This window comes from Lagenorhynchus albirostris, chromosome X (assembly GCF_949774975.1).
Source record: "Lagenorhynchus albirostris chromosome X, mLagAlb1.1, whole genome shotgun sequence".
NCBI lineage: Eukaryota > Metazoa > Chordata > Mammalia > Artiodactyla > Delphinidae > Lagenorhynchus > Lagenorhynchus albirostris.
The window spans coordinates 92,413,998-92,486,086 of NC_083116.1; the positions used below are offsets into that span (position 1 = coordinate 92,413,998).

At 44.2% G+C, this 72,089-nt stretch overlaps 1 protein-coding gene across 2 annotated transcripts; it reads left to right on the forward strand.

The window, feature by feature from the left end:
* Window positions 1–5,798: 5,798 nt before the first annotated feature.
* DIPK2B (divergent protein kinase domain 2B) lies at window positions 5,799–56,429 on the forward strand. 2 transcript variants are annotated; one of them, XM_060136948.1, is made up of 6 exons: window positions 6,007–6,145; window positions 14,064–14,328; window positions 43,938–44,019; window positions 47,812–47,985; window positions 51,045–51,333; window positions 52,613–56,429. In XM_060136948.1, the coding sequence occupies exons 2-6, from the start codon at window positions 14,138–14,140 to the stop codon at window positions 52,951–52,953; spliced, it is 1,077 nt and encodes a 358-aa protein (XP_059992931.1). In that variant the 5' UTR covers window positions 6,007–6,145; window positions 14,064–14,137; the 3' UTR covers window positions 52,954–56,429. The 2 variants fall into 2 exon arrangements, with proteins under 2 accessions (XP_059992930.1, XP_059992931.1); XM_060136947.1 differs by lacking the exon at window positions 43,938–44,019 and having other exon boundaries at window positions 5,799–6,145.
* Window positions 56,430–72,089: the final 15,660 nt, after the last annotated feature.

The following is a 72,089-nucleotide window of genomic DNA, read 5'->3' on the forward strand; positions in this document are numbered from 1 at the left end:
TAGGTATATATACAGCTGATTCACTTTGTTATATAGCAGAAACTAACACACCATTGTAAAGCAATTATACTCCTAAAGATGTTTAAAAAAAGAAAGAAAGAAAGAAAGCAGAGAAAAATCAAACCCAGCATCACAAGGGTGATGGTGAATAGAGAAAAATAACACAGGGTTATGGAGGAAGAGAAACAGTACCAAGAAGCCCAATGGCTGGCAACCTCTCCTAGGTGAGTCCTGGACATCTGAAGTTGCTGGCACTTCATGACAACATACAGATCTTCACAGGCACCAGCAATTCATGCATTGGTCCCTGATGAGCAGAGCAAAGAGGGCACAGGTTAGTCCCATGTGACTGATTCAGAAGGATGCCATGTTCCTTGGGTATGTTCCCAAAATATGTGGAAAGCCTTCTGAGAACCCAGAGCCACTTCTGCACATCTGGGGATGCAAATTAGACTCCCTGAAACCACCAGTACAAACTCACGCCACATCTCGAGAGGCATTGTGGTAGAGTAGATGGTGCCCTGTGTTATGCTTTCAGAGGAGCTGAGTTCAAGCCTCAGGTCTGGTACGTACTAGCTGTGTGACATTTGTTGTCCATTAAACATCTCTAAACCTCAGTTTCCTCATCTATAATAATAATTATTAGCTTTGCATCCTCCTCCTTCACAAGTTTCTTATAAGAATCTAGGGGAATAATAAATATGAAAGTGCTTTATAAAACTACAGAAGTGGGCTTCCCTGGTGGTACAGTGGTTGAGAGTCCGCCTGCCGATGCAGGGGACGCGGGTTCGTGCCCCGGTCTGGGAGGATCCCGCGTGCCGCGGAGCGGCTGGGCCCGTGGGCCGTGGCCGCTGGGCCTGCGCGTCCGGAGCCTGTGCTCCAAAACGGGAGACGCCACAGCAGTGAGAGGCCCGCGTACAGCAAAAAAAAAAAAAAAAAAAAAACTACAGAAGTCTCCACATTGTAAGGTATTATTAGAGATTTTGAAGTCCTGATCAGGAAAATTGTAAAGTGAGGAACTAGGGATGGTAAACATGCTAAGGGCAAAATTTTTTAACCATGCTCATCTAAAGAAGAACCACAAAAGAATAGATCTACCCCCTTGAATAAGATGGTGCAGACAGAGAGAAAGCTGAACCCTATCAGGTTGCCACCTTTTACATCAAGGGGAACAATTTTTAAATATTAAAGAGTAGGGTTAATATTTTTTGAGAAAGAATCAAAGCCCAAGAGAGCTGAGGGAATTATGAGATCTCTTCCTTGGGACTTCATGTTAAACAAATTATTTCTCAGCCCCCCTCCAAAAATAAACTTAGACATTTGATCCTAGGACTAATGTCAGGAGAGCATAGAAGAATCATTTTTGTGTCATTTGGGCCCTCCAGGAATCAGACTCTTGAGATGCAGTTAGGAGTGCAAGAGGTTTAGAGATTTGCAGATGCCTGGGGAGAGGAAGCCGTTTGGGGCAGGGAGTACCTAAAACCACGATGCAGATCTGACAAAGCCTCAGCCAACCCAGCAGGGAGCTCTGGACCACAGATTCCTCATTAAAGGAATTCTGATAGGCAGAGATGGCCAGACCTTACTACTTCCACTATGCTCAGTCATTGGCTAGGGGCTGCCCAGGAAGAGTGTGGCCTCAGCTCAAAAGCTGAGCTGGATCCTGAAGGGCTAACAGTTGGGGAGCATCAGCTAACTGCACTCTTCACGGTTGATCCACACCTTCTTTCATGAAAGGAGATAGAGCAGCGCACCTCCACAGCTGCTACAATATTGAATAAGGGAGATGCCAGAAGACTGAAGATGTTCAGGGTTTTTTTTAAGGTGACCTCTAGAAAGTCTAGGCTGGACTACTGAGCAAAACTACTGTTTGTGAGCACTTACAACGGGCAGTGGAGATCAGTAAGGGTCAGTAGGGGTTCACCAAGAAAATCCCGTGATAGCTCATCTCACTGTTTTTTACATTACTAGTCTGGCATACTCATGTCAGGAGAATGCTGATGATATAGTACCAGATTTCAGTAAGATAGTTATCAAAATCTAAGCCTATATCCTTATCATCAAGATGGAAATATGAGAACTGGGTAATAGTTTCGTTGGGCACATTCTGATATTCTAAAGCAATCATATCCATGGAGATCAATTAATAAGACCTATGTTAGCAGTTAATGTTTTCAATTCAAAGATCCAAAACCAGGATTTGTGTCTTCCTCCAACGCCAGCTCATCTTCCTCATTCTCGGCACCTATCAATGGTATTATATTTTCCTGGTCAGCCAGATTTGAAAACTCTGAGTTTCCGTGAATTTTTGCTTCTCCCTTATTCTCTTCATTGACTCAGTTTCCAAGTCATGGAGACCATGCTTCTTATTACCCCTCACATTTATCCCTTTGCTTTCATTCCTACTGCCATGTCCTTGGTCTTGGGCACCATTTCTTCAAACCGACTCCATGTCATGCCCAGTGTCCTTCACACATTAATCCATCCCACATCATCCACATTGACCTTCCCTGCCACTCCAAACCACTGGCCTCCTAGCCAAGGCCCCTTCAGTGGGGTCCTTCATTTATGCCTCACCATTTGCCCATGTGTCCCACCCCTGGGATCAAACAAATCAAAATACTTCTTTTATTGTTTCTCCTCCTGGCAGTCGGCTGCCTTGCAGATTTCTTCAGTGCTGAGCCACAGATTTTTTTAATCTTCAGTGTTTCTGAAATTAGGAAGCCCCTTATACTCAAAGTCACAAGAAAACTGTCAGCCTCAGAATTAAAGAAGAAGTTATAAAAGGCTCCTTGCTGCCTGTGACTGAGAATTTTGCAATGTGTAGAAGGGATTAGTTCATCTAATTGTCATTGCAGCTGTATATTAACTTGGATCCCTAATTTTTACTTAAAATGAGGCAGCATATGCTATAAACTGCTCTGGAGGCTTGAGGCAAAAGAGATAAAAAATCTCTGCCCTGGTGGAGTATACATCATGAAGAAGAATTGTTGCTAGCTTCTGAAAAATCTGTCCCAGGGGCTGGTTGACTTTTAAGGAAGCTCTTTAACTTCTAGTGACAAATAACTCAATTATGGGAAAAAGTGAAACTATGGTTCCAACCAAATAAGTCATGCAAGCAAAACCTGATATACTTTGTGTGGCAGAAAAGCATTTGAAGACAGTAACCTGTGTTTTTTTACCCTTGTATTTTCCTCTTTCTGCCCCTCCCATCCCCTACCAATTCAAGCAGACAGTCCCTTTCTCATTCCGTCAGGGGGAGAATGTGGCAAGTTAGAAAGTAAATATGGCCTCTTGGTGGACTAGGAATGCAAGAGTAAGGGAGTGGCAAAACCCCAGAAAGGAAGTGACACTCAAGGTTCATCTAAAGGCGTGGTGGGCAGTCTTGCAGCTGAAGCATGAGCCCCAAGTAGAGTTTGAAGGGATTAAGAAGCAACTTGGACTAATCGTAACAGGCCCCATGGCGGGCAGTGGTACCAAACATCTCCACCCAGTGGCTGAATGTTGAGTAAATCTCACCGAACCACAATGAAATTCCAGAAGAGAAGGGAAGAACTCAAGAAATAACCATGCTAAGACTTCCCACCAATCCAGAATGGAAGGCTCAAAATAAAAATTAGGTTGAATTATAAAATGTAACGTTGTAGGTCTTCACATCTGAACGTATAGACTGAAAATCTTACCTGCTATACTTACCATATCACTAAAGGTACCAAAGAGACTAAGAATCATGAGAACATTATGAAAAGCAGCAAGTCCCCTGAAATGAGCAACTCAGTATACGTTCAGACTCTGAATGTGAAAAGCACAACCAAAATTTGGTCATGATTCAAAAATGGGAAGTAGCATATATTTAAAGTTATAGGGATAATTTAGAGCACTTTTTAATGGATACTTGATATAGTGTTTCTTATATTTTTCCTCTAAAACGCTGCTATTTAAATTGATGGTAGATCTTACAATTCATGGCATTTTGGAAGTGAGGAAAAAAATCTGGTTTCCATCATTTTCAGGAGTTTCAGCTGTCAAAATCCTACCCATCAGCAACCAAAGTGTCAAAAATAAGGGATTTGTTAAATAAATTGTATGACATCTATATAATGGAATGCAGTACTTATAAATGGTCTCATGGAAGAATATTTAATGACATGAGAAAAAGTTAAAGTTAACTAAGTTTTTAAAAAAACCTCGTGTGTGTGTATGTGTGATCTACAGGTCTGCCTCCAAGGTGCCTCTCAAGCCCTCCAACCTTTAATGTTGTCCTTCAACCTAATAGCCAAATGGCACACCTGAGATCTCATCTCATACAACTCTTATGGGAGGTCTATCAGGTCCTCATATGGGCGACCAATCATTCGAGTTTTCCCAAGATTAAGGGGTTACCTGAGATTCCAGGACTAACACCAACAGCCCTGGGCAAACTGGAACAGTTAGTAACTTTAGTCAGTGCCCTTCCTACAACGTGTTGCTGTACTGTCCATGAGCAACTTGCCTGGGCTCTTAGCTCCCCTGCTGCTGAGATCACCTGCAGGACCTAAATTAAAACCTTGAGGTAACAGTAAGTACAATATATATTTTGTTAAATCACATTGAATCTGGAACACCATTTGCAGCACTTTCCCCAGGGATCTGTACTTAGCCCTGTACCTTTTTTTCAGTATTTCTGTACTTTTTATCAATGCAAAAGACCCCGTTAAGAAGACGAAAGACAAGTTACCACCTGGGAGAAAATATTTGCAAACCACATAACCAACACAGAACTAGTATCTAGAATACATAAAGAATTCTCACAACTCCACGATAAAAAAAAAAAAGCATGACGTTTGACTGAGGAGCATATACAGCTAGCTAATAAGCACATGCTTAACCATCAGAGAACTGCCCGTACCCTGCTCTTCCCATCAATCTTTAGCAAAACTCCCCAATTCTCCTGAGGCCATGCCCAGTTTTTTTTCCTTCTCCCAACCCAAGCCTGCCTTCCCTGATTTGGTCCTCTCTACATATTCCTAAATTAGCACTGCCATCTGCTCCATGCTATGGACCTTTTCTTGGTGTCATGAGGAAGGCCATCCTGGGGCAGTCATATCCCACCAAGTCAGGCCGGCCACTGAGAAGGGAGGTCAGGCAGTAAAGGAAGAGGGACTTTCAGGCAAGGAGGAGAGGGACAGACACAGCTGGGTGCAGGCAGAAGGATCTTTCTGGTCCTCCCCTTATCATGCCAGAGGCCACCGGGTCCTTTCCCCTCCTTTCTTCTCAGATTGCGTTTGTCTGTTCCCTAAGGAGTAAAAAGCCTTCACCTTTCAAATCAGTATCAAATGTGTCCCTTAATGGCCGGCAAAATGACTTCTAGTTATTTCACAGCCAAATATGGCTGGTTAAGGGACAGGCCAAATTATCTACCGCAGGGGGCCGGGGAGGGGCTGGTGTGCGTGTGTTTGTGTGTGTGTGTGTGTGATCCATAGGGACAGATACACCCAGAATTAAAACAGTGGAGGGCGGAGACCTTCAAGATCCTTTGACACTCCCAGGTGGAAACCAGGTCGGACATACATCCTGCATGGACCTTTCCTGCCCAGCCAGGATATCCTGTGTTTGTCAAAAAGACTGCACAGGGAGGCCCTGGCCATTGTCCTTCCCGAAATCTGCTAGTCAGCCCCTCCCCAGGCTGCAGCAGCCGCCCCAGGGCAGAGGAAGAGTAACTCTGGAAACGGTGTTATCAGCATCCTCCATGGACTTCCTCACCTCCTCCCCAGCCTTGTTAGCCCCAAGCTCCTTAGCATCCTCAAACAGAAACCTGGGAAGCTGGGATGGGGTCAGCGCCCTGAAGCCAGCCCTCTCTCTTTTGCCAAGACCTGCCTCTGCACAGCCCTAAGTGGGCAGCCGAGGGCTGCAGCTGGAGTCCCGAGCCCATGATGGAGCCGCGGCTGGGGCCTGAAGCTGCAGCCCTCCACCCGGGCTGGCCAGCCCTGCTGCTGTGGGTCTCAGGCCTGAGCTACTCTGTCTCCTCGCCGGCTTCTCCCTCTCCTACTCTGGTGCCCCGAGTCAGAACCAGCTACAATTTTGGAAGGACTTTCCTCGGTCTTGATAAATGTAATGCCTGCATCGGGACATCTATTTGCAAGAAGTTCTTTAAAGAAGAAATAAGGTCAGAATCTCAATCAGATAACTCTGAGGGGCAAAATTCTGTTCCCTTCATGTGATGATGTCCAGGAGTTTCTTGAAATCAAGTCAGGATGTAATTTATGAATTTATGGGTGGGAGCTGAAGCAAAGCCATTTAATCATAGTGGGAATGAGTTAAAGTTGGGATGGGAAGGGGGTAAGGTGTAAAGCCAAATTCCAGCTCTAAATGCTAAATCCAAAGTTTCCTTTGGAAATGGGAGCTTAAAGTTTTAAAGTTTTCTATGAATGGAGTAGCCTGGGACTATTGAGTTTACCAAGTTCATTTCTCATAGTGGGAAGGAAATAAAATTTATAGACAGCTTACTATGTGACAGAAAATTTAAAGCTGTTTTTATTTTCTCCTCACAACAATCCTGGCAGTTAGTGTTTTGCACTCATGATTCAGATAGTGAACTGAGACCTAGCAAGGTTCAGTGACTTGCCCAAGGTCACCACCTCATAAGTGGCAGATCTGGAATTCAAACCGAGGCAGTTTGCTCCAAAGTTTCTGAACAAGTTTTCTGCTATGAGATGTTGCCTTGATCAGAGGAAAACCTAAGTTCAGTAAATCTCAATGCACCTGGCTCTCACCAAAGAATAGTACCACACTCTGGAATTCAGGCCTGCCAACACACAGTCAATGTGTTGGCCTTTACTTAGCCTTTACTATGGCCAAGACCCAGCACGTGCTGTAATGGCATTGCTATAACTCTGGTCATTGCCCTCTGGGATATCAGGAAAGGGGAACGGTGTTCAAGCCTCCCCAATAAGGCTTGATCTGATGCAGGCCAGAAGTGAAGTGTAAGGGACCTCGGGGAGGTCCAGGGAGAGGATATTAATTCCAAATGGGGACTGGAGAAAGGCTTCTCCAGGGGAAGGTGTTCTGAGCAAGACCTTGAAGGATGAGCTGAAATTTAGTGGGAGGAGAGGGGCTTAAGTTAGAAGGATCAGCTTGAGCAAAGGCCCAGCGGTGTGGGAAGAGGTGAGAAGTCTTAGTGGCTGGAGCATGGGGCACATGTGGAGGCATGGCAGCAGGAGGAGGTTGGAAGGGTCAGATGGGGCCAGGGGCCTTGAATGCCATACCAAGGAATTGGGACTTAACCTGTGAGCCAGTGGTCTCCAGCCTTTTCAATAGACCCTTTGTAATAGGCCTCTTCTCTTATGCCTTCCCCCAAGGCCCTGCCTCTGGCTTGTAAGATTTGATGACTAAGCAGAAGGCATTCATTTACGATAACTTTATTTCCAATCTGTATTAACCAAAGACATATTTGAGTATTCTACTAAGTTACTAAACAGAAATAACAAATAGAAAATACCAACAAAAAGAACTTCTTTTGTGAGATGGTAGATGTTATAGGGAGTGGATGTGAACTTTTCCTATTAGACATTTTTAAAAAATTTTTATTGGAGTATAGTTGATTTACAATGTTGTGTTAGTTTCAGGTGTACAGCAAAGTGAATCAGTTATACATATGCATATATCCACTCTTTTTTAGATTCTTTTCCCATATAGGTCATTACAGAGTATTGAGTTCCCTGTGGTATACAATAGGTCCTTATTAGTTATCTATTTTATATATAGTAGTGTGTACATGTCCTATTAGACCATTTTTTGAGACATTTTGAATGTTAAAAAGTTGAAAGACCTCCAACTGAGGAAGCTGTACAGCAGGCAATGGTGAGGATGTTAAGTAGGGTGGGGACAAGATGAGGCCTGTATTTTGGAAAGATCTTCTGGAAAGCAGTGTGCAGAACAGCCTGGTGATGCTGGCAGGGGCTGTGTTGATCAACTCGATGTGACAGGAAATGAAGATGTTGGAAATGAACTCAAGATTTCCCACCTAAGAAATGGGATGGAGAGGACCAAAAACACAGGGGAAGTGGCACTGATTCCTTGGAGAAAGAAGGCAGTAAGAATATGGACATATTTTAAGATAAGAGGGAGGGAAATTAAGGGATTCAACTGAGGAAGAGCTCCAGATTCATATCCTCCTCCAGATAAGTAAACAAGAGTGTATGAATATTACAGTCGGCTCTTCAAGTGGAAAGAAATGAGGTTTTTCTCATCAGTCAGGTAATGACCATATTCAGGAAGCATTTCCCCAAACAGGTTTGTGTTCCAGTTGAGTTCAGGATATTACTTCAGCTCCCTCAGAATTCATTTTCCACGTGCGCCCGCCTGAAAGGGAAGTGTGCAGATCCAAGCAGGGAAACACCAGGCGGGGCAGGTTGAGGTTTGGAATGCTTCACGTTGAGAAATCACATCCTCAGCGCAAGGAAGCAGCGAGAGGTAGTAAGTGGCTCTGGGAACGTGGACTTGTTATAGCCTTTTCTCTACATTGTAAATAGTATTTTCCTTATTTTAAAAGTGATATCTCTTTATTTTAGAATTTTCAGGAAATATTGATTAAAGAAAGCACAAAATAAAAATCACAGACAATTCCTCAAAATGTTTAGTTAACATTTTGGTATATGATCCTTACCACCTTTTTTCTAAGTATGGATTAAAATTTTTTCAACAAAAATGTGATCATACTATGCATACTCTTTTGTAAACTTTTATTTAACCATGTATCGGAACACCTTTCCACATTAACTATTCTTCTCCACAATTTGATTTTTAGTGGTTTCATGGTATTCGATTGCATCAATCAACCATAATTTATTTAACTAATCAACTATTGTGGGGTAACAAGGGTTTTTTTTTCACTTTTCATTATTATAAACAGTGCTATGCTGAAGATCCCTGTGGCTAGACTTTTATGCACATCGGTGATTAATTCCTGTAGCAAATTCCTAAAGGTGAAATTTCTGGGTCAAAAAATACAGTGAATTTTTAGGATTATGAGATATATATATATATATATCTCCAAATGGAGACTTCTACCTATAGAGTTTACTTTTTGCACACTCAGAAGTGTTTACTATTACTATTATTTTTATTATGGATTTCTTCTCAGTTGAGCCCTTTTTGCAGGCTTCTTGCCCGTTTGTATTTCTTCTTTGCTAAATTGTCTACAAGTTCACATCCTTTGCCTCTCTTTCCAATGGTGTGTTTGCTCATCGTTTTTGTTCATCTCCAAACATTTCTCCACTTTTAAAACTGGTCATAATGCTACCTTAGGAGAAAGCCCATCCAAAACTTTCAGATGTTAGGCTGAAATGCTATAGCCAGGCAAGCATTAGAACTCCAGTCCTGGTCCTCAATAAGGATTGGACAATGCTTGTTGTTCAGCAACAAACAGAGGGTGAGCTCCCCGGGCTGGCTGGGTAGGCTGAAGACACATGACTGGTGGAAGGATGTCACCTTTCCTTCTTTCCCTATCTTTTCTTTGGCAAGAATGGTAATCATGAATCTGATGCTTCCCATACACAACCAATGATCTTTGACCATTAGAAAGTTTTCAGTACCAGTTTTCCATGCATTACATGTTGACTTTCAAATCATGAATGAAAAAGTTAAGGGAAGCTAGAAAAATGAGTCAACCTGATTTACATATTCTTCCTACTGACTATATCCTTATATATAAAATTCTAAGTGACCACCCCAACTGGCAAGTTCTACCAGGATCTGATTGATCAGTATTTGCATATGTGCGAGTAACAGGTAAGGTGAAAGTGTGGGGTATGGGGTACTTAATGGCAGTATTTCTGATCAGAATCACTCCTAAGGATTCCTCGGCTCTTATGAGGATGGACGTCTTACCTTGCCTTCCTTACTGTACCCAAATGGCCTTACATCCTCACCCCCCATTCCCAAAGTCTTAAAGAATGTTTAAATACTTCTGAGTGGTGAATGACTCACAGCAAAATAAGTAAATCATTAAGCTTTTTTTTGCCTTCCCTTCTCCCTTGCCCTTGTCTTTCTCCTTCACCTCAGAAGGTGATAGTAATTACTGCTTTAACTCACTTCTTCAAATGAATTCAGAGATCTTGAGAGCTTCAGGGCCCCAGAGCTTAAGGCAAAAATATCCATCTACACATTCAATCCTCCATACATTCACCCATCCATCCATCCATTCACCCATTCATCCAAGCATCCCTCTAGGCATTCTTCCACCCAACCTTCACTCTGTGCATCCCATTCATCCATCCCTCCATGTATTCCTCTACTCACTTAACCATCTGTTCATTCAAATACCCATCCAACCATCCATCCATCCAACTAAAATCATTGGGTACTAACTTGGAACAAAGCACTCTGCTAGGCACTTAGTTACAAAGTTGAAGGAGGCCCAGTCCTGGCCCTGAAGGAAGACAGAGACATGAACCAATGATTAAAGCAGAGTATGAGGACTATACAAAATGTCCTACACAGGATGTCATGGGAGCATGTGGGAGGGAACCTATCTCAGACTGGGGGGATGAGGGAGTGAGAATCAGAAGAGATGATACCTGTCTGGGGTTTAATGTGTCGGGTAGGGATTATCCAGGGAGGAAAGAGAAAGTGTCTCAGATAAAGGGATCAGCATATAACAAGATGAGTGGAGGCTCAGAGGCCCAAAACAATACAGCTTAGCCAAAGATGGTCAGTGGTTTGGTGAGACCAACGCAAGCTTGTGAGGGGAGCAGCAGGAGATGGGCTTAGGAGAGCCTTGTGAAGTATGAACTGTATCCTGAGAGCTTTGGAAAGATGCTGGATGTTTTAAGTGTCCTGAGGGGTAGAGAAGAGGGAAGAGAGGCACGAAATATTTAGGGAGGCGTGGCTACAAACTTCGTGTTTGACTGGATGCAAACACAAGAAATATACATTCTCGTTCCAATGTTGTCACTCTCCCCTACACCCCCAGCCTGCTCTCCATGTTGAGGAGCTTGCAGGGATGGGACCACATGACATTTATTCTTCCTTCCAGCTCTGGGAAACTATGATCTTGCTTGTCCATCTTTTAACCCAGTGAGGAACTCAGCCAGGCTCACTACAAACATGCCCATGATGTCAGTTCAGAAAGAAGATTAGAACTCTGCCTCTATTTTGTGGTTTTCCAAATTCTAGGATATTAACATTTTAGTGAATAAACAGCAGGGCCCATTTTCTCACTGACATTCTTCAGTTTAATAAAGTAGGTAATCAAAGTTGTAAGAATATTCATTTGTTTCCCATTCAGCATCCTAAAGTTATTACCATTTGGAAAGGGGGAGAAGTGTGGCCTGTAAACCTGTTTATTTGTCCTCAATTGGTCCTCATGGGACACCTCAAGCCATGGCTGGACATGCACTGGGATCCATTACAGTCACCTGCCAAGTCAGTGCTGTCCTTTCAGTAGAGCCTCCTCAGAAGGTGGGGACAGAAAAAGAGGACAATGAGGTTATCCCACAGGGTAGGGCATCCGTCTCCATGCCATCCCCACAAACTGGGAGACAGAGACCCCTGAGATCTGTCCTCCCCTGCCACTAATTTTCTATGATTATTCAGACAAGTCATCTTCAATTTTCTCATCCTCAAAATATAATGGACAAAGTGAGAGGGTGGCATGGGCATATATACACTACCAAGTGTAAAATAGATAGCTAGTGGGAAGCAGCCGCATAGCACAGGGAGATCAGCTTGGTGCTTTGTGACCACCTAGAGGGGTGGGATAGGGAGGGTGGGAGGGAGGGAGACGCAAGAGGGAAGAGATATGGGAACATATGTATATGTATAACTGATTCACTTTGTTATAAAGCAGAAACTAACACACCATTGCAAAGCAATTATACTCCAATAAAGATGTTTAAAAAAATAGATAACCAACAAAGACCTACTGTATAGCACGGAGAATTAATAACCTATAAGGAAAAAGAATCTGGAAAAGAATTAAATATATATATATATATATATATATATACACACATATATATATGTGTATATATATATATATATATATAATGGAAGGGGGACAGGGACAAAATCATCTTTAAGGACCCTGCTAGCTATAACTCCTAATAATGTTACCCGTCTGTTACCAAGCACAAATTCATAAAATAGATGATAGAGGACTAAGTAGCAGCAAAGTGGTTTAGAGTACAAGCTCTGGAGCCCTGAAGGTTACTTCCTCCAGTTCCTGGCTGTGTGACTTGGAGCAAATCACTGAACTTCTCTGTGCCTCAGTTTCCTCATCTGCATGGTAATAGCAGTGCTGACCTCATAGGTTTGTTGAAAGGTTTAACTGACTTAATGCACATACAGAGTTCAGCAAAGTGACTGCTAAAGTGATTCATAAATGTGTATCGCTGTTATTGTTATCAAAGAGAGCCACCTAGTTGTAAATCCTTAGTCACAGGCCCTTGGGGAGGGGTGGTTTGAACCCCCATGAACAAGAGTAGCTACAGGAAACAGGCCTGCCTCGGAGGCCTAGGCCCTTCCTTATTCTCCCAGTGGGGAGGATCATTTCCCATGGTTGTCCTAAAAATTCCAATAGAGTTGATTCCTTGCAAGTTTTCGGTGTCTGGTCTTTCTAAACAGATCTGTGGCAATGTCCTTAAATGGAATTCTTTGTGCCTACTTCCACTGCAGTTTGAATGGTCCTGCATTGCAGAAGGTACTTACTGACAGTTTCTTAGAGCACCTTCTTTGAAAAGCTTTCAGTCTAAGAGTCTTAGTTACCCTAAGAGGGTAACTGTATCATATAAGTGAGAAAACAATACAATGTAGGGTTTGGAGCTAGTTCCTCCAAAACTCATTATCATGAGGTCGCCCAGTAATGCCCAATAATAAGAATTTAAAGATTCTTATTGAAATTAAATGCAACAAGGTCCTACTGTATAGCACAGGGAACTATATTCAATATCCTGTGATGAACCATAATAGAAAAGAATATGGAAAAGAATGTATATACACGTATAACTGAATCACTTTGCTGTACAACAGAAATTAACACAACATTGTAAACCAACTATACTACAATAAAATAAATTTAAAAAATAAATTAAATGTATAACATATAAGCCTAATTTTCATTTGCAGTATAACCCTCAATTATTAATAATAATGAAGAGACACATTTTCTTAGTACTTTTTCATACATTAATCAGAAGGAGATTGAACATTCTTCCCTGATGGAACTGTCGGCACACAGATGGAGGAATGACTGGAGAAAAGGGTCAAGGTGGTGCCTAGAAAATCAGCAAATGGTAATAGGCCAGTGCCTCTCCCCTGGGGAGGATTCCATTGTGGAATCACACCTCCTGGATCCCACATAGCTTTGAATTTGGTGACCCTTTAGCAGCCACTGTTCCCTGACACTTGGTTGGTACTGATAACTTATCTGTGGACTGAAAGCAAAATTGATGGGGCTTTTTGGGGTTGGATATGAAGAGGCAGTGCCCTCCCCAGTTCAGGACCAGAAGCCTCTTCACGAACTGTGGTTTCAAGACCCAGCCGTTGTTCACAGAGTGGGCCTTTGCTAGAACCAGTGCAGCGAAGCAGGAAGATCATGGGTTTTTCTAACAGGCAGCCCTGAGTTTGCATCCCTGCTTAGCAACATATTATCTGAACTTGCAAGGCACTTAAGCTCCGCAAGCCTCAGTTTCCACATCTGTAAAGTGGGGATGGGTTATTAGGAGAATCAAAGGTACCAGCATATGTAAAGCTGCTGCCTTCATGTGGAGTAGTTCAGAAAGCCATGGCTAGCCCTTCTGTGCCATTTGGATGAAAAAGATAAAAGTTTGGTTTCGGTATGCAGATCCCTCACCTTTTCTGACATCACATATACACTTCCCTAAGTTTGAGGAAACACAAATAGTCCTCTCACAGGAGAGCTTGGAGCTTCCCAGTCTAAGGAGAAGAAATGGATCAGAGCAGATGTTCTCCCCCATCTCCCTGTCCCCGGGCTCTGCTGGCTCTGGCAGTGTGGCTCGTCCCTGCTTAGTCCCTGCTCCCTCTCTCCAGCTCCCAGGCTGATCCCCAAAGGGCTATTCTTCCAGGTTTGACAACTGGCTGGCCTCACGCCTTGGACTGATTCCCGACGACTTGCCTTCTTACCCTGTAAATTACTCAGATGATTTCAAAACCTGGCGCCCCGTGGAGATCTCAAGGCTGGTCAGCAAACACCAAAACGAGATCTCGGACAGGAGAATCTGTGCCTCCGCAGCTGCCCCAAAGACCTGCAGCATTGAGCGCATTCTGCGGAAAACAGGGAGGTTCCAGAAATGGCTGCAGGCCAAGCGCCTCACACCGGACCTGGTGCAGGTGAGAGTACTGGCCCTGGGGGTGGGGAGAGGGCGCAGAATCCATTCCCAGTTCACATCTCAGTCTGGGCAAAAGGAATTGTCATCTGTCTAAAGTGGGACAAAACAATGTCATGAAACAGCATGGCTTGTGACAAGACAGGAACTAAACAGGTTTAGTTATAGGGACCCTTCCCATTGTCATTCTCCATTCTCTCTGATATGACTCTCAGTGACTCTTTGGAAAACAGTTCCTAGCTCCCACCTCTGGTCTGAAGGACGGATGACCCTCACCAGCCTTCCCCCCCCCACCACAATGTTTGCCAACCCCTAAATGGTGACCGTTCTTAGAAGCTCCCATATGCATCCCGTTTCATGATCCAGAGACCCCACTTTGAAAATCAGCTTCCTCTTTGATCTCCCACCATAAAGAAGAACCAAACCTGAGTCACTGCAAAAGCAGACTCTGATAACACAGCTCCCTCCTCCCATCTGAGAGCTCCTACCCACTCCCACGAGTAGGCTGCCTTCAGAACTTCAGCACGTTGCCAGTGCCATCTTATCCTGCATTTGTCCCCTCCTGCACTATCGCCACTGGTATCGTGTTTTTCATCCGGACCAGCACAGTCATGTAACCCCACACACATCCAGCTGGCCCCTTGGGGCAGAAGATGCTGCCTCAAAGGATTGAGGAGCCACTCACCTTCAGCAAAGATGAGAGAGGAGAGGCTCACCTCAGTCTCCCTGTCATGATGAGGCTGGAGGATTTAGCATCCCTCAGGGGCATGCCAAGTCTGTTTCTTGGACTCTCCAGGCCATTAGCCCCTTCATATGGGCACATAAGGCTGCCTAGGTAACTTCTGAGCACTAACAGACCTTCCTTTTGGTCTCTTTGAGATGAGCAACCCAGAACAAAGCAGAATCACTGGTCCCTGCATATCTCGACCACGTGGCAAGACCATGTGGCTTTACTCTAAAGTCGTGTGGAAACTGCCTTGAAATCATGAGGAATCGAGCTGCTGGTGACGTGGCCATCATCTGATATTGAGCTTTCCAATGTGGTCCTTTTGTACTCTGCACTTTATGAATCTCACTGGCATGGAGTGGGGAGAAAATAAGCCAGAGGAAGTCAAACTATTGCCAGGTTGGGGAGGTGGTGGCAGGACCCAACCTAAGGGTCTTGGAGTTGGTGTGGGAAACTGGAAGTGGAGGCTCAGGTGGGAAGAACCTTATGGGAGCTTCTCAACACTGGGCAGAACCAGAAGACAGAGGACAGATATCAAAGCCCACACCATGGTACACACCCTAGGTGCAATGCCCCTGTGCCTCTCTTTCTGCAGACAGAGCCTCCATGCACTGGCCTGGGTACCCACCATCTGCCATTCTCAGGCTGACCACAGCTAATACTGAGGCATGGGAAGGACTAATATGAGACCTCCTCTGCTTTGCCTCAAATACGTGCTCAGGAGCAAATAGAAGGCCCCAGGAAGAGCAAAACAAGATATACAAGGGTTTGTTTCAGAACCCCTTGAAAATCCCATCACTTCTTCCTGCCCCCATTGCTGTCTGGTCCCACGCTGACAGGCACATTTCCCCCAAGGCACCGGCCCTGGATACCTCCACCTGGGACCTAGCAAATGTACCAAAGGACAGAACATCCTGGTGCACAAGATACACTTGAGATTCCACAGAAAGTGGCTAAACTGGCCTTGGGCTTTGAACTAAGGAAGACTCCCTCTTTCCTTCATTTTCTAGACACTTCCATAATACAGTGGGGATTATCCCAGGAGGCCTAGGAAGTCCAAAGCAACCTGCCCAGTACATTTAATGCCATCTACCTTGATGAGTATAGACATTGTGGTAGGGGCAAAGGATCCCTGGGGTCTGGAAACTGTGGTTGAGTCCTGACTCTGCCATTAACAGCTGTGGCAGAACATGAAGGAGCTCAGAGACCCAGGAAGAGCAGAGAGCTTCTGGTTCCTGTTCATCCATGTGACAAAGATGAATCAGACACAAGCTCTGCCCCCAGGATCATGTGGCCCAATGGTGAGGACAGACAAGAACACAAACCACCACAAAGTGCTATAGTGGATGTTATGATAACAGCCTATATGGGGACAAAGGACAGACTATTGACTTGGATCCTTCACTCACTGACCAGTTGACATTGCATTTAAGTCTAGGACTTCCCCACTCTGCCCTGACATTCGTCCTCCAAAACTGTGCTGGGGGGAGGTGTCTGGATCATCTCAAAGGCCCTCCCAGTTCTGACATTCTTTGATTTCACATGACTCTACTTCACTTAGTTAAGAAATCCTAATTGCATGCCTACTGTCACCAGACACTGTGCTGGGTGCCTTGATTCCCTGTTTCTCAAAAGGCAGCAAATAGTGCCTGCTTTACCAGATTCATTCATACTAGTGAGCTTATAGATATGAAGATGTTTTAGAAAAAGTCCATCACCATAGATACGTATGGCAGTGTTGTTGTAATAAGTGGGTCCCTTTCTTCAATTTCTTGTGCTAAAACTTGCTCTACCAATTTTGTCATCGTGCATTAACATACAGCTAAACAAGCTTTCCTTCTTTCCTTTTCTTTTTTTAACATCTTTATTAGAGTATAATTGCTTTACAATGTTGTGTTAGTTTCTGCTGTATAACAAAGTGAATCTGCTATATGTATACATATATCCCCATATCCCCTCCCACTTGCGTCTCCCTCCCACCCTTCCTATCCCACCCTTCTAGGTGGTCACAAAGCACCGAGCTGATCTCCCTGTGCTATGCAGTTGCTTCCCACTAGCTATCTATTTTACATTTGGTAGCGTATATATGCCCACGCCACTCTCTCACTTTGTCCCGGCTTACCCGTCCCCCTCCCCGTATCCTCAAGTCCATTCTCTATGTCTACCTCTTTAATCCTGTCCTGCCCCTAGATTCTTCAAAACCTTTTTTTTTTTAGATTCCATATATATGTGTTAGCATATGGTATTTGTTTTCCTCTTTCTGACTTACTTCACTCTGTATGACAGTCTCTAGGTTCATCCACCTCACTACCAATAACTCAATTTCGTTTCTTTTTATGGCTGAGTAATATTCCATTGTATATATGTGCCACATCTTCTTTATCCTTTCATCTGTCGATGGACACTTAGGTTGCTTCCATGTCCTGGCGATTGTAAATAGAGCTGCAATGAACATTGTGGTACATGACTCTTTGAATTATGGTTTTCTCAGGGTATATGCCCAGTAGTGGGATTGCTGGGTCAAATGGTAGTTCTATTTTTAGATTTTTAAGGAACCTCCATACTGTTCTCCATAGTGGCTGTACCAATTTATATTCCCACCAACAGTGCAAGAGGGTCCCCCTTTCTCCACACCCTCTCCAACATTTACTGTTTGTAGATTTTTTGATGATGACCATTCTGACTGGTGTAAGGTGATACCACATTGTGGTTTTGATTTGCATTTCTCTAATGATTAGTGATGTTGAGCATCCCTTCATGTGTTTGTTGGCAATCTGTATATTTTCTTTGGAGAAATGTTTGTTTAGGTCTTCTGCCCATTTTTCAATTGGGTTGTTTGTTTTTTTGATATTGAGCTGCATGACCTACTTGTATATTTGGAGGTTAATCCTTTGTCAGTTGCTTCATTTGCAAATATTTTCTCCCATTCTGAGGGTTGTCTTTTCGTCCTGTTTATGGTTTCCCTTGCTGTGCAAAACTTTTAAGTTTCATTAGGTCCCATTTGTTTATTTTTGTTTTTATTTCCATTTCTCTAGGAGGTGGGTCAAAAAAGGTCTTGCTGTGATGTATGTCATAGAGTGTTCTGCCTATGTTTCTTCTAAGAGTTTTATAGTGTCTGGCCTTACATTTAGGTCTTTAATCCATTTGAGTTTATTTTTGTATACGGTGTTAGGGAGTGTTCTAATTTCATTGTTTTACATGCAGTTGTCCAGTTTTCCCTGCACCACTTATTGAAGAGGCTGTTTTTTCTCCATCGTGTATTCTTGCCTCCTTTATCCACGATAACGTGACCATATGTGCGTGGGTTTATCTCTGGGCTTTCTATCCTGTTCTGTTGATCTATATTTCTATTTTTGTGCCAGTACCATACTGTCTTGATTACTGTAGCTTTGTAGTATAGGCTGAAGTCAGGGAGCCTGATTCCCCAGCTCTGTTTTTCTTTCTCAAGATTGCTTTGGCTATTCAGGGTCTTTTGTGTTTCCATACAAATTGTGAAAATTTTTTGTTCTAGTTCTGTGAAAAATGCCAGTGGTAGCTTGATAGGGACAGCATTGAATCTGTAGATTGCTTTGGGTAGTATAGTCATTTTCACAATGTTGATTCTTCCAATCCAGGAACATGATATATCTCTCCATATCTTTGTATCACCTTTAATTTCTTTCATAAGTGCCTTATAGTTTTCTGCATACAGGTCTTTTGTCTCCTTAGGTAGGTTTATTCCTAGGTATTTTATTCTTTTTGTTGCAATGGTAAATGGGAGTGTTTCCCTAATTTCTATTTTAGATTTTTCATCATTAGTGTATAGGAATGCAAGAGATTTCTGTGCATTAATTTTGTATCCTGCTACTTTACCAAATTCACTGATTAGCTCTAGTAGTTTTCTGGTAGCATCTTTAGGATTCTCTATGTATAGTATCATGTCATCTGCAAACAGTGACAGTTTTACTTCTTCTTTGCTGATTTAGATTCCTTTTATTTCTTTTTCTTCTCTAACTGCTGTGGCTAAAACTTCCAAAACTATGTTGAATAATAGTGGTGAGAGTGGGCAACCTTGTCTTGTACCTGATCTTAGTGGAAATGGTTTCACTTTTTTCACCATTGAGAACGAGGTTGGCTGTGGGTTTCTCATATATGGCCTTTATTATGTTAAGGTAAGTTCCCTCTATGCCTACTTTCTGCAGGGTTTTTATCATAATTGGGTGTTGAATTTTGTTGAGAGCTTTTTCTGCATCTATTGAGATGATCATATGGTTTTTCTCCTTCAGTTTGTTAATATGGTGTATCACATTGATTGATTTGCGTATATTGAAGAATCCTTGCATTCCTGGGATAAACCCCACTTGGTCATGGTGTATGATTCTTTTAATGTTCTGTTGGATTCTGTTTGCTAGTATTTTGTTGAGGACTTTTGCACCTATGTTTGTCAGTGATATTGACCTGTAGTTTTCTTTTTTTGTGACATCTTTGTCTGGTTTTGGTATCAGGGTGATGTTGGCCTCATAGAATGAGTTTGGGAGTGTTCCTCCCTCTGCTATATTCTGGAAGAGTTTGAGAAGGATAGGTGTTAGCTCATCTCTAAATGTTTGGTAGAAGTCACCTGTGGAGCCATCTGGTCCTGGGCTTTTGTTTGTTGGAAGATTTTTAATCACAGTTTCAATTTCAGTGCTTGGGATTGTTCTGTTTATATTTTCTATTTCTTCCTGGTTCAGTCTCAGAAGGTTGTGCTTTTCTAAGAATTTGTCCATTTCATCCAGGTTGTCCATTTTATTGGCATATAGTTGCTTGTAGTAGTCTCTCATGATCCTTTGTATTTCTGCAGTGTTGTTGTTACTTCTCCTTTTTCATTTCTAATTCTATCGATTTGAGTCTTCTCCCTTTTTTTCTTGCTGAGTCTGGCTAATGGTTTATCAATTTTGTTTATCTTCTCAAAGAACCAGCTTTTAGTTTTATTGATCTTTGCTATTGTTTCCTTCATTTCTTTTTCATTTATTTCTGATCTGATCTTTATGATTTCTTTCCTTCTGCTAACCTTGGGTTTTTTTGTTCTTCTTTCTCTAATTGCTTTAGGTGTAAAATTAGGTTGTTTATTTGAGATGTTTCTTGTTTCTTGAGGTAGGATTGTATTGCTATAAACTTCCCTCTTAGAACTGCTTTTGTAGCTTCCCATAGGTTTTGGGTCGTCGTGTTTTCTTTGTCATTTGTTTCTAGGTATTTTTTGATTTCCTCTTTGATTGCTTCAGTGATCTCTTGGTTATTAAGTAGTGTATGTTTAGCCTTCATGTGTTTGTATTTCTTACAGATTTTTTTCCTGTAATTGATATCTAGTCTCATAGCGTTCTTGTCAGGAAAGATACTTGATATGATTTCAATTTCCTTAAATTTCCCAAGGCTTGATTTGTGACCCAAGATATGATCTATCCTGAAGAATGTTCCATGAGCACTTGAGAAGAAAGAGTATTCTGTTGTTTTTGGATGGAATGTCCTATAAATATCAATTAAGTCCATCTTGTTTAATGTATCATTTACAGCTTGTGTTTCCTTATTTATTTTCATTTTGGATGATCTGTCCATTAGTGAAAGTGGGATGTTAAAGTCTCCTATTATGACTGTGTTATTGTCGATTTCTCCTTTTATGACTGTTAGCATTTGCCTTTATGTGTTGAGGTGCTCCTATGTTGGGTGCATAAATATTTACAATTGTTATATCTTCTTCTTGGATTGATCCCTTGATCATTATGTAGTGTCCTTTGTCTCTTGTAATAGTGTCTATTTTAACGTCTATTCTGTGTGATATGAGAATTGTTACTCAGCTCTTTAATTTCCATTTTGCATGGAGTATCTTTTTCCATCCCCTCCCTTTCAGTCTGTATGTGTCCCTAGGTCTGAAGTAGGTCTCTTGTAGGCAGCATATATACAGGTCTTGTTTTTGTATCCGTTCACCCAGTCTATGTCTTTTGGTTGAAGCATTTAATCCATTTACATTTAAGCTAATTATCAATATGTATGTTCCTATTACCATTTTCCTAATTGTTTGGGGTTTGTTTTTCTACGTCTTTTCCTTCTCTTGTGTTTCCTGACTAGAGAAGTTCCTTTAGCATTTGGTTTGGTGGTGCTAAAGCTGGTTTGGTGGTGCTGAGCTCTCTCAGCTTTTGCTTGTCTGTAAAGGTTTTAATTTCTTCGTCGAATCTGAATGAGATCCTTGCTGTAGAGTAATCTTGGTTGTAGGTTTTTCCCTTTCATCACTTTAAATATGTCCTGCCAGTCCCTTCTGGCTTGCAGAGTTTCTGCTGAAAGATCAGCTGTTAACCTTAGGAGATTCCTTTGTATGTTATTTGTTGTTTTTCTTTTGCTGCTTTTAATATTTTTTCTTTGTATTTAATTTTTGATAGTTTGATTAATATGTGTCTTGGCATGTTTCTCCTTGGATTTATCCTGTATGGGACTCTCTAGGCTTCTTGGACTTGATTGACTATTTCCTTTCTCGTGTTTGGGAAATTTTCAACTATAATCTCTTCAAATATTTTCTCAGACCATTTCTTTCTCTCTTCTTCTTCTGGGACCCCTATAATTTGAATGTTGGTGCATTTAATATTGTCCCAGAGGTCTCTGAGACTGTCCTCAATTCTCTTCATTCTTTTTTCTTTATTTTGCTCTGTGGTAGTTATTTCCACTATTTTATCTTCCAGGTCACTTATCCGTTCTTCTGCCTCAGTTATTCTGCTATTGATCCGTTCTAGTGAATTTTAAATTTCATTTATTGTGTTGTTCATCATTCTATGTTTGCTCTTTAGTTCTTCTAGGTCCTTGTTAAATGTTTCCTGTATTTTCTCCATTCTGTTCCCAAGATTTTGGATCATCTTTACTATCATTACTCTGAATTCTTTTTCAGGTAAACTGCCTATTTCCTCTTCATTTGTTTGGTCTGGTGGGTTTTTACCTTGCTCCTTCATCTGCTGTGTTTTCTCTGTGTTCTCATTTTGCTTAACTTACTGTGTTTGGGGTCTGCTTTTCGCAGGCTGCAGTTTTGTAGTTCCCATTGTTTTTGGTGTCTGCCCACAGTGGGTCAGGTTGGTTCGGTGGCTTGTGTAGGATTCCTGGTGGAGGGGACTGGTGCCTGTGTTCTGGTGGGTGGCACTGAAACTTGTCTTTCTGGTGGGCAGGGCCATGTCCAGTGGTGTGTTTTGGGGTGTCTGTGAACTTAGTACTATTTTAGGCAGCCTCTCTGCTAACGGGTGGGGTTGTGTTCCTGTCTTGCCAGTTGTTTGGCATGGGGCATCCAGCACTGGAGCTTACTGGCTGTTGGGTGGAGCTGGGTCTTAGCGTTGAGATGGAGAGCTCTGGGAGAGCTCTTGGCGATTGATATTACATGGGGCCGGGAGGTCTCTGGTGGTCCAATGTCCTGAACTCGGTTCTCTCACCTCAGAGGCTCATGCCTGACATGAGGCCGGAGTATCAAGACCTTGTCAGCCACATGCCTCAGAAGAAAAGCGAGAAAAAAAGAAAGAAAAAATATAATAATAATAAATTTAAAAAATTTTAATTAAAAAAATTATTTAAATATAAAATAATAATAATAAAGAAGAGAGCAACCAAACCAATAAACAAATCCACCAATGATAACAAGTGCTAAACGCTAAACTAAGATAAATATAAAAATCAGAGACAAATCAGTCATAGACAGCAAACCCCAAGTCTACAGTTGCTCCCAAAGTCCACAGCCTCAATTTTGGGATGATTCGTTGTCTATTCAGGTATTCCACAGATGCAGGGTACATCAGGTTGATAGTGGGAATTTAATATGCTGCTCCTGAGGCTGCATGGAGAAGTTTCCCTTTCTCTTCTTTGTTTGCCCAGCTCCTGTGGTTCAGCTTTGGTTTTGACCCCACCTCTGCGTGTAGGTCGCCCTCAGGCATCTGTTCCCGCCCAGACAGGACGGGGTTAAAGCAGCAGCTGATTAGGGGGCTCTTGCTCATTCAGGTGGCGGGGGAGGGAGGGGTATTGTAGTTATAATTGGAATGCAGGGTGAGCCTGCTGTGGCAGAGGCCAGCATGATGTTGCAACAGCCTGAGGCACACCGTGTTCTCTCCCGGGGAATTTGTCCCTGGATCATGGGACCCTGGCAATGGCGGGCTGCACAGGCTCCTAGGGATGGTGGGGGAGTGTGACCAGTGCTCGCACTCAGGATTCTTGGTGGCTGCAGCAGCAGCGTTAGCGTTTCATGCCCGTCTCTGGTGTCCAAGCTGATAGCCGTGACTCACGCCCATTACTGGAGCTCGTTTAGGCGGTGCTCTGAATCCCCTCTCCTTGCACACCCCGAAACAATGTTCTCTTGCCTCTTCAGCAGCTCCAGACTTTTCCCCGGACTCCCTCCCGGCTAGCCGTGGTGCACTGGCCCCTTCAGGCTGTGTTCACGCAGCCAACCCCAGTCCTCTCCCTGCGATCAGACCTCCGAAGCCCGAGCCTCAACTCCCAGCCCCGCCCGCCCCGGCGGGTGAGCAGACAAGCCTCTCAGGCTGGTGAGTGCCGGTCGGCACCGATCCTCTGTGCGGGAATCTCTCCGCTTTGCCCTCCGCACCCCGGTTGCTGTGCTCTCCCCCGAGGCCCCGAAGCTCCCCCACTTCACCACCCGCATTCTCCGCCCGCGAAGGGGCTTCCTAGTGTGTGGAAACCTTTCCTCCTTCACGGCTCCCTCCCACTGGTGCAGGTCCCGTCCCTATTCTTTTGTCTCTGTTTATTCTTTTTTCTTTTGCCCTACCCAGGTACGTGGGGGGTTTCTTGCCTTTTGGGAGGTCTGAGGTCTTCTGCCAGCGTTCAGTAGGTGTTCTATAGGAGTTGTTCCACGTGTAGATGTATTTCTGGTGTATCTGTGGGGAGGAAGGTGATCTCCACGTCTTACTCCTCCGCCGTCTTGAAGGTACTCCTTTTCCTTTTTTCTACTAAAAAGGCATCCATTAACAGCACCTTGTTTAGACACAGCCAAAATCATAATCATTTTCTTTCTTTTCGTTTTTTTGAGGGGGGGATCTCCTAGCCCATCTTTTCATCCCCACCAGAGAGTTTTCCTTTCCTTATAAAAACCAGAAAAATATCAGTAGCCATTTTATAAACTCTGGACAAACCCATGCTTCTTTCATCCACCAAGCTCAAGGTCATTGCCATCCAATTATGTCACTGTCTCTTCACCCTCCTGTCCTTTCCAGAGACCCTTTGCCCTTAGGATCCCACAGCAAGCACAAGGTGCTCTGTATCCTTTCCCTCCCAGACCTTATCCAGGCAGTACCCAAATTCCTGCTCTTTTCTTCTTAGCAAAACTCACCTATCAAGTGCTTTCAAATAGACCCAGCATCACCAAAGGTGGGGAGAAAAGAAAGTCACCCATCCAATCAAGAGAGATGAAAACAAGTGCTCAAACAAAAACTTGTATACGTTGACTGCCTGTCCTGCTTATGAATAAAGAAAGTCAACTTGGATGAGAAGCCCCAGTGATTACCATCGGAATCTGAGCCAGCCAGTTCATGGCTTCCCCTCCTGCACGGCCAAGTGCAGCTTTGTATTAAGGACACTCTCTTGAGCCACAGGCAATACACTGTAGCAAGGGGCTGCCAAGGAAGTGGGACAGGACCAGGAATCAGCAAAAGGGTGAAACAATGCAGTGTGTATGCGTGTGTGTGTGTGTGTGTAACACGCTAATAAAACCGTGACTTTTCTCCTCTAAAAGCTGTGTCGTTCTAATGGGAATATCTCACAGCCTAAATTACTAGCCCACAAATAGAACCACAGCCAAGAACAGCACCCAGGGTTCGTCATGATGTGCTTGTTCGCAAAACCACAAAGAAGGCTTCCTCTGCTATTACGCCAGGCACAAAGAGGCAACCCCCCTCAGAAGCACGTGGCTAGTCAGAGGAAAACACATCTCCTCCATCATGTCCCCCTCCCATCCCCTCAACTGCCAGCTGCTATTGACATTGTTCTATACACAGATCCTGTTTCTTCCTCAATTGGGAACCGGCTTGATGACCATGGAGATTTTCCTCCCACTAGATGGTGGTATAGAGTGTTCAGGGAGCTTTGTTTAAACCAGGATGCCTGGCAATTTTACTTCCTTGGTCTCATTCACATAAATACAATAAGGGAAATAAGCAAAGTAACCAAAATGCACGCTAACCATTTAATCAGAATATAGTTTTAGAGGTAACTGCTAAACGAATAATAAAATTCCCCTTTGGTTTGAATTTAATTCAAAAATATTTAAGGGGTGTTTGCAGGACATATGCTATGCCCTAGGAGGGTATAAGGCTGTCAAGACAAGGTCCCTGCACTCTGAGAGATGACACCCCAATGGGGGAGACAGACCAGATTTGATTAGTTCTGATACAAGACAGGTTATGATAAAGTGTTTGAATGAAGATGGAAATTTTATATTGTAGTCACAGCTAGTTTTCAGACTATAAATATTTTAATCCTTCACAAACTACCAGGTCAAAAACCCTTCCAAAAAGTTGCATTCATTTTTTTACAAAAATGACATGGCTATATTGATGCCGAAAGGAGAACAGCTGATGGGTAGATGTACCATTTTCATACTTATCTAACTGACATGGAAATCAAAGCTGAAATGGAAGAGGAAATTTAAGCAACTAAAAGCGCCGTCACACAGAGCAATATTCGCAGGACATCAGCGCACACTCTCTGGCTGAACGGTCTTCGGAAAGCAGGGCCCCTTTGTGACTATGAGATCGCGAGACTTGGCTCTCCGCGACCGTGGGGATGTAGTAGTGCTTCTTTTTTGTTGCCCATGCGAGTTTCTGGAGGCAACCCACCAACCCAGAGTCCACTTTCTCCTTTCCATCATATAACTGTTGAGAGTTGAAACAAATAAGACTTTGAATCACGGGATATGTTTAGAGTTAAAACCACCGAGACTTCGTCACCTCAGCATTTGTGGCAAAGGGATCCTTTGGAAGAGGACAGTGGCTAAATTATGAATCTACAGGTCTCCATTGTATCCTAGGCTCATAGAAAAATGACTCATAGATCACCCAGCCTGTCCTCGAAAATGACTCCTAAATTATTCTTGATGGATCTCACGAGTGAAAAGGAGACAATGAAAGGTTTCCCCAGCCTTGACACAGACAAGTTGGAAAAGAAAAAGGAGGCAAGAGAAGACTCAGGGAAGGTATACATGAGATGAGTTGCCAGTGGTTCCTTCTCAATGAGTCTCAAATGCAGAACAGAGGCAGCTCCCAGCCAAAGCATTACTGAAGCCTGGGCACTCACCAAGATGGACCATCTAGAGCAGACTTAGCCTTCACAGGGCTCTCCACTTTCCCTGAATTTAGATGTTAGCCAACCAAGCACCTTCTTAAATAAATCAAGCCACCACCCTTTGTTCTTTGATTTCTTTCCTTGCTATCTCGCTATCCCTATCGTGATGTACTCTGGGACAAATGCTTTTGCTATAGCGTGACTTGGCTCAGAGTCCTGGGGTTTGGCTATGCCTCTACGTGTGTCCACATAATATGCAGTAAGCAGAGGTTAAGCTATATGGTATATATATCTATAAAGATATTCACTTGAAAAAATTAATGATAGAAATAATTGATATATTGGTCACATTCTAAAAACTGTTTATTAGGCCACAAAAACATTCAATACATTTTATTTATTTATTTTTGGCTGCGTTGCGTCTTCGTTTCTGTGCGAGGGCTTTCTCTAGTTGCGGGGAGCGGGGGCCACTCTTCATCGCGGTGCGCGGGCCTCTCACTATCGCGGTCTCTCTTGTTGCGGAGCACAAGCTCCAGACGCGCAGGCTCAGTACTTGTAGCTCACGGGCCTAGTTGCTCCGCGGCATGTGGGATCCTCCCAGACCAGGGCTCGAACCCGTGTCCCCTGCATTGGCAGGCTGATTCTCAACCACTGCGCCACCAGGGAAGCCCCTCAATACATTTTAAAAAGTAGAGATACCGAAGGCTTTTTTCTCTGATTAAAAGGCAATAAAATCAGACATAAACAATAATGAAACGGGGAAGCCCCCAAACCTACCAAACCTGGCATTTAAAAACATTATCTTTTGAACCACAGAGCAAAAAACTGAAATAGTAATCATATCAAGAAAATAACAATGATTAAAAACTCTACATATCCCTAATCTATGATTTGCTTTGCCAAATCACTGCTCAGAGGATAAATGGAAGCCAATCCAGTGTTGTGTCAGGCAGCTCTCAATACAAATTTGGTCATTAATGGGGAGGAATAAGACAAAAAGACATAAAACTGGGGATCTGCATGTCAATTTGGTCCTAACATGAGACAGCAGACCACAGAGCAATAGGTCAATTTGTTAAAGATCAAAATAGATTACTACCCACTGAACCACACATATGTCATAGATTCTTGGAGTTCACAGAACCTCGAAAGCCCACCAGTTCAAATTCTCACACTATTTCCATTCTTTGTCCTACCATACAGTGACAGGAAACTCACTATCTTCAGAAACAACCTGTTCCTTCTTTGAACCAAACGGATCATTAGGAAGTGCATCTCAAATCTGTCTTCTTGTAGCTTTCACTAATTTTAACTATTAAGTTATTTCTACTCCTTGGTGTTAAACGTAACATTTCCCCCTCCCATACATTCACCTCCTAAATCCTGGTTTTGCAATCTAAACATTCCCAATTCTCTTTGCTATCTTGGTCATTCCCCTCCTACTGGTACATGTGAAAAGTTGTGTCAGCCAAAACCCCTTCTGCAGCTAGATTTTAGTTTTCAAGAACAGAACCTTTTATTTATCCCGTTAAGTATGATCTTCTCAGATTAAATCCATTACTCCAGCCTGTCACCTTGATTGTGTTACTTATAGTCACTACCAACCCAACTATATATCACGTTCAATTTTGATGAACACGACTTTTATCTAGGTCCTAGTCATTAATAAAAATATTAAATAGAACAGGGCCAAAGAGAAAGCCTTCTTACTCTATGTGGATGAATCCATTCACTGTTAGGTAAACTCAGTTAACCAATTACTAATCATCTTAATTTTCTATGCCATCAAAATCTTAATTCACAGTCTCCTTTAAGAGTTATCATGAGGGACTTCCCTGATAACCACTTCCCAGTGGTTAAGAATCTGCCTGCCAATGAAGGGGACACGGGTTCGATCCCTGGGCCAGGAAGATCCCACATGCCGCGGAGCAACTAAGGCCATGTGCCACAACTACTGAGCCTGTGGTCTAGAGCCCACGAGCCACAACTACAGAGCCCACGAGCCACAACTACTGAAACCCGTGCGCTTAGAACCCATGCTCCGCTACAAGAGAAGCCACCGCAATGAGAAGCCCACGCGCACCGCAACGAAGAGTAGCCCCCACTCACTGAAACTAGAGGAAAGCCTGCACACAGCAATGAAGACCCAATCCAGACAAAAAAAAAAAAAAGAGTTACCCTAAGACTTACCATTGAATTCCTCACTAAAGTCTATATATTCTAAGTCTATTGCATTTCTATGGTTAAAAATCAAATAACCATGTCAAAGAAAAAATAGTCTAGAATGATTCAGTTAAATGAATCCTCAGTAACTACTTAAGATCATCACTTCCTCTTCTAGAGGTGCACAAATCATCCTATTAATACCCTGTCTTAGAATATTTCCTATGATCCAGTAATTTGTAAAATCTACCCTTTTGCTCCTTTGAATATCAGAAATGGATTTTCATGCCTTTTCTGTTCTCTGCATTCACTGCCCAAGATTCAGTGATATTGTTTGCAAGGTCTCTGTGACTCTTCCAGGTGGGACAACTCATTCCAAACAATGGAAGCTTCCTTTACGCATTTTGGCTTCCCATACCTGTTCGCCACCGTTTTGCTCCACCCTTTTCAGATCAAACTCCCAATACCTGTCAAAGAAGACAAGCAAACATTAAGAATGAAAATTGGGGGCTTCCCTGGTGGCGCAGTGGTTGAGAATCTGCCTGCCAATGCAGGGGACACAGGTTCGAGCCCTGGTCTGGGAAGATCCCACATGCTGCGTAGCAACTGGGCCCGTGAGCCACAACTACTGAGCCTACGTGTCTGGAGCCTGTGCTCCACAACAAGAGAGGCCGCGACAGTGAGAGGCCCACACACCACAATGAAGAGTGGCCCCTGCTTGCCGCAACTAGAGAAAGCCCTCACGCAGAAACGAAGACCCAACACAGCCATAAATAAATAAATTTTAAAATTCACGACATATGTCAATATTTAAAAAGAAAAAAGAATGAAAATTGGGCCTTTATTTTGTTACCCACCAAGATTCTCCCCATGGCCCTACTCAAAACGTCTTTAGTTTCTTTTCACTCTATTCTTTGTAAAATAGAGTTCTTTTCAAAGTTTTTCAAAGTGTAAGTTACATATTTAAATGCACAAATCTAACATGCAGAGCTAGATAAATTTTTATACATGTATTCATTCATGTAACCACCATCCACATCAATATACTGAACACTTCCAGCCCCTCAGAAGGCTCTTTCATGTGCCCTCCCTAAAAAGACTGCCTCTAGGGTGACCAACCATCTGAATTTCTTGAGACTATCCCTGTTTTAGCACTGAAAGTCCCACATCCTGGGAAACCCCTCAGTCCCAGGCAAACTGGAGCAGTTGATCTCCTCACCCCCTCCCAATGGTAACCACTATTTCGACCTAAATCACCATAAATTACTTTTATTTGGTTTTGAACTGCATTTAAATGGAATCACACAGTATGTCCTCAACATATTATGCTACTTAACCATGTTGTTGCATGACCAGTAGTTTGTTTTTTCATTGCAGTAGAATATTCCACGATGTGTGTGATGATGTCACAATTTATTCATCCTACCATTGATGAACAAACATCCTTATTTATGTCAGTTGGTGAACGTAAGCATACAGAAGTGAAGTTTCTGGGTTATAACTGTACCTATGGACAGATTTAGTCAATACTGCCAAACAGTTTTCCAAAGTAGTTGTACTGATTTCCTCCTATAAGCAACGGAAGAGTTCTGTTGTTCCACATTTTTATCAACACTTGATACTGTTAGTCTTTTATTTTAGTCATCTTGGTGGGTGTCTAGCAATATCTCATTGTGTGGTTTGAATTTGTATTTTTCTCATAACTTACAATATAAGGGCCCTTTTCATATATTTATTGGCTGTTTTGATTCCATCTTTTGTAAAGTCCTGGCATAACCTGTTTGTCCATTTTTTATTGGGTTGTCTGTCTCACTGATTTGTAAAAGTTACACTTATATTCTGGATATGAGTTCTTTGTTGGATATATGTATTACAAATATCTTCTCCCAGCCCATGGCTTGCCCTTTCACTGTCTTAATGGTATCTCTTGATAAACTGACATTCTTAATTTCAATGAAGTCCAGTTTATCAATTATTTTCTTTTAAATATCTCGATTATCCCATGGTCACAAAGGTATCCCCCTGTTTACTTCTAGAAGCTTTCATGTATTCTCTCTCATACATAGCTCACTAATCTTATGTTCTGCTGTGCCCAGTTTGGTGTTAAATCCAGTAGTAACTTCTTAATTTCAGATATTGCATTTTGTATTCCTAAATGTCAACTTAATTTTTTTTTGTGGATTCCAATTCTCTGTTGAAATTCTCTCCCTTTCATTAATTTTGCCTGTCTTTTCTTCTATTCTCTTGAAATCTTAATCACAGTTACTTTGAATTCTATACTTGCTAATTCTAAAATCCAGATTATCTCTGATTCTACTTCTGCTTTTGTTGGTTGTTTTCTTTTTTCTTGATTATCAATTCGTTTTTCTTGCTTCTGCACATTTTTTGGTAATTTTTAACTGTATGCTGGATTTTAAGGATAACACATGGTAGAGGTTCGAAATTACATTGTCTTCTCCTAAAGATGGTTGAGTTTTGCTCTAGCAGCCAACGAAATTGCTCACCTGAATCCAGGGTTTCTCAGTCTTGTGACTATTGACATCTGGGGCTGGATCATTCTTTGTTAGGGGACTGGGATGGGGGTTGTCCTGTGCATTTGTTAAGATGCTTAGCGGCATCCCCCAGCCCTCACCCCCTAGATGCCAGTAGCATCACAACCCCCAACTGTGACAACCCAAACTGTTTCCAGATGTTGTCCAGAATGTCCTCTGCGGGGCAAAATTGCCCCCAGTCTAGAACCACTGCCTTAATCCTGTTGAGGCTGGGATTAAGACTTTGTTAGTGCAGGTCTCTTTCAGTTTTGCCCTTACTCCCAGGACATGGTCCTTGCTGGTAGGACCTGAGCCTTACCACTGGAATGTGGACTTTCTGAGGTCCAATCAAAAGCCCAGGGTGCTCACTAAGATGTCTAGCCCAGACCCCCATCTCTCCAGTGCTATGTGGCCTCTGAAATCTCTGCTCAGGGATATAGCCTTCTAACGTGGTTCTCTGATAGGGCTCTAGAGTCCCACCCTGTTCTTATGCAGCTTAGAAGTTGGCCAAAGATCTGAGGGAAACTTTCACATATATTTTGGGCGCTCCTTCTCTGTGGCTTTTCCTTTATAGGACCCTGCCCCCCAAATCCCAGCTACTCAGGCAGCCCCAAGTCCTAATTGCTGTTTCCTTTACCCAGCAAGACCCTGCACTGCAGCTTGGAAAATGTCCTTGGGGGAAAAGACAGTGTGAATGTGGGGCTCAACTCATGTGCATCCTTTCTCTCAAGGGTTGTTGCCCTATGTGGGTGGTGGTCCAACTCCCACAAACAGTTGTTTTATATGTTTTGTGTGGGTTTATAGCTATTTGCATCAGAAGGGTAAGACTGATACCAGTTACTCTGTTATGGCCAGCACTAGAAATCTCAAAATGATCTACTGTCCAGGAGAGAAAAAAACTGGTGCTATTGCATTCATATATGCAAATCCTAAATATAGCTATGAAAGCCATCTTTCTTGCTTTTGAAACTCTCACCTTATTCTAAAAGGCTTTGGCATTTTGGATACTATTTCAATGCTGAAGAAAGTGTGGGGAATACCTGTGGCTTTCAGCCCAGCACATATGAAAGGAATCAAGCCTGCAATGAGAGCCAGAGGAGAATCTGACTTAATAACACACTTACAGCAGACCAGAAAAACACTTTCTATAGAGTACATGGCATTGTTTTCTTTCTTTCTTTCCTTCCTTTCTTTCTTTTTCTTTCTTTCCTTCTCTCCTTCCTTCCCTCCTCCCTCCCTTCCTCCTTCCTTCCTTCTTTCTTTCCTTCCTTCCTTCCTTCCTTCCTCTCTCTCTCCCTCTCTCTCTTTCTTTTTTTGACTCTCCAACCAGACAGGGAACTACTTGAGGGGAGGCACTGCATCTTATTCATCAATGTCTTCCCACACACATGTCTGACATTGTGTAGACACTTCATAAATCTTTGGGAAATAGAGGAGTGATTGAATGAGTGAATGAATAGGACATGATTCACCACTCACTATTCATGGCTTCAGGGTGACTCTTGATCCACACCTGTGCTAACTCCCTGGTCATCTCTAGAGGCTGTCAGATTTCAGAGTCTCTGAAAGTCCCGTCTTTCCCCAAGAGAGCATCTTTACTGGCATGACTCAGGTGTTAACAAGCTTGAAAGTCCCATGGTTTCTACTCCTTGGAATATGACTCTTGATACCAGAAATGTCTACCTAATTTGGGTGAGAGGGATGGTGACACAGTTATCCATTAGCTTCTCCAGGGCTTGATCTCTCCATAGTTATCTTGGAAGAGAGATGGCTGAGGCATTTTGACCCAGGGCAGGGGAGGAAGAAATAGATGGGGGGCCTCTTGCTCAGGAGGAGGAAGGGTGATTCCCCCAAGGGCTTGCCTGGTAAGCTGGCCCAAGCACTTCTGAGCACAGCACCTCAAAGGGAAGATGAGACACCAAAAGGAAAGGTGAAAAGCAAGAACCAATTGCCCTTCCTCCACTTTCTCTAGGTAAGCACTGCCTCCTACCAAGAGGCTTCTGGGAAGGTCAGTGATTCAGGCTAACCTGGCATCTAGGGCCTCCCAAATGGCATTGGCTGTGGTGGAGACTTTCTGTACAACATCATGTATTCAGATTCAGTAGGTGGTTATTTGCCTGTGACACTTTCCAGTTCTGGGGACAAGACAGTGGACAGCATATATGCCATTGTTTGCGGGGGGGGGGCGTCTCTAGAATATAAATGACTTTTTTCTTCTGTTTTTCTTTTTCTTTTTTGGGGGGGGCCACTCCGCATGGCTTGTGGGATATTACTTCCCCAACTAAGGATCGAACCCGGGCTCCAGCAGTGAAAGCATGGAGTCCTAACCACTGGACCGCCACGGAATTCCCTACAAATGACTTTTTAATTAACCAACCAATCTAACTGCCTTCTAGCATCTTGAGATTGGCACCTTCTTTTCACCCTAAAATTATAGTCCTTTCCTCACAGTTCTGGGTCTAAAGAACCCTATATGTGAAGCTATCTGATTTTTATAGGATCAGATGGCTACAGTCATGGGGCTTACCTAATTCTTGATATTCATCATCCTTGGGTCCATCTGATCTCTCTGTCCTCCTTGAAGTCCTGCCCATTACCCAATGGTGAACAATCTAGGGCTTCCCCTTTTAGCTGACTGTTTCACCTTAATACCTCAAGCCCTCACAGCTCAGGAGGCCATCATATTGTCTGAGCACGTTTTCCTGCAAGAGTTCCCCCATGACAGACCTCCTTCCCTTGACACAGACCTCCTGGCTGTGCACAGAGAACACCTTCAGCCAAGTCCTTCTCCTATGCAGCACCCTCAACTCTTCCCATCAATTGTCTCCTTGCCTCTCACCTTTCCTTTCTCAGACACATCCTCAACCTGGCTACCTGCGACACTCTCAAAATAACAGATCTTTCCCTTCGCAGTTCAATGTTTAACTTTTTTTTTGGGGGGGGGGCATGCCTCACGGCTTGCGGGATCTTAGTTCCCCAACCAGGGATTGAACCCGGGACCTGACAGTGAAAGCGCCAATTCCTAACCACTGGACCATCAGGGAATTCCCTTCTTTTTATGATTAAATAACATACACTTATTATAAAAATTTATAAAGTATATTTTTTAAAAACGCATAAGGGGCTTCCCTGGTGGCACAGTAGTTGAGCGTCTGCCTGCCGATGCAGGGGACACGGGTTCATGCCCCGGTCCGGGAGGATCCCACGTGCCGCAGAGCAGCTGGGCCCGTGAGCCATGGCCGCTGAGCCTGCGCATCCGGAGCCTGTGCTCTGCAACGGGAGAGGCCGCAACAGTGAGAGGCCCGTGTACCCCCAAAAAAAAAAAAAAACTCATAAGGAAGTAGGGGGAAAAATTGCTTTCTAAGCCACCACCCGGAGGCAATCACCGTTAACACACTGGTGTTTTTACTTCTAGTCTTTTTTCTAGTCAGATTTAACTTAAGAAAAAATAAGTTATATGTTTCATGTTGCATATTTCTCTATGGCTTAATGTTATATCACATACTATTCCCCATATCATTAAAATTCTTTATAAGCCGCATTTCATCACGTGGGTAGACCATAATGTTATTCACTAGTGTTTATATCATTTGATGTCATTATTATAAATAATACTTTGATGACCATCTTTCTGCAACATCTTTGCCTGAACTTTATATTATATTCTTTTTTTAACATCTTTATTGTAGTATAATTACTTTATAATGGTGTGTTAGTTTCTGCTTTATAACAAAGTGAATCAGTTATACATATACATATGTTCCCATATCTCTTCCCTCTTGCATCTCCCTCCCTCCCACCCTCCCTATCCCACCCCTCCAGGCGGTCACAAAGCACCAAGCTGATCTCCCTGTGCTATGTTCTTGAGACAAATTTCCTTTTCAAAACTACCACGTACTGACTACTTTCTATGGGCCAGGGGCATTTCATACACATTTGTCACAGTTAATCTTCACAATCTATGAGATATCCTTGTTCTCATTTTACAGACGGGGAATCTGAGGCTTAGGGAGATTTATTTACCTGGCCCAAGATCACCTGGCTAGAAAAGGTTGGAACTGGGATTTGAACAAAGGTCTATCTCCTGATTCCAGAAGTCATACCCTTAAGTACTATGCTTTGCTGCTTCCTTACTTTCTGTGGTGGAATTACTGGGTCTAAGGGTATGAACATTTTAAAATCTTTTTAATCTTTTTAAATCTTTTAAATTACCAAACTGAATTGAACTCCCATCAGCAGTTTTTGAGGGTGTTCGTGGCATCTTCAGGGCCAATAAGCTTTGCCTGTAAGATTATGTATGATATCTGTAGAATAAAACCTAAATTCCTAAATATGCTTTTCAAGAGCCTCACAGTTTGGTCCCAACTTTCTTTCCTGATGATTCCATTGGCCAGATATGGCCTTTAAGTCTGTTCCTTGCTTTTGCTCAATTCTGATCCTTCAGCTTGAAATGCATTGACGTTAGAGGTCCACCTGACAAAATCCTACTCATTCTTCAAGACCATGTTCATGCCACCTCGTCTGTGAAGCCTTCCTGGATTCCCCTACTGCTCTCTCCTCTGTATTCTCACAGCACTTTGTTTACACCTCTTGTAGCATTTGTGTCATCTTGCCCTGTACTGAACTTTGTAGTATAAATGTCACTCTGCCCCACCAGAGTACCAGTTTTTTGGAGGTCAGGACCCTCTCTTATTTAAATGTGTGACTCCCGTGCTTAGCACAATGCCTTATATAAAGTAGGGGCTTGATAAATTTTTGTTTAATAAATGATTTGCAACAGCCTCGGGGGAGTTTTGACAAGTTTCCTAACCCACATGAGTGGTTAGGACAGTATATGTGAGTTGGGGGAAGACTCCCCAAATTCCTTTTGGTTCTCCCTGCAATGCAGTCCAAAGACCCATTGAGTCTAGCGACCGACCTTAGTCTGGATGGCTAGCACTTCCTTGTCAGGATAAATACTCAGCTCTGGCCATTCTGGGCTTTGCAGCCTCTCTCTCCAGGGCCTCTTGTTCTACTTTCTCATACCCATTCTCTAGGAAGTGGCTGCTTTTCTCTCTCTCCTAACCCTACCCTCCATCCCAGAAAGGACCTGGTAGACGGTACCCTGTGAAGATACCCAGGGTGCAGGGGAGTGAGGGCACCAAAGGTGGGGGAAATAGGGGTTGGGGTTGGCAACAGAAAGGAGGCTCAGCCAATCAGGACCTAACCAGACAGTCCATCACTGGCTCCCATCTGACAGAGAGCTCCTCACCCACAACCCTGGCCCAGAGCGGCCTATCCGAGCCTGTGCCTCTATCCAGGCTTTCCTCAGAACGACAAACCGCCACTCCTCAAATACATACTTAGGGTGGTTGGGGTCCAGTGAGATACTTCAGTAAGGTCGCAGAAAAGTCACCAAGAGAGAAGCAAAGGAGCCAAAGGTGATGAGGTAGGTTTGGAATGTGTCAACATGACCAGGCTGAACTACATTTCCCAGACTTCCCTTCCCTTACGTTTCCAGTTAGAGAGATTCTGTTGGGAGTTTGGGAGGGCGGAAGGGCAACAGTGGCCATTTTGTGGCTCACACACGGTATTGCATGTCTGCTCTGCCTTCCCCTGGGCTCCTGCTTCATCTTCTCTGGCTCCCAGGCTAGGGTTAGCTTCATGCCAAAGGGCCCCAGCTTCTTCAGGTCTCCACACCATCAAGCTCAGAGGCAATAAGAACTGACATGGGTTTCAGTCCATTGTCATGAGCTCCATCTTGTGCTTGTGGGTTCCATGTTGTCCTTGATCTTCCTCCATTTTGCGTCTGTCTTCCCTTCTCAACTGCCTGCCTATGGACTTCAAGCTCCAGCATCATATGGGAGATCAACAGCCTTACAGAGACTACTTAACCTGCTTGTACAATTGTATAAGTTCAAATCCTGTTTTTTAAAAAAATCTAGTGATTCTGCTTCTCTGATTGAACCCTGGCTGATACAGGTGGTACAACCTCAACAGAGTGGGTGGGGATAAAAAGAAGCCTGGTAGTCCCTCCCCCCAGGCAAACTCGAGGCTGGTTTGAAGGTTTTCCTGACAATCAGAATTCGTTCTGAGCCTCCTGGACCACAGGACCTTTGCAGAAGCTACTGAGTTTCATTGCGAGTTTCCGCAACTTTGCATGCACAAATGAGCTGTCACAAGCACTTGGCTTCCTGTCTTTTGATTTAAAAAGAAAGAAAGAGAGAAAGAAAAAAAACAGCAGCCTATAAAATGAAATGGCCCAGTGGAGAATTATGACCAACCTTGGCATACCTGAATCAAAATGACAGACCATGAAATAACGTGTTTTACTCTGTGTCAGCTGCCCTGCCTGTCCCAACTATCAGCTGAATTGCCTGCCACAATGATTATTTCATCTGCCGCAGTGAAAATCTTGGAGCAGCCCACAAATGCTTCAATGGCAAAGCCTCTGGGGCCCCTGAATGGAGGAAGATGGATGACGGACGAGGTGGGAAGAAAGAGATAGACTCCAATAGGAGGAGAAAGCTAGTCACCACTTCCACTAGCAGGGTCACCCAAGATGTTGACTATCCCATAGAAGAAGGGTCCAGGATCACCACCAAGTGAGCCTCTGACTGCTAAACGTTTGACAGTAAGGGGCACAGGTATGCAAGGGGAGGTAGCCCTGACCAGGGCATATCTTCCAGGGAATAAAAGAAGAGTGTGCTGGGCAAAGCCATGAAAATGAGAATAAGATGTAATTGTGGGAAGTGGCAAGTGTCATGCCCCCTGATTACAGTACGGGTCAAGAGCAGTGGGTAGACGTTGCAATGGTAGGACTGGGGCAGGGGGGTGAGGGGCTAAATTTTATTCTATAAGACAGTGGTTCTCACACTTGAGCGGACATCAGAATCCCCTGGAGGGCTGGTTAACACTGGCACTGCTGAGTCGCAGCCCCAGAGCTTCTGACTGTGCAGGTCTGAGGCAGAATCTGAGAATTTACATTTCTAAAGAAAAGTGATTTGAAGACTGTGGATCTTTCCACAAATGGGACCTAAAAGTGGTATGCGGGGTGGATGGGCAAGGGAGTGAGGTCAGTGAGGCTGTGTAGCGAAAGTAGGACAAGGCCCCCAAAACACAGCTTCTGGTGAAGAAAGTAGGGAGGAGAGGCTGAGTTTCAATGCAAGAAAGCAGCACAGTCTGGCCTGGGATTCAGGCCTGGGTTCAAATCCTGGCTCCACCACTAAGGAGGGTTCCTCAGTGGAAGATAAGGCGTAGTCAGAAAACTGTTGGGTGAGCACTGATCCGAGAGGGAAGTCAACCAAGTGATCCTCAGTGGCCTGGCCACCTGCCCACAGGCTGCTGGAGACCACAGGCTGGGTGCCCTTTTCCCCAGACCCCAAAGCCAACTCCTGACCCTCGGATTTTCCTGTCTGGGTGCCCAATCTTACCAACCACTATGTCTATTTGCCCACTCCAAATAGGGGACAAGATGATAACACTCATTCCCCAACCCTTCTCTCTGAAGTTACTGAGCTCCCTGACTAGGGTTTCCTGGGGTTCCCAACTGTTTTTTTTTTTCCAAATTTAAAGACAGTCCTGGGTCAACATAGTCACGATGTGGAGTACGTTTGTTTGACCCTCCAAAGGCAACCTTATTTCCTACTCAGAGATCCATTTTATTGTGAAATTTGAGGAGGGGGCATTTTACCATTGACCCCCATTGACCCTTGGAACTGACAACACTACCTTGTGTTCACAAAGCCCTCCACAGTGTGTAAAGCACAGTGAGATGTTTATCACGCATCCAGGAAAGTAGTATCAGGTACCTACAATGTCCAGAGGGCCAGCTAGAGCCAGGCAACCGAGTGACGTACCTGGTGTAAACCAACCATCTACCATAATGCCCACGTGAGAGATGAGGAAACGGCCTCAGGAAGGGAAAGGGACTTGCCTAAAGGCACACCTCCAGGCCAGCTAAGCCCAGGGGGAGCACAAGCTGGGGGAGAGGTGACTGATGACACAAATGGACACAACACAATGCTAGAGATCACAATGATGACAGCACAACTTGATATAGGGAATCAAAGCCGAGAGAGACCAGCCGTTAAGATAAGGAAGTTGAAAATAGCTCCAGATATTCTAACCTGGAAGACTGGGAGAATGGTAAGGTCACTTACAGAAATGGGAAAATTGGGAAAGGTGCTATCTTTGGGGCAAATAATAGCAAATACTCATAGAGCCCTTCCCATGTATGTTTTGCCGAAAGCCTTACTTTAGGTTTCAAGGTTCTTAGGATTCGCTGGCAAAATAATCACTCTACACTCAGTTAAACAAGAATTTAGAGAGAGTTTATTGAATTAACAAAGATTACAGTATACTAATTAAGAAAAGAATAGTATAACTAACTAAGAAGGAATAGTAAAGACAGAGGTTTATACATCACCGAATTGGGGAAGCACCTACATCCAGGTCCAAGAAGCGCTGGGAGGTGCCTTGAACAGCAATCTGGAGTCCCAGTTGGGAAGGTCCCCGGCAGTGCTTCCACCCCACGGGTGACGTTTGTCACTGAAGGAGCCCAGCTTTTAGCACCAGTTTGTAGCTCTGGTTGTTGTCATAGATGCCTTGGTCTTAACTCGTAAGTCTTGGAATGTTTTTTTTTTTTTAACATCCTTATTGGAGTATAATTGCTTTACAATGGTGTGTTAGTTTCTGCTATATAACAAAGTGAACCAGTTATACAAATACATATGTTCCCATATCCCCTCCCTCTTGCGTCTCCCTCCCACCCTCCCTATCCCACCCCTCTAGGTGGACACAAAGCACCAAGCTGATCTCCCTGTGCTATGCGGCTGCTTCCCACTAGCTATCTACCTTACGTTTGGTAGTGTATATATGTCCATGCCTCTCTCTCGCTTTGTCACAGCTTACCCTTCCCCCTCCCCGTGTCCTCAAGTCCATTCTCTAGTAGGTCTCTGTCTTTATTCCCATCTTACCCCTAGGTTCTTCATGACATTTTTTTCCTTAGATTCCATATATATGTGTTAGCATACGGTATTTGGAATGTTCTTGATCCCTGGGGGCTGGCCAGGCCCTCAAGGTGCAAGAAGTCCCGTGACTTACTCCTTGTCTTATCTAGTGGTTTACAGTGTGTGCCGGCGCCACCCCTGCTGGCCTGGGTGTAGCTCAGCAGTTTGGCATGCAGCCTGCTTTAGCGTCATTGTCCCGTCAGAGAGAGGCCTAGCGCCACCTCTGAAGCCTGAATAAGGCTACTTTACTAGCTACCCCAACAATGTACCAGACACTTTCCCCGTAGATTTGACCGTCCCAACATCCTGATGAGGTGGGTACCACAATTATTAGGGTAACCATACATTCAGGTTTGCTTGAGACAGTTCCAACATACGCCAGCTGTCCCGATTTAATTATTAATATCATCCCTTTCACTCTCAAAACTATCCAGGTTTAGAAGATAAGTCACAGAGTCCCCTTATTATTATTATATTATCCCTCAGTTACACACGAGGAAACTAAGGCACAGATCAATTCAAGAGCTTGCCCCAGATCAGGCTGTTGTTAAGTGACAGAGCTGGGATTTGAACCCAGGTAGCTTGCCTCTAAAGGACAGGCTTGTAACTACTTTGTCATACTGCCTCTCGAAGTTGGTATTGAATCCAGTTTTTCACCTTTGCAGCTGGGGGGTGAAGGCTGCCCACCTATCCAGGCAAGACCCCACCCCAAGCCAATGAATTCCAAGATGGAATGGAGGCAGGCAGTGGCCTGGAGAAGTTAGACGTGAAGAAGATCACGTCTGGGGGGAATCTTCATTACTTCTCTCCTGGGAGACCTCCCCATCGATTTAAACAGAACTTCTCAAACATTCTATCAGGGCTCAACCCAGAAACTCTGCGGAGTATCAAGAATCTAAACAAACAGAAACCCCGCCCAAAGAAAGGATGTCACAGAGCTAGAGGCTCTGTTTCATGTGGAAATGGGAGCTCTGTCAGCGACAGGCCTTCCGGTGCGAGGGAAACATTTTGTATCCCTCACCCCGCCCAACCAAGTCTGTTTAGTTTTTGATATAATGTTGTTTTAACATCTAGTCAACGCTGCAGGGTATGTTATCCGCTCTGAGATGATCCAAGGCAAACTCCAAATTCTGGCCCCACTCTTGGCTGACTTCCTGTCCCTGCTTCTACCCTTTGTGACTAACTTTCCATCAGTGACTAAGTTGCAGGGAACCTAAATTGCTCAGCCGAGGCGAACGGTACCAGAGAGAAACTTCCCAGTGGGGCAAGGGGCCTGTCATAAGGCTACAATATCTTATGGTACCTCGTAACAGCGGCTGAGATGAGCTGCATCATAAAGTAACATAAAAGACTGAGATTTATGAGGACATTTTTGGATGTCTGAACTTTGAAAATTACCCAGAGGGTTTCTCCAAAATAATCACTGTGGTGGCCAGCATTTGTAGAATGAAAAGTTAACAAACCACATTGAGTCTGGGTTTCAGATTAAAAAAAAAAAAATCAGAAAGAACTTTAATAAAAGAGGGGGAAAAAATCCATCTACTGAAGTTGGAAAAGAACCGTGAGCTGTTTCTCTTAATAACATAAACCAAACAGGGATTTTCATGGTTTTGAATACAATGCAGCTTGAAGACATATTTGGGAACTTTGCGGTTAATTATCCATAACTGATACAGTTATTGAATCGTCATTGTTCTAATTAGGACACATTGATTAACTAGGATACATAATTAACCTAAACCCTGCTTCACAAGCATATTTAACAACTAAATCATGTGAAAAGTGTTGAGGTGTGCAACCAGAAAGACAACTCGCAGGTTTATTAGCACTAGAACTTTCTCTTCTCCCTGGGTGCTAGGAGAGCTTGATAAAAGTAAATTCACTCAAAGTAAAAACTCATTTGTTCAAGATTTCCCTCAGCTTTCCAAATTGAGCTGGCCAGGGCAACCTTCTTAGCGGAAAAGCTAACTTCCAATCTTTTTTTTTCTTCTGGCATCACTACATGTGTGTATTCGTACATCCCCACATAGAACAATGGTGGCCTCTGTGGGCAGCAGCATGAACTTTTTTTTTTACTTTCACACTGTACAGTTCCATAGTATTTGAATATCTCACAATGAACACGCCCATGATGGCCAACTTTGGAAACGTCTATCCTCTTGGTGCATGGAAAAAAGTACACGGGCTAACCATTCTCTACAGTCAGTGTGGGCTCCGCCTATGTCCTGATCCATTGATGGGGAAGACGGTGGTAGCCCTTGGAAAGGGTAAGGAGGGGAATAAAGTGACTGGAGTTAGCACATCTGCTATCTTTAGAGGTGTGCCGTAATTTACAAACATAATTTTTATTTGCCTAATTTTTATGTTCTTTAAAGCCTTAGAACAAAAGAACAGATTCTATCTGAGAAGTGAAAATTAATTCTCATTTCAGCATGAAGCTCTTCATTAGTTGGATATGTCCTTGGAAGGAAGGTCAGATTCCTGAATCAAACCGTGCCTTGTTAGCACTGTGACCTCAGCTTGCTGACTTCCAATCTTAAAGGAAAGCCGACTTCTTAGATTTCTCTTTCTAAGAGCAGCTAGTGTTCTTTCTTCTACATATTTTTTTTCATCAGAAAAAGTGTATTCAGTGGTGGTAAATCTTTGCTTTGATTTTCTTAAATAATATAGGCTATATTCTCTGTGGTGTGCAATGTACCCTTGTAGCTTATTTTATACCTAATAGTTTGTACCTTTTAATCCCCTACCCTTATATTGCCCTTCCCTCCTTCACTCTCCCCACTGGTAACTGCTAGTTTGTTCTCTATATCTGTGAGTCTCCTTCTTTTTTGTTATATTCACTAGTTTGTTGTGTTTTTTTAATTCCACATATAAGTGATAAATCATATAATATTTGTCTTTCTCTGTTTGACTTATTTCACTTAGCATAATGCCCTCCAGGTTCATCCATGTTGCTGCAAATGGCAAAATTTCTTTCTTTTTTATGGCTGAGTAGTAATCCAGTGTGTGTGTGTGTGTGTGTGTGTATGTATGTGTATATATATATATATATATATATATATATATATATATACCACTTCTTTATCCATTCATCTGTTGATGGACATTTAGGTTGCTTCATAAATGTTTGCCTTTCGAGTAGCATTTGCTTTGTGGAAACAGCTGAAAGTCATCCAGAACCAAGTGGGATCATTAATATGGGAAATGAACTTGAGGATAATGTGTACCAATAAGCAGCATGATCTTTAACAAGTCACCTCCCTTTCCTGGTCCCTACCTTAGTATTCTCATCTGGAAAATGGGAGCATTTTACTAGATCACTTGATAATGCAGTCTACCATTTGCATTGGCCAGCACGAGCTGCGAAATTTAATGTCACTGCATTTTCCTCAAACTGTTTAAGCTTTTTTAAAATCAATCACTTTAAATTTCCAGGAGAGTCACAGGGCAAGAGAAAACTAAAAGCTAAAAGTCCCTGTGTATGCCGGGATAATGTCTGTGAAAGGCTTGCCATATGGCCTGACACTTAGAACTTCCAGAAAGTGTTACCCTCCTTTCCCCAACTGTGTCCTGCCAACCATGGTTTCAAATAGTGATCACCACAGAGGCTTCTGCGTCAGCCCTCCACATGCAGCTCCCTTGCCACCCTCCCGAATTCACCAACACACAGGACCACTGGGAATGGGCTGCGTGTGCCCCACGTTCTGTGATGGCAGGCGGTCAAACCCCAACCGAGATGCTGTCTCCCTGCTGCCATCTTCCACTTCCAACGGGACCCTCAAGCTGGGTAGATCTCACCCATGGCATGGAACTTGAGAAGGACTAGGGCAATTCCGGGTAGGTTACTGAAGACCCACATGACTTCTAAGTTGTGGTCTGCTCTGAGGAAAGCCCCCTCCTGCTCTCTCGAACTCTCTTACCTCTCTCTGGCTTCTAGGGAGGAACAACAAGCACAGCTCTCTCCATCAGAGTCACAGAATCATTTGTCTAGACAATCTAACTTTCACGCTTCTGTTCCGGTAAGAACCCTTTAAATGGGGACACCGCTGATTGCTGGTGATTTTTTTGAGAAAACACATGACAGGATGTGGATAAAAGCCAACCGAAGGTCAAACAGCTCATTGGGGAAGTTACTTCTCGTGTACTCAGATTTCACTAGAAGCTTCAAAAGTGAAAGCAAAGCTAGATTTCCATCTCAGTTGCTGCTGTTTCCGCACAGAACAAGTGCTTTTCCCTTGGCACCAGTGTATGTGTGTGTATATATTATATATATGTAATGTACCTATGGTATGATGATAATATATTACACAAAAATAGAATATTAATAATTTATTAACCAATATTAATAAATATAGTATAAATGTTAATATAATAAATTTTATATAAAATAATAATATGCAATATAATTATATATAACATATAATATTATATGATATATATGTATGTGTGTATATATGTATGTATATATATGTGTGTGTGTGTATATATATATATATATATATATATATATATATATATATATATATATATATATAACAGATTTATTTCAAGGAATTGGCTTATGAGATTGGGGGACTGGCAAGTCCAAAATCCATAGGACAGGCCAGCAGGCTGGAGAACCTTGTGCAGGACCTGATGTTATAGTCCACAGGTGGAATTTCTTCCTCCTCAGGGAAACCTTAGTTTTGCTCTTAAGGCCTTTCAACTTCTTGGATCGGGCCCATCCACATTATCAAAGATGATCTCCTTTACTAAGTCAACTGACTGTAGATGTTAACCATCTCTACAAAATACCTTCACAGCAACACCTAGATTAGTGTTTGATTGAACAACTGGGCACCATAGCCTAGCCAAGTTGACACATAAAACTGACCATCACAATGATGTACCCATTAAATTTCATTGACTGCTTTATAAACTATTAGAGTTTGAGGTGGAGAAGCGTGACAATCTCTCTCAGTACCACCGTGCACTGAAGACCCCTGTGAGGTGACAGTGCAGCAGAGCAAAAGCCCGGTCACTTGCACCACACCGTGAAGACCTTGACCCACTGGCTGGTTCCCTAGGGATGTCACCAGACAGGAAATGCAAGGATGAGGAAACCGGGCATGAGAGAGGGAGGGGCAACAGAAGGCCAGTGTTTGGTTTTCCTTTTGTCTTTCATTGGAAGATGGTAAGTTAGCCCTGTTGCCCATGTACAGAGAAGGGAGTAGTGATTTGGAAACTCCAGAGCAATGGGCAATCCCCAGAAAGTGTGTATTTCCAATAAAATAATGAATCATTATTTTATTGGAAATGTTTGGTTTCCTAATTCTGTTTGCCATTGGCCAATATCACTGTGGGCTTGCACTTGGCCAGCACAAGCCAAACAGGGTAGATGCAGCCCCACTCTGTGAGTGGGACCTTGGGAAGCAGCTGCCTCCACCATAAAGGGAGATTGGGGTACCAGATGGGTTTAGAGCCTCTTCCAGCTATAGTTCTAGAGACGGCCCAGAACCTTCTCAGCAAATATACCAGTTATTTATTGCTGAGTAACAAACCACTTCAAAACCAGGGGCTTAAAACAACAGGAATCATCAGTTTTGCTCACAAATATTCAATCTGGGCAGGGCTTGGTAGGAAGGTTCACGAGGCTCCACATGGCATCAGCTGGGGTGGTTCAGTACAGCACTGGAGGACCCATTCCCAAAATGGCCAAGTCATGTGTCTGGCAAGTTGGAGGTTGACTGTCAACTAGGCACTCATCTGGGTGAGAGCTAAGGGTCTTGCTTTCTCTCCATGTAGCCTGGGTTTCTTTACAGCATGCTGGCTGGGTACAAGAGAGAGCCAAGTAGAAGCTGTATCTCCTTTCATGGCCAAGGCTCAGAAGTCATACAGCATCACTCCCATAAGCATTCCAGTCACTAGAGTCACCAAAGCCAGTCCATACTCTAGGGGAAGGGAATTAGACTCCACCCTCGATGGGAGGAGTGTCAAAGAGTTTGTGAACATGTTTTAAAATCACCTCCACAAATGATACCTCTGGTGTCCACCCTCATGTTGGGTACTAGCTCTGACACCTCCTTTTTCCTTGGCCCTCTCCCCCATTCAGCCGATCACCAAGACTTGTAGATTCTACTACCCTCAAATCTTTTCATTCTCTCATCTCACACCTGGACCATTGCAACTTCTTAACTGATCTTCCTGCATCCATTCTTTTCTTCTGTGACATTTAGGATTAGACTCAGCTGCATGTGACAAAAAATCCAAGTAACAGTGGCTTAAACAAGATCAAAATATACTTTTCTTTTACATAAAAAAAAGTGATACATAGCTGTCCAGGGCTGATATAGTGGCTCTGGGATTGTCAGAGATCCAGGCTACTTTCATTTTTCTGCTCTACAACCCTTAGCATGCCCTGGTCCAAGATGGCTGCCCAAGCACCAGCCATCACTTCCACATTCCAGTCAGGAAGGAAGAAGGAGTAAAGAAGGATACACCCGCTCCCTTTAAGGGCCTTTCTCAGAAATTTCTACTTATATCTCATTGACCAGCACCTAGTCACGTTACCACACCTAGCTGCAAAGGAAGCTGAGAATGGAATCTTTATTCTGGGCAGTCATATGCGTCACTAAGGTTTTTGTACAGCTTGTTGCCTCTGCACAGATACCCTCCCACCCTCTTTGCACGCTAACTCTACCCTTGCTTCAGGCCTCCACTTAGACTTCACTGTCTTCCAAGAAGCCTTTGAGGGGCCCACAAATATGTTTTGATTTCTTTTAAAATCAGAAGAAAAATTCGATCTTTTAGATCCAAGAACATGTTTGAATATATAATATTAAGGCATTTGTACCAATGCAGTTGTAAAATATCATTTTTAATATTTTTTATGGAGGAAGGGGCCCATGAAGGCAAAGGATTTTGGAGGTGCCAACGCCTCCAAAATTCTGGTGTGGCCCTGCTCCTGTGGGCTCCCATATCTCCCTGACCTCACACCAGTCATAGCTCCCTCTGCACCACGTCGTAACTGCTGGGCATTTGATGGTCTCCCCCGCCCGACAGGCCTGGGAGGGCAGTGTTGACTGTGGTCCCCTTTGCATCTGCAGTGCCTCAAATACAGTCTGGTCCTTGGTAGACTCCCTGCAAATGTTGGTGGGTGAGTGAATGAATGAGTGCTCTGAGCTCACCCAGCTACAGGGTTACAACCCCAGTAAAGATAAGGATGCAGGTCCTACCTGGCTCCACCTACCTGCTTCTCACCTGGTGTACTGTCTTAGTACAAATACTAGGTATGTGTGACTTGGGGAACTCACTATCTCTCATGACCAAGTGACCTCCCAAAGGCCCCACCTCCTAATACCATCACACTGGGGATTAGGGTTTCAACATATGAATGTGGTGGGGTGTGGGGAGGGCAACCATGCAGTTCATATCAGGTTCAAATCCTGAATCCAGCCCTTCCAACACCTACCTACACTCTGCAGACTTCCAGTTCCTCAGTTGCAAACTGCGGGTGGAGACACAGGGTCTCCAAGGCTCCGGCTGCTTGCTAGGGATGCACTGCCTGCCCAGTGCCCACCTCCCCTGACCCCAGGACCGCTCAGTCCCTTCTCGACTCCCGCCCTCCCTCACATAGCCTTCCCAGGGCCCTCCCGCCACGCCCCCCAGGGGTACTGTGCTCCATAACCCCCCCAGACCCCCTCAGGACCTAGTTGGTCCCCCACAACCCCGCGATCTCCCCCAGTAGCAGGGCCTGCCCGTGCCGGTCCTGCCGGCGCCCACGAGCACTCAGCACACTTTCCTCCTCCTGGAATCTCTCCCACCTGCTGCAGGGCCTGCCCAGCCCCCTCTTGCGCTGCCCGTCACAGCGACTCCTGGATCGCGTGGTCCGGCGCTATGCGGAGGTGGCCGACGCTGGCAGCATCTTCATGGACCACTTCACAGACCGCGACAAGCTGCGTCTCCTCTACACGCTAGCTGTCAACGCCCATCCCATCCTCCTACAGGTATGCAGGGACCCCCGGCCCCGGAAAGCCCGTCCAGGGAGCGGGTTCACTTCCGGCTCCGAGGGAGCAGGCCCTGGGTTGAGCTGTCTCTGCCATCACTGCACACCTTGGGGCCACCAGCCCACATTAGTACCTTTGTGGCATTTAGTAAATATGTGTTGGCTTCTGCAGTGGGGAAGTGCTGTGGTTGCTGCAGAGGAAAGAGGTGTGGGAGCTGGGGTGGAGGGGCGGCGGGGAATGGCCACTTTCACGGCCAGAGGCAGCCCAGAAGGGCTTTGTGGAGGAGGGCGACTTTGACCAGGTGTCTCAAAGATCAGTACGAGGGGCTTCCCTAGTGGCGCAGTGGTTGAGAGTCCGCCTTCCGATGCAGGGGACACGGGTTCGTGCCCCGGTCCAGGAAGATTCCACATGCCGCGGAGCGGCTGGGCCCGTGAGCCATGGCCGCTGAGCCTGCGCGTCTGGAGCCTGTGCTCCGCAACAGGAGAGACCACAACAGTGAGAGGCCCACGTACAGCAAAAAAAAAAAAGAGGGGGCGGGAGACGAAGAGAGGGAGGAGAAAGAGGCAAAGGAGAAGGTGCAGGAAGGGGAGGGAGTGGAGGAGGAGGAAGCCCCACAACAGTTAATAATAATTAGTATTGTTATTAATTATATTATATTATAATTATTTATAATATTATATCGACTTTAATAACTATAATAATTATATCGAGATTATATTTTAATTATCTGTAGTATTGTGTTAATATTAATCATTCTAATTAATAATTATATTGGTTATTATGATTATTTATAAATAAATATAATTATTTATAATATAATTATTATTTTAATATTATTTATACTATATTATTTTGTTCTAATTATTTATAATATATTTAATTCTAATTGTTTATATTATTAAAATTATTTATGAGATATTATATAATATATAATTACTTTTTTTTTTTTTTTTTTTTTTTTGCGTTACACGGGCCTCTCACTGTTGTGGCCTCTCCCGTCGCGGAGCACAGGCTCCGGACGCGCAGGCTCAGCGGCCATGGCTCACGGGCCCAGCCACTCCACGGCATGTGAGATCTTCCCAGACCGGGGCACGAACCCGTGTCCCCTGCATCAGCAGGCGGACTCTCAACCACTGCGCCACCAGGGAAGCCCCATATTATTTTTATATATAATATATTAACTATATATTATTGGCCAAAGGCATGATGGCTAAGTACATAATAACAACTCATTTTTTGAGCACTAGCTATGTGCCAGGCACTGTGTTAAATGTTTTACATCATTATCTCATTTAATGCTCACAACTCGACAACCCCACAGGAATATTATTATTGTCCCCTCTTCCAGATGAGGTAAGTGGAGCCCAGAGCTGTGAAGTGACTTGGCCACAGTCCCCTAGCCAGTGTCAGCAATGGAACCCAAACCCAGAGCTGTCTGACTTCAGGGTCCATGCTCTTCCTGCTAAAAGCTGCCTACTAACGTTGGCATTTGAAATCCTAGAGGAGAAGAAGGAATTGCTGGTTTTCCTTCACGCTCAGAGGCCTTCTTCTCCAATTGTCCTACACTTAGTGGCCAAAGCAGGTGACCTGGCTGCTTCCAGCCCTGGCTCCTGAGAGGTCTGGGCTGGGAGTCTCCATCCACCCTGAACTCCACCCAGGAAGGGCATGGCGTCGATCTGCCCCCAACCCAGGGATGACTCGTGGCCGCACATTTAGACATTGCCAGGGGGCCGGGGCCCTCTCTGCATGGCACACAGTGGAGAGGCCCCAGTGGGCGGGGCGGGGGGGGGACAAGAAAAGGTTCTTCACAACATGGTGAGCGGGTTAAAATGGCAGAAGGCCACAGAAAATCATCAGAAAGGGGGATGACTTTGTTTTTTTAAGAAGGAAAATGAGGAAAAAAAGTGTTAATATTTATAGTTTCTGTCATTTCTCCCATAAAGAAACACCATTCTAGATACAGTTGCCTCAGTAAATAGTCAAAAAAAAACAAAACTAGGATATTCCCTCCACTCTTTTTTTTAAATTGAGATATAGTTAATTTACAATATTGTGTTAGTTTCAAGTATACAGCAAAGTGATTCAGTTTTTTTTATATATATATATATATATATATATATATTCTTTTCAGATCCTTTTCCCTTATAGGTTATTACAAAATATTCAGTAGAGTTCCCTGTGCTATACCATAGGTCCTTGTTGTTTATCTATTTTATATATAGTAGTGTGTATATGTTAATCCAAAACTCCTGGAGCTCTTACAAGGAGACAGAGGAAACTGGGTAAAGCTGTGTGCTTCCCTAGACCAGTGTTAGGCTGTCAGAACGTTCCAGTCAGTTGGGGAGTCTCTGTGAGTGTGTAATTACCCCAACCAGGCAGATTTGCCCAGGACCACGCCCAGGGCCAGTGCAGCAGTTCCCAAAACTTGAGTCACTCAAGGGTCATCTTCATAATTTTTGCCCTATCCCAGAATCTACTGCCTGCACTGTTATTTTTTTAAATATTTTCTTTAAATCAGCCTTAAGTTGACCCTCTTTTTTTTCCCCCATAACCTCTTCCTAAGCCGTGATGCCTGTGAAATCTGAAATGCTAGTCATATTTCTTCAACTATACAACTCTTCAAATAAACACATTTCCCTGAAGCCTGAATACCCTCTAAAATTGTAGCAAGGGCGTCGGCATTCTCTTACCTCGCTTGGGGCAACTTTGTTGAAATGCAATCTACAATATGGAAAGAAGAGCTCCCTTTTCTGAATCCCTCCATCAACAATGGAATAAAAAAGTGGTGGGGGGATGGACGGGGGGGAGCAAGGTATTGCCATGTTCCAAGAGGTATAAACAAGGTTAAGGGATGCTTTGCTGACATGTCTTGAGACGTTGGGTACCTGAGTAAGGCTGATATTTCTGTCTGCTCTTGGAGAGAGAGAGAGAGAGAGAGAGAGAGAGAATGAGAGAGAGGGAGGGAGGGAGGGAGGGAGGGGGAGAGAGGGAGAGGGAGGGAACTGTCTCAGGAGGTTTTTCTCTCTAATCCTCTAATGCCTCCTCCTCTCGCTTGGCAGATCTTCCCGGGTGCCGAGGGATGGCCACTGCCCAGGTACCTGGGCTCCTGCGGCAGATTTCTGGTCAGCACTAGCACCAGCCCGCTGCAGGAATTCTATGGTGCACCCGCAGACCAGGCGGCCGACCTGGCCTACCAGCTCCTGGGTGTCCTGGAGTCCCTGAGAAGCAACGATTTGAACTACTTCTTCTACTTCACCCACGTGGATGTGGACATGTTTGGCATCTTCAACAACGGGCATCTGTTCATCCGGGATGCCAGCGCACTGGGCGTCATCGACAGGCAGGAAGGTACCCAGCATGGGCCTGGCTGAGCAGCTGTCAGAGGGGAAGCCAGGGTGACAGGCGCTAGGGAGGGGTGACAACAGGGCCTGGGGGTGGGGTGCGGCTCACACCACTGGGCCTCGCCAGTCTCCCTGTGTCATAGTGAGAGCAGCCCAAGTTTGGGACGGGAGAGAGTCCCTCTCCCCGTTTTAAGTCTCTGCTCCAGCTCCAAAGGGGAACCGGACTTGACCTTGTCAGTACAGGAGGAGGAGATTTGCACTGTGCGATGGCCCCAGCTTCACCCTCTGAGGGCACTGCCGTTGTCCGATTGGGTCTGTGTGGCGCGGGGACATACATCTCCCCCTCAGAGCCTTTCTCATCAGATGCTTTATCTGAACTATCTGGCTGATTCAGTGGTACATTTCACAATCCATTTGGGCACCTTTGCTTTTTATAAAGTTTTCAAATTGAAAAACATGGCACCGAATGAGGTGTATGAGTGAATCGTGTTTTTGATGATGTGCACAGGCTCATCCAGGGTTCTAGAACCCTTTGAACATCGCAGTCTGTAGTGGTGACTAGATATTCTGAGCCCAATAGTAGGACAGAGGATTTTAATTTCCAATTTCTGATTTTGTTTATATGAGAAGGCCTACAAAGATAGACCAATTAAACCACGCTTGCTCATGTCCTGATTTGCCTTTCTCAAGAAGAATCAAATGAGAAGAAGTGGGGCTGATACCAGAATATTCGGGAATGTGAACCGCTGAATAGCAGTCCCCCTACAACCCACGGAAGGCATATTCTGGATTACCTGTTTTTTCTCCCAACTTTGTGTTTAAAGAGGGCACATGAAACCAGCCCTAGGAATTTCCTGAGCTCCCTAATTCAGTCATAATAATGGGAGAATCACGATATGCATGAGAACCTTGCAATTAGAAGCCCAAGTTCTGGTAGGAAGAAGTGCGTTTTCCATCCCCAGGCCTCATCTTTTTTTTTTTTTAAGTTTTTGGGTGGCATGCAGGCTCTTACTTCCCCGACGAGGGATCAAATCCGTGCCCCCTGCAGTGGAAGCACAGAGTCTTAACCACTGGACCGCCAGGGAAGTCCCAGGCCTCACCTTATTGTAGCCAAGAGAGTTCCCCCCAGGGTCTCATCAGGTGCCATTGTGTCCCTGAGCTCTAAATCTCCTGGTGACAAGAGATGCTAGGAGTCTGAACCACTTTGCCCAGCAATTCTCATTAGTGATGCCTTCCCGCAAGGAGAACAGGTTGTAGGGTGTGTGATGTCTTCCATTCTCTTGTAGGCAGCCAAGCGGCCTCCAGGGCGGGAGAGAATAAAGACATCTTCAGCTGCCTGGTCTCTGGCTGCCAGACCGAGCTGCCCTCCTGCGACACCATCCCTGAGAAGCAGAGCCTGGTGCTGGTGTGTGGCCAGGTGCTGCCCCCACTTCTCCAGGCCAAGTTCCCGTCCCCGCTGCAGGAGGAGATAGACGCCGAGCTCGCTCGCTGTGGGGAGGGAACCCGGCCAGACCCCGAGGTCCTCCAAGCCGCCAGCCGGCTGAAGGACATCTTGAGGCCCCTGAGAACCTGTGACCCCAGATTTGCCTACCGCTACCCAGACTGCAAGTATAATGATAAGTTCTGAGGGGCTGGAGCCTTGCTGGCCTCCGGGGACCACTTCCTTGGAACTTCCGCTGCCCGCTCGCTTGCTGCACGGTTGAAAGAAGCTGCTCCCTTTTAGACACTGGGAGAAAGGTACCTTTGTTTCCCAGGGAGAAAGGAACATGCCAAACATCAGAGGGCAGTCCTGCCATCGGGTGGCATGATTACCCCCACTGGCTGGGTCACCGTGGAAGAGCCCAAGGGTGGGCATCGGAAGAACCAGGTGTGGATGCTCACTCGGCCTCTTTGAGCCTCATTTTTCTCTCTTCTCCACCAGACTCTTGAGTTAGTGCAAAAACACAGAGATATGAAGGGCCAGGGACACGTGCTCCCTCCCCCCAGCCCAGGTGGTTACAAAGAATGTTCCAGAAGCATGCACGGCCAGGGCAAATGTGACAGAGCCGTGGAGGTCAAAAGGCTGGCACGGAGGGAAGACTGTACCCCTGCCCTAGCCCTCCTGCTACGCTCCCCGCGCTGCCACAGGGTGAGGAGACTGCAGGACAAGGGGACACGTGGACGGAAGGCCCTTCTGTCCCAGAAGTGTCCAGAGAGGCACTTCATGGTGTGGGAAGGAGCCAGGGGTAAGAAGAGAAGAGGGCTGGGCTGGGGGCCAATGTGTTTGTCCAGGTCCTCTGAGAACCAGGTGTCAAGACAGGATTAAATGGGCAAGGATTGTATCAACATTAAGGAAGATGCCTGGCGGGGGGGAGGAAAGGAGGAGGGAGCCGGAGAAGGCTGGGAGAGCCATCAGGCCAGGCTGTAAGGTTGACCCCTCCCTCCCCCAAGCAAGGGCAAGAAGGTCAGGTTGGGGCATCCCAGACTGCCATCTGCACAACCGAAAGAAGCTTCAGCGAGACCGTCAGGGTGTCCTCGAGGCAAAGCCAGCCATTAGAGGAGCTTCGCAAGAATGGAGAGCCCTTATATTCCTGTGGCAGGGAACAGCCCGTGGGAAGCGTGGCCTCAGCCCAACCGCAAAGATGGATTTCAAAGCACAGCGCAGGGCGCTCAGCCAGTTCTGCTCCCTGGAGCAGAAGGTCTGTGAGTTCGAAGATTCTCATTGTAGCCACAGCCGGGAACCAGGGCCAGCTCTCTCCACACCGTGGCCTCCAGGGCAGGACTCTTAAGTAGTCTGAGAATTTTCATTCAAACTTGGCCTTACAGGTCATTCTAAAAATAGTTTTTCAAGGTCAGCCAACAGAATATATTTTATTCAGCAGTTTGCTTTATGTCTTTAAAATGTTTAGCCACGTGGTATGTGGGTCTCCGTGCATACTCCTGCCCGGGCCCCTCAAACATTAGTGGGGCTTCCTTGGACCTTTGCCCAGCCTCCCTGCCAGCCCTCCACCCCCCAGGCACCTCTCAGTCGGCTTCCTCTTTTCTACCTCTGAATCACCACCTTTAAGGTCAGAGTGCCTGGCTTAATAGGCTTCACGCTGCAGACGGGGAAACTGAGGCCCAGGGAGGAAGAGTGACTTGCTGGGATAGTTCCAGAACTCCTGCTACCCGTCCAGGCTCCTCTTGCCTTCCCCTTCAGCCTCTGTCCTGCCCAATTTTGGTCCCTCCACTCACATTTAAAGAGTAGCCAAGGAAAGTCCTGTTCGGTGGTACACTGCGGTGCGGTTGGGAGTTCCCTTTTGACTGCTCCGGGCACTACCTCTGGGGCAACTGTAACAGTGAGGGTGCCAGGCCAAGCTTCTGGGAGGGCAGGCTTGGGCTGCCTGAGAGTCTTTGAGACAGTTGCTTCCTGGCTTGGTCTGGAGAGCGAGGATTGACCACCCTTCCCAACACCTTGCTTTTTGAGCCCAGTGAAATTGATCTTAGACTTCTGGCCTTCCGAACTCGGAGAGGACAAATTTCTATCGTTTTAAGCCCTCACTGTGGAGTCATTTGTTATAGCAGCCACAGGAAACAAACACATACCCCGAACTCTTAGTGTCTGCTTCCAGAGAACCCAACTTGCAATGCTCCCCAGCTCCGGTCTATTGTGATGGATTCAAAAGCCAGACCCACCAGGAAGGAGTGTGTTATGCGTCCAAAACCAGGGCTGGGGCTTGGACGGTTCCGTTCCTCCACTGACTAAGTCCTGGGCATCATTGAAGACCCTGAGTCCTACCTTGACCCAAAGCTTTTCCTGACAGCCCAGCTCCCAGCAAGCCTTTTCTGAATCCTACCTCTGTACCCCTGAACCCCAGGCCCGCACCCATTTGAGGCTAACCTCAAGGGTATTCCAGAGAGATCTGTGCTCCGCCTTCCCATCCAGCTGGGAGCTCCCTGAAGATGCTAGTGGCACAGAGCTCTTTGTATTCCCCGTAGCAACCAGCACAGGGCTAGGCACAGAGCACGTGCTCAGAAAATATTCTTGCTGAGAATAATGACTGTGTTCTTCAATCCTTTTTCTTTTGTGCTCTTCATACACCATGTGCTCTAGACTGATTTATTGTGTCCCCCGCAAAAATTCATAGGCTGAGATCCTAACCCCCAATGTGATGGTATTTGGAGGTCATGGGGGTGGAGCCCTCATGAATGCCCTCATAAAAGAGACCCCAGACAGCTCCCTCACTCCTTCCGCCATGTGAGGACACAGCAAGAAGGTCCTGGCTATGAACCAAGAAGCTTGCTCTCTCCAGACACTGAGTCTGCCAGCCCCATGATTTTGGACTTCCTGACCACCGGAACTGTGAGAAATAATTGCTGCTTATAAGCCACCCAGTCTGTGGTATTGTTACAGCAGCCCAAACGGACAAAGACACCATGTTGAACATATACAAGCCGCAGCCACATCCTCGAGAACAGCTCTTTCCCCTCAACAGCCAGGAGACAAGTGAGTCAACCCTCAAGAGACCTAGCCATCGTACTATGTTCTCATCCCCCTGGAATCTGACTGGAGGCATTATTTTTTCTGCGTTTCGCCAGCCACTGTCTTTCTGCCTGCAGGACCGGCTGCATAATTTGTGGGACCCCCTGCAAAATGAAAACGTGGGGCCTCCTGTCACTGAGAATTGCAAGATGGGGCCAGCAGAGTGTTAACCTAAGTGCAGGCCCCGTACGGCTGTACGTTGATGCCCACGAAGCCAGCCCTGGGTGCCTGCGAATACTAATTAACCTCTGTGTAGAGGGTTCTTGGGGTTTACTGGGGTCTCACTTGATCTCCACAACCAAGGGGAGTAGCTGTGGAGCCAGAGGTGATATAAAATATTTAATAACCATCATGGCAAAGGAACTGACATAGGAGAACAGACTCCATTGGCTTCAGCTATCAGCTCAGCGTCCCCACAGCCCTGCGGGCAAGTCCTACTTTTCAAACAAGGAAACTGATTCAAGCGATTTGCTCAAAGTGACAATTTTTAGGTCTCCTGCTTTCCTAGTCCTCCCCTGTAGCATCTAACTTCTGCCTATAAGTGATTGCATGAGCCTGAATGTTTCCTCTAGAGCTAAAATAAATACTTTGTTGGATTTGTATTCATTTTGAAAAGGTCTAGAGCCCTGGAATTAGACAGACCTGGCTTCAAATCATGACTCTGCTGGTTACTGTGTAACCTTGGGCAAGCTGCTTAACCTCTCTGAGTCTCTCTTTCCTCACTCATAAAAAGATGAGAAAAAGATTAACCCTTGCAGGGTTATTATCCTATTTAAATAATACACTGTTTCTCAAGAGCCTGGCACATACGGGCGTTCTATATTTAATGGTAAATGTAGGGCAAGAGCAGAGGGCTTCCTGGCAGAAAGGGCTCCTCACACAGCCAAGGTGAGTGCTGCAGCCTCTCTGGAGGGACGCTGATCTCTGTCCCAAAGCTCTGCTCCAGACCAAAGGAACCACCAGGCTGCCGCAGGCTGCCGGACAGTCTGACTGGGGCCATTTTTCTTCCCTCCCGCTCTCCAGACTCTGGGATGATCATGAATGGCAGCCGGGCAGCCACTACACTCGCCTCCACAGCCTAGGTCTCCACCAGGCTCAGGAGGGAATCCTCCTTGAGCAGGTAACGTTGGGATCCTTGGGAAGTCCACCCGCGCTTAGTATCCGAGAGGTTCAAGTATCCCTCTTGGCCCATTGAAAGCTCACAGCTCACTGCCTGTGTGTGGTGATGTGGCTTTCCTGCCCACTTCAGGCCTGTTGCTCACATATATTGACACAGCTGAGCTCACGTGCACACAAGTATAGTCAGATCGGTCTGCAGCTCTTCACGTCATTTTTAAAAAATGGTTGCATCTGCGGACTGTGCGGGATGGTCAACACCCAGGCTGAGGGCCCTGATTTGCAGATGTAATGACCCTCTAAGAAGGCAACTTAGAGGAATAGGCCAGCAAAGGGGAGCTGAGCAACCAGTGACCCGCCCATTGGAGCTCTTTGTAGAAGCAGACAAGGAGAGAGAGCACCCCCAGCCCACTAGGGTGAGCAGGGCATCGTTTCAGGTCTGAGCTGCCTGTGGCAGCGCAGAGGGATCAGCGGCTCTGGAAGCAGACTCGTCTGCTTTCAGATCTTGTACCAGCCTCTCTCACCAAAATTAGTACATCAAAGTTATTGATTGCAGCGTTGTTTGTCATTGCAAATACAGAAAACAACTTCAGTGCCCATACATGGGAGAGTGGTTGAATATACTGCAGTACATCCACACAAAGGAGTGCTATGCAATTCTACAAATGAATAGGGAAGGTCTCTAGGAACTGACATGGGATGATTTGCAAGATATAGTATGACGTGAGGGAAAAAAAAGCTCACAAGGGTATTTATAGGATGCTACCTTTCATGTAAGAAAGAAGAAGATATAAGAGAACACTTATGTATCCGTTCACCTGTGATGCAAAAAAAGATATACACACATACACACATATGTATGTGTGTGTGTATATGCATGTGTGGGTGTATAGATACATAGATCTAAAGAATAAACCAGGGGGCTTCCCTGGTGGCGCAGTGGTTGAGAGTCCGCCTGCCGATGCAGGGGACGCGGGTTCGTGCCCCGGTCCGGGAAGATCCCACATGCCGCGGAGCGGTTGGGCCCGTGAGCCATGGCCACTGAGCCTGCGCGTCTGGAGCCTGTGCTCCACAACGGGAGAGGCCACAACAGTGAGAGGCCCGCGTACCACAAAAAAAAAATTTAAAAATAAATAAAGAATAAACCAGAAGCTAATGAGATTGGTTCCCTACAGGGGGTGGGTGTCAATGCAGTGGAAAGAAGAGAGGAATGGGAGTGGGGCAGCAGGGATGAGGGGGGAGTGAAACTTTTCTGAGCATGCCTTTTTGTATAACTCTGACTCTTAGAACCATGGGAATACCTCACACAACCCACAAATAAATAGTTAAGATCAACCAGGAGGTGGGTTGAACTAAAATGAAATACAAAGAATAACAGATGGACCCAACTGTATTACAAATGAATAAAATAACTACACAGAGGAACTAACTTAAGTAACTTGGAAACTAAGCCTTTTGACTACATAGTATAAGACGAAAAACATCAAGAAGTGTACACACACTTTAAAACGGTTAATTTTATGGTATGTGAATTTTACCTCAATTTAAAAAGAGAGAGGAAAGAAAGAACCATCCACAAAATCTGTGCTCTAGTCAGTAAATATTTTTCTCATGAAGATCTGGATTAGCAATTCCGAAACTAAGTTTTGAGCAAGTAGGTAAATATGTTGTGGATGGTGAGAGACGGGCTTCTCATGGCTCGAGAAAGGAGTTACAAGTCAAGAAAGAGGGAATTTTGTGTTCCTTCCAATTTTGAAGTCTGATGTTAGACTGGAACTGGAGGTATCACTATGAACTCAGGCTTTCTTTTTTTTAAAAATTTTTATTAGAGTATAGCTGCTTTACAACACTGTGTTAGTTTCTACTGTACAGCAAACTGATTCAGCTATACACATACAGATATCCCCTCCCTTTTGGACTTCCCTCCCATTTAAGTTATCACAGGGCACTAGGTGAGTTCCCTGTGCTATACAGCATGTTCCGCTCAGTTGTCTATTTTATACATGGTACCAATAGTGTATATGTTTCAATCCCAGTCTCCCAATTCCTCCCACCCCACCCCTTTCCCCCTTGGTATCCATACATTTGTTCTCTACGTCTGTGTCTCTATTTCTGCTTTGCAACTAAGATCATCTATACCATTTTTCTAGATTCCACATATATGCGTTATTATACGATATTTGCTTTTCTCTTTCTGACTTACTTCACTCTGTATGACACTCTCTAAGGATTTCTCATATGTATGCACAATGCCCAAATAGCAGTCAGTGCTCACAAACGGTCCTCAATGGCAGACAGACATCAGAACCAATTGGCAAAATGCCCAAATAGCACTTCGTGCTCAAAAGAGGAGTTTGTCCGGGTGCACACTGGTGGACTTGGTCAGTCTTGGAGCTCATCAACTCATCCAGATGTATGTTTCCATCCCACCGCTCACATCACTAAGATGTGAGTGTACAGAAATATATTTCTTAGCTCTGTCTCTGAGAGGGTCTATAAGCAGTGACACCCCAGTACCTAGTGCCTGGGTCTTGGTTTCTTCAGTAAAAGAAACCAGAGCTCTTTGGAGAAATGGCTGATTCCAAGACTAGACAGGGAAAGTATAAGATGAGCCTGGAATACTCTTGTGTTGCCAGAAAGGAAGGGGCTCCCAGGAGGCAAATTTGGGACAATTTGTATATCAGATAAATAATGGTAGTAATAACACATAGAATAAAATCAATTCTTATGAGACCATACTGATATAAATAAATAAACAGATAAGTAAAGAAATGGAGGAGGCAAGAGCTCTTCCTTATGGTAGAATTCTAATTAGTAAATGTAGAAGAAATGATGGGAATGGAAAATCACCACTTGGCAAACACCACAGTAATAATTCTTGCAGGCAGGTATCACCAGTGAGGCTAAAACTAGTAGATCATAGTATGAGAAGCAGGATGTTTGCATCGTCTCAAAGTTATCTCGCCACAACACACTCATAATTACAAAGGGAAAAATAGTAAATTTATGCTGAAGACACCTGGCAGACACAACTTCTACCAAGTGATCAAGGTCAACATCACTAGTCATAAGTCACATAGACATCAGGTATCCTCTGATATGATGCACTGAGAGGGGCACCGCATCACTTTGGTGGTATTCTTGCCCCAAAGGCCAAACCTCAATTGAATCATGAGATAACATCAGACATATTGAGGGACAACCTACCACTAGCCATGAGAGACCAAGAAAGACTAAGGAATTGTCACAGATTGGAGGAGACTAAGGAGACATGAGAACTACATACAATGTGGGGTCTTCAGTTGGATCCTGGAGCAGAAAAAGGATATCAGTGGTGTCGATACCCACCAGCCCAAACTCACCAGCAACACTGCTGTAGTTGCACAAGATGGAGTTATTGCTCATCAAAACAAGGGAGAGCGCACATCATGGAGCAACGTGAGGTGTCTCAGTAAGAGGGGGTTAGAAAGGACTTTGTAGAAGATTTGGGCTCTTTAGGTGATTTGGGGGAGGGTTCAAGGAAGCAGGGCTTTGCTCTAGATTGAATGCTATCAGGAAGAGGGGTAAATCCATGATTGCACATCTCAATAGATCTTATCTATAAAGCAGGAGGAATGAAGCAAGGTAATGCCATAGTTAGGAAAGCAGCAGTCACTCACAGTAGCCAGGATAGGGGGATGTTTGGTCATTTTTGTTTAAACAATGTTCATGTCGTTGTTTGTGTTCAGACCTTAGTAGATTTCTTTTGTCTTGGTTCATCGTGGTCACAGTGTGGTCTTGTTTAATGTTAGTGATCTGAGAAATTGTTTAGGTTCAAGGAGAACACAAAGGCCCAGCTGCGAGGCCCAGGCCAGCTCTGAGCAACACCAAGAGGAAGGCCTGACGATGCCAGGCCGGTTCCCAGCTACAATGGTCCACGTTTCTCTTTCTCAGTGGGACAACTGTTGAAATTCCAATAAGATCTATTAGATCAGTACACAGTATTTTATGGAAGCTCCCACATGCCGCGGAGCAACTAAAAACCCGTGCACCACAGCTACTGAGCCTGTGCTCTAGAGCCCGCGAGCCACAACTACTGAGCCTGCGTGCTGCAGTCACTGAGCCCACGCACCCTAGAGCCCGTGCTCCGCATCGAAGAGTAGCCCCTGCTCGCCACAACTAGAGGAAGCCCGCGTGCAGCAACGAAGACCCAACACAGCCAAAAATAAATTAATTTTTAAAAATAAATAAATTAATTAATTAAATAAAATTATTCCAAAATAAAAAGTCAAAAAAGCAACTCAGTGCATGAAGCAGAAATTGTTCAGCACCAGGTAAAGAAGCTGGCTTGCATATTGGGGCTGTGCTATATAAAACAAAAGACATAAAACAAAACACAAAAGCATTATATGTGTGACAAGATGGCCCTGACTAAGAAAAACACATGGAAACTGAGTTGGATTAAAAGGAAGATTCAGATGTGTATAACTCAGTCACTTTGCTGTATGGCAGTGATTGGCACAGCATTGTAAATCAACTCGACTTCAACTTTAAAAAATAAATAAAAATAAATAAATAAATAAAATTAAGATTCAGGTCTGCCATCTAGGGCTCACTCCAGGGTGATGCTCATTGAGTAGAAGAACCACTGCACCATTTCCTTTGTTCAATTTGCCCGAGTGAATATGCCTGTACTAGAACCAGGGTTACCCCTACCACACTGGAAGGCAGTAGAGACTTGGGGCTCACACACTCACTTCTGATTCCTTCCTTTCTACCTACAAACCATGGTGCCTCATGTAGAGAGTTGAAATCCCCCTTCACACACCCTCACCCAAACCCCGCCCCCGACCTGCCCCCAGCCATTTAGCTGAATCCAGCTTACCACCTCATGCCCCTACCTGGAGCTTCTCTCTGAAAAAATCATTCTTTAGGGCGAATTGTGCCAAATGTGAGTTAATATTTCCTTCGTCAAAATAACACATTTGTGTGCGTGTGTGTGTTTTTAAAATAATCCTACCCAAGGCAGGCAAAATTTCAGGAAAAGAGGCAAGTCATGGAAACTTGGTGAAAATATAATCCTATCGAAAAGCAATCTGGCAATGTTCATCAAGAGCCTCAAAAAGAATTGCACACTCTACCCAATAATTTCACTTCTGGGACGCTATTCAAAGGAAGTAATCAAGAATGCAGAGCGAGTTATGCACAGACTGACTGTTAAAAATCATGGATTGAACACTTGTAACCCCTACTAAAATGAGAGTAAGTGGAATTTTTAATAGGTATAAACTACCACATGGGGAAATGAGAGAGGAGAAAATAGAAACAAAATTTTGAAAGCTGGAAAGCAAATAACTTAGCAGGACCAAAAGAACTGAATCCTAAGCTGGCAACAAAGGACGCTGAGAACCATCCCAATTCACATCACAGAATCTCTCAAAACGTTGAAGAATTTATGGCTCTAGATCCCTCAAGAAATTAGGGAGAAGGCTGAAATAAGGGTGACGCTATTTTAAGAAGGAATTGGATGCCAGTTTTCCCCCATCCTCCAACCCTTCACAGCCGGGTAATGGCCAGGTGATGGCCCTCCAAGATCCAACAGATCGGAAGCTCCTTCCCTGGAGGGAGTCAATCCAAGGGTTTTCAGGGACAGCACAGAGACTAGGGCAGCAGGTCACCCTGAAAACTGGGGGATTAAGCGTATGTATGCACAGTGGCTGTGCACTTCCCCCCAAGGCAGGAGAACTGACAAGTGAGCCTCCTGGGAAAAGGCTAAAAAATCCCAACATCAGAAGTCCCTCAACCACCCCCCACCCCCGCCACATAAGGTCACAGCTGGCAGACCCCACTGACTGTCTAGAGCATCCAGTCATCTTTTTAGTTCCTCACTCCTTTCTATTTTTTTCTAACACTATTTTAAAATCATTTAAGGCTTTCAGAAAAGTTGAAAGAAAAGTACAAATAACTCCCATATACCCTGTATTCACATTCCCGTGTTAAATTTTTTCCTGTGTTTGCTTTATCATTTTCTCCCTCTCCATCTCTCTCTCTCTCTCTCCCCCACCACCCCTCTCCTCCATTTTTTTCTGAACCCCTTTAGAGTAAATTGCAGATGTGCCCCTAAATGCTTCAGAGTTTATATCCTAAAAATAAAATAAAGGCTTACATAATAACCACAGCACAATTCTGAAAATCAGGGGATTAACACTGATACAACACTGTTATCTACCTACAGGCCTTATTCAAATTTTGCCAATTTCTCCAATATTGTCCTTCATAGAAAAACTTTTTTCTGGCCCAGGATCAATTCTGGATCATATATTGCATTTAGTTGGCATGTGTCTCTAGTCTCCTTTAATCTGGAACAGTTTCTCAGCCTGTGTGTTTCATCACTTTGACATCTTTAAAGAGGAAAGGCTGGTTATTTTGTAGAATTTCCATCAATCTGGATTTGTCTGTTGTTCCCTCATGACTCAGTTTAGTTTTTTTTATTTTGGGCAGGAATGCCTCAGAAGTGATGCTGTGCTCTCTTCATTGCAGTCTATCAGAAAATACATGAGGTCAGTTTGTCCCATTTTTGGTGACATTCACTTGGTTAAGGTGAGGTCTGCCAGATTTCTCCACTGTACATTTACTCTGTAATTGGAGAGGAAATACTTTGAGACTATGTAAATGTCCTGTATTCATCAAACTCACACTCACTAATTTTAGCATCCACTGATGATTCTTGCCTGAATCAATTATTACTGTGATGGTTGCCAAATGGTGATTTTTAAATGTTTATTATTCCTTTTACATTTATTAGCTGGCATTCTAGTGTAAAAAAACCTTTTCTTCCCTCCTACTTACTTATTAATACATTTATATAAATACATATGGACTCGGAGATTCTTATTTTATTCAACGGTTATAATTTATTATTATCATTTCTTTGGGTGATCCAAATTTTCCCAGGTTTGGCCAGTGGAAAAATTCCCAGGAAGTCAAACAAAAAGTCAGACTAAAAATGAGAGAAAAAATTTAATTACAGAATTAGTTCAGGAGGTCTTATCGAATAATAAGACTTCCAAAGAGGATACACACACACATAGACAGACACACAGACACCACACAGTGACATAGGCACACACACAAAGGCATATATAGAGACACAGACACATACACCCAAACACAGATACAGACACAAACATGGACACACACACACAGATACACAAATAGAAACATACACAGACAGACAGACACACACACACAGGAGGAAATCATCAACAACAAAATTAAATTTCCCAGAATGAAAGGACATTAGTGTTTACATTGGAAGAACTTTTGGAGTGCCCATTACAAAGGATGACTGTTCAGAGCTCTAGGGACAAAGGAAAGACCCTACAAGTTTCCGGAGGCTGGGGAGCGGGACGGATGATCACATATGAAGGGTCAAGAGTCAGAACAGCCTTGTATTTCTTAACAACATTAGAAGCCAGTAGAGAATGACTTCCAACTTCTGAAAGAAAACTATTTCCCACCTTCAATTCTCTATCCAAACAATCAGTCAGTTCTATATCTATTCAAACTACCAATCTTAGACACCCAAATTTTCAGAAGTTTTCATTTTCAAGCACTCTGTCTTAGGACACTATTGGAGGATATGTTCTACCAAAAGGGGACCGTAGACCAAGATAAAGGAGACCTGAGATATAGGAAACAAGGGATCCAGTATGGGAGAAAGGTGAAGAGGTCCCTGGATGATGGCAAAGGGTGGTCCCAGGAGACAGCTGTGCACCAGGCATAGGGCCGTGTAGTCCACAGGGGAGCAGGTCGGAAGGCTTCAAGAGCCATACCTTTGGGAAGATGCAACTCATACAAACCTGATACATCTGAATGTTTTGAGAGAAGATTTAGACCATCGGATTTGAATTAACAATGAATACATAGAAAACCAAGCAAAGGACTTAACAACACAATTAAGAACTTCTGAGAAAATAAAAAGTTATGCAGGAAAGGAAAAGTGAGCATTGTATACTACATGGCTCAGCTTTGAATGGCATTTATATAGACATAGGAATCAAAACTGTTAAAGTAACCAGATTAGGCCCAAGATGGAGTCACTCATGCTAAGCCACATGCCAGCAAGCCAAAATTTAAAGAAGTTTCTATGCTCGGCTCTCCCGGAAAAGGAAGGCCTAGGTCAGCCAATCAGCGCTTGCCTGCTCTGCACAAGATACCTCACCTGGTCCAACACTTCCCTTTTCACCATATAACCCATCAGCAAATGCCCAGTGTGACTTCCTTGTTCTGCTCACTTTGGTCCATAAAAATCTCTCACCTTGTACAGCTCTGCAGAGTTCCTTCCTATCTGCTAGATTGGATGCTGCCATAATTCATGAATCACTGAATAAAAGCCTACTAGATCAGCACATTGTCTGTCGAAATTTTTCTTTTAACAATACTACATATTAACTTAGCCAGAATGATGATATATTCATATTGGGAGTATGGGAAGAGTGTGCATGGGAGGGGAGGGCTAGGAAGAACAAAAATAAAGCAAAACAAGTCTGTATCTTCCATAGCAGAGATTCAACAGATAATGCCTACAACAGAAAAATCAAGAAGTCTCCATTCAAACCTGTTATTTACAGAAGTGGTAGTAAGTAGACAAAAGAATTAGCTAAAAGATATTGTTAGCCGTTTGACAAGGCAAATGAGGGGAAAAGGTGGGGGGAAGCTGGTTTTTTTAACAATCCCTGCAGCAATATACGACTCTCCAAACTATATACGTCTATAACTTTGCCAAAAATTTTTTTTCTAAAGCAACACTAGAAGACTTTAAATAGAAGAAACAGAAGACTTATGCATTGAAATTATAATCACACCATTATTTTAAATAGCAGAGAGCTGTATATAATTTAAATTCCCGAGAGTGGAGAAATGCCTATGTATTTAGGGTTGCACCCACACAATTATATACGCAAGTACATTAAAATACCATTTACAGAGAAGTTATAATGCCATGACCCCAATGCTAAGTGAAACTAACAGATAAAAAAAATGTTCTATATGTGTTGAGTTTTTCTGTTCCTGTTTTTTGTTTTTGTTTCTTTTCTTTCTTTTTCTTTTTCAGTAAATAAAGTTTTGCACGGAAATAAGACTGCAAGTAAAGATAACAAAATATTAACAGTGGTTGGATTCAGATAAAGGGCTTTGGATTCTTTAGAAAATGATTTCTATTTTTCTGTATTTAATAAATATTCTTTTTGAACTTTAAAAATATTTTAATAACAATATTAAGTATGTGTTCACTATACAAAAATTGAAAGCATTAACATGGACCAAGAATAAAAGAAAAGGCATCCAGATGTTTTGTTTTGTTTTGTTTTGTTTTGCTGTACGCGGGCCTCTCACTGTTGTGGCCTCTCCCATTGCGGAGCACAGGCTCCAGACGCACAGGCTCAGTGGCCATGGCTCACGGGCCCAGCCGCTCCGCGGCACATGGGATCTTCCCGGACTGGGGCACGAACCCGTGTCCCCTGCATCGGCAGGCGGACTCTCAACCACTGCGCCACCAGGGAAGCCCCAGATGTATTTTTTTATTATGAAAAAATGCAGACATTTTTAAAGAGCGGAGATTTCTCCCTCATGCATGCCCAGTGGCCTGGGACCAGCCATGCCCAAGACAGTCTGGCCAACTAGGACTTGACCAAGGCCTCTGAGTCTTGGTCTTGACTTTGAGACAGACTTCATTTGCAGCGCCAAGATTGCTTTTAAAAAAAAAAAACTGAGATAAAACCTTATTGAAAAAAAATCTGAAGCTGTTTTGATGTTTATTTTCCAGTTAAGTCCCAGGAACTAAAAAGAAACCCACACAAAGTTTCAGAAGAATTTCAGAAACTGGGTGACTAACAATGAAAGTTGGAAAAACTCATTTTCACATTGACCATCCCTTTTGTTTTATATGCTTCAGTGCTAAATCCGCAGCCTGCTTTCTCTCAGTTTCCATTTGAGTTGTGCGTTGCTCCTTAGAGCTGTGAGTTGTGCGGGGAATCATAGTTTATATTGCCCTCATGTACTTATAGAAAATGGGGAGTAATATTTTTACATTAAAAAATTTTTGTTAAGGTTGCACGTGCATAATTTCGGGCTACTGTTACACCAAAGAGTAATCCACAATAGAGCTTTTCGTGGATAGATGCATGAAAATTACATGTTGAAGACGGAGGGAGAGAGAGAGAAATCCAACTTGTCGTCCCACTGTTGGGACCCATGGGAGGAAAGAAAGGGAAGCAGGGGCCACTCTAGGCTGAGTGAAAGGGGACAAGCGACTCTGCTCATGAAGAAAGCGGCTCAGCGTAGACAGAACAAGCAAGTGAGGCCACGGTGTTGGTGGGAGAGGCCCTCTGAGAACAGGAGGAAACTCCAGCACAGAACTGGGCAGCAGCTTTGGGAGGCACTCTGGCCCTTCCGTAAAGCAGTCTTAGTCTCCAACCACTATTCCTTTGCCATTTTCTTTCTCCCCCCCCACCCCCGGCTGTGTTAGGTCTTTGTTGCTGCACGTGGGCTTTCTCTAGTTGCGGTGAGCGGGGGCTACTCTTCGTTGCAGTGCGCGGTCTTCTCACTGCGGTGGCTTCTCTTGTTGCGGAGCACGGGCTCTAGGCACGTGGGCTTCAGTAGTTGCGGCACGCGGGCTCAGTAGTTGTGGCACATGGGCTTAGTTGCTCCACGGCATGTGGGATCTTCCCAGACCAGGGCTCAAACCCGTGTCCCCTGCACTGGCAGGCGAATTCTTAACCACTGTGTCACCAGGGAAGTCCTTGCCTTTTTTTTTTTTAAGTTGCCATTTTTCTTCCTGTTTGGCAGCAAATCTGTGGGATTAACGCCCACTCTGTCACACTCTGGAAACTGTCTCAACTGGCTCTGTGACGTTCCTGAAGCAGCTGCCAAAAGGTTAAGAGGCTGTGAATAGGGTTGGCAAAAGTTCGTGCAATTTTTAGCAAATTATCTGTCTTCCCAGAAAGACAATGCCATAATTTGTTTCTGGAGGCTGAGGAATCCCTGGCCCAGTAGAGCCAGCCCCTGCACCCAGACCAAGTCAGGCCTCCCCTCTTGGGCCGACTCCACACAGACACCCCTAGGAAGCAGCCCGGAACACTGGCTCCATTCACGGGGCCATGCTGCAGCTGCCTGCTCCCTTCCGCAGAGGACGTGCCTACGTGGCTCTTCCAACTAGCCGCCTTTCGTGTTCTGCTGGTTTGATGATTCCGTTCCTCACTTCCCACCCTTTTTTTCTTATTATTTTAATTGAGGTATGACTTAGACATCTAAGAGGCATACCTCTTCAGTGTACCGTTTGATGAATTTTCATATCTCTACACCCACATGAGAACCATCATTACCCAAGAAACGTTCTCCGTGTAACTTCCCATTCACTACTGTGCCCCTTCCCACCTGCAACAAAGGTCATCATAATTCCAGATGGTCCCACCATAGATTCGTTTGGCCTGTTCTTGAAGTTCACCTAAATTGCACAGTGTGTACTCTTTTGCATCCGGTTTCTTTCACTCAACATGTTTTTGAGGTTTATCCATGTTGTGTATCTGTTCTTCATTCCTTTTTATTGCTGAGTAGAACTCCATTGTGTGGAGATATCATCTATCGTTGATCCATTCATCCACTGAGGGACATTTGAGTTGTTGCCAGTTTGGAGCTATTAGAAATAAAGCCGTTGTGAATGTTCTTTTACGTGTCTTCGTGGGACATATGTACAATCCCCATTTTACTGAAGAATCCATTTCTCCTAGAGAAGACCAAGGCAGTTTGGTCTGGGTCCAAAGCCCTCATCGAGACCAACTAGACATTGGAGGGATGACCAGAGGCCTGGCTCACAGATAGATTTAGAGCATCAAAGAACTGCCCCAATTTTTCCCAATCAAGGAAGCCATCCAATGCTTCTAACAGTCCAAAGGCAGGTGTGTCTGATGGCAATGAAATGCAATAGCAATGGGAGCTGTGACTGGGCTCAAGCTTTTATTTTTAATTAAAATTTTGTGCTTGGCTGAATTTCTTCAGATTCTGGCAAGTCTAACATAAATGACGTGGACACCATCTGTGGGGTTTGAACCCACCTCTTCATAGATGGCCCTGTCTTATCCATTCATCCCTTAGCTGTACTATGGCACTCAGGAGAGGGTATTAGCGATGGGTCTGGAATAAAGACTACTGATTCCACCCCATACCATGGAGACAAAGGAAACTGATCTGGTCTCCTTTGCAGAATCTATGATGCTAAAGAGGGTTCCCCAAAGTTGCGATGATATCTGACTGTTTGCCCTACGCCCATTTCCACTCCTTAAGGGTAACTTCACAGATTTGTTGAATGTTTACTTTGTGCCAGGAACAAATCATTTTGTCATTTGCATGTTTGTTTCTTGCTTGCATTTACTTCTCATATAAACCCTGAGAGGTAAATATTATATTATTCTTTTCATGGGTGAGGAAACCATGACTTAGAGAAGATAAGCGTCTTAGGTTGGTGCCGCCATAACAAACTACCACAGATTGGGTGGCTTAAATAACAGAAATTTATGGTCTCACAGTTCTGGAGGCTGGAAGCCCAAGATCAGAGTGTCAGCATGATTAGGTTCTGGAGAGAACTCTCTTCGTGGTTGTAGACAGTGTCTTTTTGCCATGTCCCCACACGGCAGGGAGAGGGAGCAAGTTCTCTGGTGCCTTTTCTTATAAGGACACTAATTCCATCACGGAAGGCCCCACCCTCATGGTGTCATCCAAACTTAATTACCTACCAAGGCCCCATCTCCAAACGCCATCACATTGGGAGTTAGGGTTTCAACATATGAATTAGGGAGGGGGACACGATACAGTGCATAGTAGTAAATTGCCCATGGGCACACACTAGTAATGATGATATAATACTATACGTGTATCATATTGGCAAACACTTAAAAGTCTGATAATACCAAATGTTGGGGAGGATGTGCAGCAAAGGTAACTCAGAATGGCTGATGGGTATGCAAACTGGTACCATCTCATTAGAAAATGGTTAAGCATATTCTGATAAAGGTGAAGATACAGATACCCTTATGACCTAGCAGTTCTGCTCTTGGGTGTACACTAAAGAAATTCATGCATACACTCACCCCAATTTATGACAAGTTCCTCAAGTTTTCCATCTTTGTGTTTTGCTCTGTGCTTTGAAGTATTTCTTCACTTGAGTTTACAAGCCACCATGTTGTGTCCTAACAATGACCATCCTTTTTTTCTAATCAGCTCCTGAATTGAGCAGTTGGGAAGTTATGCTGACTCAGAAAATATTTTTTACTGAAAGTGACTCCTCCCATATTCATTTTTTTTATTCAAGTGGTTATCTTGAACAAGTTTTGGTGAACATGTGTTAACCGTGATCTGAATTACCTCCTTTGTCTAGCTTCTGGGACTCCTTAGATGAGTTAGTTTTACTTGGGGCTGAAGTCCAGTTCCTAAAGAACAGGGGCAATAGGCCCCAATGTGGTAGAAGACTAAGTGGTCTCATCTCTCAGGGGCTCACCGTAGCAACAGGCAGGCTACCAGTTCCCTGCTGAAGCCCTAGAAGAAAATCCTCCTACTCCAAGGTCACTTCACATCTCCCTAGACTCAGACATGGAAAGGACACAGTTCACCCTTTTAGCTACCTTTGGTCTCTTGGAAGTCCAGATAATCAAACCCACCTGAGGGAATCCAATGCCAGCCCCCAACCCCCACCTTGAGATCCATGCCCTGGTGACCTGAGTGTTTTCCAGTTGCCACCTCATTCTAATCCCCTCCCTGGAGCTCTCCTACTCTGGTTCCAAAGCTTGACCAGTCCATCCAGAACAAAGCTCCACTCAAGTTTTCCCTGCTAGGACTCCCATGAGGCTCACAGTCTCACTTGCCCCCAGTTATCAGCTCCAAAAGTAGACCAGATCTGGGTCGCTATCCATATCCAGTGCATCATCCTTACACGTATTTTTTAAAAGGAGCAAAATCCTGATACCAAAACCTGCCCAAACATAGCAAAGGGAAAAAAAAAATACTGTAAACCCATCTCGCTAATAACTAGAAATGCAAAAATACCAAATGAAATATTTTCAATTGAATACAGTGGCGCATAAGAAAAATGTTATACCTACTTCACTGTCAATTGCAAGGTGTCTATTCAAAAACATAGGTCTCCTCTCTGGCCTCTCACAGCGCTGCTTAAAGATTAGGTCATGAGGTCATGTTCTTAATATTAAGAGACGTTTTTTCCCCACCAGTCTGGGTAAGTAGACTTTTCGACTTTATGGTTTTCCAGAAGGAAGACATATATAATCACAACCACTTACTACTTGTGTGAAATACAGTATCTGAGAAAGACAAAGGTCCAACTGATGGTTACAGACCTTTTCTGTTCCTTCTGGAAGTTGATGCAGGCTTCTCATCCAGCCTCTAGAGGGCAGCCAGAAGGAAGAAATCACATTCTTGTGTTCTGTTGCACCCCAGTTTGTCTCATCTCAATAGTTTCAGTGAGTCAGTGTTAGGGTTTCTGCAGACTTGGAAACCAACCCTTCAAAAAGGCCCTGGCCCTGGGTGGGGGTGTGAGGAGCTGGGAAAGGACACAAAGGTAAATTTTTAGGGTGATTGAACTCTTCTGGGGGTGGTGAATACATGACTCTATGCATATAGAGTGAACTTTCCTGTATATAAATTTTAAAAAATCAACAAAGTTGTCAGGGGAAACCAGGATGGATGGAATGCAGACTACGACAAATGAATCTAACTGTATTACAGATGTATGATATAACTTCATCAGTGTGGGTGGGTATAATAAAAGGAGCTGACCAAAGTAACTTTGGAAAACGGTATTTTAATTAGCTACTCAAAGACTAAAGACAAAAAGAACTATATAAAAATACTGTACTCTACTTTGTAAAGTTTTTTCTTCACAGGGATGCAGGATAGTAATTCTGAAACTACTTTACGTGTATTTTAGGGCTGAACAAATAAGTAAATTGTATATAATAGGAGCCATGGTACCAGAGTAAGTAGTTACAAATAAACAAAGGGGGAAGACAGAAGGCTAGACTGAACACTGTAATGCTGGATTCAAGTCACCAATACCAATATAAACCCATGTTTATGTGTGTATGTATGTAATTACATCA

Coding starts and splice junctions, on each gene's coding strand:
- DIPK2B (XM_060136947.1), top strand. CDS start 5,910: ATGATGGAGCCGCGGCTGGGGCCTGAAGCTGCAGCCCTCCACCCGGGC. Junction 6,146..14,063: donor TTCTTTAAAGAAGAAATAAG/GTCAGAATCTCA, acceptor CTATTCTTCCAG/GTTTGACAACTGGCTGGCCT. Junction 47,986..51,044: donor CCCATCCCATCCTCCTACAG/GTATGCAGGGAC, acceptor CTCGCTTGGCAG/ATCTTCCCGGGTGCCGAGGG.